The sequence below is a fragment of the Cryptomeria japonica genome, unplaced genomic scaffold (genome assembly GCF_030272615.1).
Source record: "Cryptomeria japonica unplaced genomic scaffold, Sugi_1.0 HiC_scaffold_195, whole genome shotgun sequence".
NCBI classification, from domain to species: Eukaryota; Viridiplantae; Streptophyta; class Pinopsida; order Cupressales; family Cupressaceae; genus Cryptomeria; species Cryptomeria japonica.
The window spans coordinates 82,741-151,186 of NW_026729017.1; the positions used below are offsets into that span (position 1 = coordinate 82,741).

Sequence of the window (68,446 nt, forward strand, 5' to 3'; positions counted from 1 at the left end):
CGAATCCACCCCGGCCACCCACCCCCGTCGAGGTGCACACCCTCCCTCGCGAAGTGCGCCCCGTTCGCCAAGTGTGAGCCCTGCCCGGGTGCGCGCACCTTGCTAGGGCGTCGGGTGTGCACCCGGCCCGGCCTACGTGCGTGCACCTGGACGGGGCGTCGTGTGCGTGCAGTGTCCCGTCTGCAACGCGGTGCCCACACACCACCTCGGGCGCAACGACCTGCGCTCACATGTGGGCCGAGTGCACCTTGGTGCATGTTCGGGGCGCCTCGGGTGCACGCTCGATCTTGCCCCGGTGCACCAAGGCGCTCGGTTTGCCCCGGGTGCGCACTTGGTGCAAGGTGGGCACCCAAAATAGGGATCAAGCACCAAAACACAAGTTTCGGGATGCAAAATGGGACCCAAGGACCACAAATGCGTTCCAAGACCCATGATGGGTCCACGAGAACAAAAATGTGTTCCGAGACTTAATAAACAAATATTGGGTTTTAGGAGAAGAAACATGCTCTGATGCCCAAAACGAGAATCGACCCCGAAAAGGCCACAGGCCAAAAGTGGGATGCGAGACAAAAAAAAATGGGACCCGAGGACCAAAATTGGGTTCCCAGGTCGAAGACAGGGCAACCGGACAAGAAACGACCTCTAAGGCTCGAAATGAGTCCCGACGACTAAAACTTGACAAGAAGCACCCATCAGGCACCCAACTCGACACCCATGGGATGCCGACCCACCCGGGCTTCCACCTAGCACACCTTGGCACCCACCCACCCTCGCACCCAACCTCGCACCCAACTTAGCACCTTTGAACCCACATTGGCACTCACCCTGACCCTGGCACCTTGGAACCCACATTGGCACTCACCTTGACCCTGGCACCCACCTTTGCACTCACCTTGGGACCCACCCTGGCTCCCACCTCGGCACCCACCCAGACACCCACCTTGGTTCCTTGGCACCCACCTTGGATCCTTGGCACCCACCCCGACACCCACCTTGGCACGCAACTTGGCTACTTGCCACCCACCTTGGCTCCTTGACGCCCACCCCGACAACCACCCCGTGACCTACCCTGGCTAGGGTTGGTGCACACCCACCCTGGTGCCCACCTTGGCACCCACCCCATGACCCACCTTGGCACGCACCTTAGTACCCACCCCGTTACCCACCCTAGGACCCACCCCGTGACCCACCTTGGCCAGGGTGGGTGCCTTGGTGCGCACAACTTGCCTGGGCTGCACACCAGGGCGGGCTCAAGATGGCACCCGCGTTCCGTTTTTTTCACTATCTTTCAAAACGGAAATTTTAAAATCTCGTTTTTTTTTTTTTTTTGCCTTTTCTGGAAATTAGTGAAGGCAGCGCATCAAAGGTGCGCAATGCTGGTGCGAACCCGGGAGCGCTCCGATGTGTGCTCCAAGGTGCGGCGTGCACGAAGTCCGAGCCCGGCTTGCCCCGGGTGCGCACCTCGCGTGCACCTTCGCCGGGGTGAGCACCTTGGCTGGGTTGCGCGCCCTGGTGCGCACCAAGGAGCGCTCTGAAGTGTGCTCCAAGGTGCGGCGTGCACGAAGTCGGAGCTCGGTTTGCCCCGGGTGTGCACCTCGGGTGCGCACCTCGCGTGCACCTTCGCTGCGGTGGGCACCTTGGCTGGGTTGCGCGCCTTGGTGGGCACCATGCAGTGCACGAAGTCGGAGCCCGGTTTGCCCCGGGCGCGCACCTCCGCCAGGGTGGGCACCTTGGTGCGCACAACTTGCCTGGGCTGCGCACCAGGAAGGGCTCAAGATGGCACCCGCGTTCCGTTTTTTTCACTATCTTTCAGAACGGAAATTTTAAAATATCGTTTTTTTTTGCCTTTTCTGGAAATTAGTGAAGGCAGCGCATCAAAGGTGCGCAACGCTGGTGCGAACCTGGGAGCGCTCCGATGTGTGCTCCAAGGTGCGGCGTGCACGAAGTCGGAGCCCGGTTTGCCCCGGGTGCGCCCTGGTGGGCACCATGGTGCGCACCAAGGAGCGCTCCGAAGTGTGCTCCAAGGTGCGGCCTGCACGAAGTCGGAGCCCGGTTTGCCCCGGGCGTGCACCGCGGGTGGGCACCTTGGTGCGCATGCCTTGCCTGGGCTGCGCACCAGGGCGGGCTCAAGATGGCACCCGCGTTCCGTTTTTTTCACTATCTTTCAAAACGGAAATTTTAAAATCTCATTTTTTTTTGCCTTTTCTGGAAATTAGTGAAGGCAGCGCATCAAAGGTGCGCACCTCGCTGCCCACCACGGTGCGCAACGCCGGTGGGCACCCGGGAGTGCTTCGAAGTGTGCTCCAAGGTGCTGCGTGCACGTTGTCGGAGCCCGGTTTGCCCCGGGTGCGCACCTCGCGTGCACCTTCGTCGGGGTGGGCACCTTGGCTGGGTTTGCCCCGGCTGCGCTCCGAAGCGGGGTTATTGGAGCGCCGCCTCTTTTTTTGTCGGAGCGTTTGGTGGGGTTTCTCGCATTGGCTCTTCCCAGGCCCGGTTGCCACCCTGGCGCGCACGAAGTCGGAAGTAGGGTTAATTGCCCGGGTGCGCACCTTTGCCAGGGTGGGCACCTTACCTGGGCTGTGCACCAGGGCGGGCTCAAGATGGCACCCGCGTTCCGTTTTTTTCACTATCTTTCAAAACGGAAATTTTAAAATCTCCTCTTTTTTTTGCCTTTTCTGGAAATTAGTGAAGGCAGCGCATCAAAGGTGCGCACCTCGCTGCCCACCTTGGTGTGCTCTGAGGTGCGCACCCGGGAGCGCTACGAAGTGTGCTCCAAGGTGCGGCGTGCACGTTGTCGGAGCCCGGTTTGCCCCGGGTGCGCACCTCGCCTGCACCTTGGCCGGGGTGGGCACCCTGGCTGGGTTTGCCCAGGGTGCGCTCCGAAGCGGGGTTACTGGAGCGCCCCCTCTTTTTTTGTCAGAGCGTTTGGTGGGGTTTCTCGCATTGGCTCTTCCCAGGCCCGGTTGTTGGGTGCGCTCCCACCCTGGCGCGCGCGAAGTTGGAAGTTGGGTTAATTGCCCGGGCGCGCACCTTCGCCAGGGTGGGCACCTTGGTGCGCACACCTTGGCTGGGCTGCGCACCAGGGCGGGCTCAAGATGGCACCAGCATTCCCTTTTTCTCACTATCTTTCAAAACGGAAATTTTAAAATCTCGTTTTTTTTTGCCTTTTATGGAAATTAGTGAAGGCATCGCATCAAAGGTGCGCACCTCGCTGCCCACCTTGGTGTGCTCCGAGGTGCCCACCACGGTGCGCTCCGAGGTGCCCACCACGGTGCGCAACGCCGGTGCGAACCCGGGAGCGCCCCGATGTGTGCTCCAAGGTGCGGCGTGCACGAAGCCGGACCCCGGTTTGCCCCGGGTGCGCACCTCGCGTGCACCTTGGTGCGCACACCTTGGCTGGGTTGCGCGGCCTGGTGGGCACCATGGTGCGCACCAAGGAGCGCTCCGAAGTGTGCTCCAAGGTGCGGCGTGCACGAAGTCCTAGCCCGGTTTGCCCCGGGTGCGCACCTTCGCCGCGGTGGGCACCATGGCGTGCACGAAGTCGGAGCCCGGTTTGCCCCGGGTGCGCACCTCGCGTGCACCTTCGCCGGGGTGGGCACCTCGGCTGGGTTGCGCGCCCTGGTGCGCACCAAGGAGCGCTCCGAAGTGTGCTCCAAGGTGCGGCGTGCACGAAGTCGGAGCCCGGTTTGCCCCGGGTGCGCACCTTCGCCGCGGTGGGCACCCTGGTGCGCACCATGGCGTGCACGAAGTCGGAGCCCGGTTTGCCCCGGGTGCGCACCTCGCGTGCACCTTCGGCGGGGTTGCGCGCCCTGGTGCGCACCAAGGAGCGCTCCGAAGTGTGCTCCAAGGTGCGGCGTGCACGAAGTCGGAGCCCGGTTTGCCCCGGGTGCGCACCTCGCGTGCACCTTCGGCGGGGTTGCGCGCCCTGGTGGGCACCATGGTGCGCACCAAGGAGCGCTCCGAAGTGTGCTCCAAGGTGCGGCGTGCACGAAGTCGGAGCCCGGTTTGCCCCGGGTGCGCACCTCGCGTGCACCTTCGCCGCGGTGGGCACCATGGCGTGCACGAAGTCGGAGCCCGGTTTGCCCCGGGTGCGCACCTCGCGTGCACCTTCGCCGGGGTGGGCACCTCGGCTGGGTTGCGCGCCCTGGTGCGCACCAAGGAGCGCTCCGAAGTGTGCTCCAAGGTGCGGCGTGCACGAAGTCGGAGCCCGGTTTGCCCCGGGTGCGCACCTCGCGTGCACCTTCGCCGCGGTGGGCACCATGGCGTGCACGAAGTCGGAGCCCGGTTTGCCCCGGGTGCGCACCCCGCGTGCACCTTCGCCGGGGTGGGCACCTCGGCTGGGTTGCGCGCCCTGGTGCGCACCAAGGAGCGCTCCGAAGTGTGCTCCAAGGTGCGGCGTGCACGAAGTCGGAGCCCGGTTTGCCCCGGGTGCGCACCTCGCGTGCACCTTCGCCGCGGTGGGCACCTTGGCTGGGTTGGGCACCATTGAGCGCTCCGAAGTGTGCTCCAAGGTGCGCACCATGGCCCTCCAAGGTGCGCAGCATGGCGTGCACGAAGTCGGAGCCCGGTTTGCCCCGGGTGCGCACCTCGCGTGCACCTTCGCCAGGGTGGGCACCTCGGTGCGCACACCTTCTCAATGTTTTCTTGCCTTTTCTGGAAATTGGTGAAGGCAGCGCATCAAAGGTGCGCACCTCGGTGTGCTCCGAGGTGCGAACCCGAGAGCGCTCCGAGGTGCCCACGAAGTCGAAAGTCGGGTTAATTGCATTGTTTTCCCCGGGTGCGCTCCGAGGTGCGCAACATCGGTGCGCACCAAGGAGGGCTCCGAAGTGTGCTCCAAGGTGCGCACGATTCGGAGCTCGGTTTGCCCGGGGTGCGCACACCTTGGCTGGGTTGCGCACCCTTTGTGCGCTCCAAGGTGCGCACGAAGTCGGAGCTCGGTTTGCCCCGGGTGCGCACCTTCGCCAGGGTGCGCACCTTGATGCGCACGCCTTGGCTGGGCTGCGCACCTTGGTGGGCGCCATGGTGCGCACCTTTCGTGCGCTCCAAGGTGCGCACGAAGTCGGAGCTCGGTTTGCCCCGGGTGCGCACCTTGGTGGGCGCCATGGTGCACTCCGAGGTGCCCAAGATTGGTGTGCACCAAGGAGCGCTCCGAAGTGCGCTCCAAGGTGCGCAGGTGCGCGCGAAGTCGAAAGTTGGGTTAATTGTCCGGTTTGCCTCGGGTGCGCACCTTGCGTGCACCTTCGCCAGGGTGGGCGCCTTGGTGCGCACACCTTGGCTGGGCTGCGCACCCGGGCGCGCACACCTTGGCACCCGCGTTTCCTTCATTTTAAATTTTTTTTTTTTACAATCTCTCAAGTGGGAAATTCTATAATCTCAACTTTTTTTGCCTTTTCAGGAAACTTTTGAATGGAGCGCATCATTGGTGCGCTCCGAAGTGTGCTCCAAGGTGCGCACCTCTGGTGTGCTCCAAAGCTCTCTCCAGCTGCGTGCACCTGCCCCGGCCGCGCACCCGGCCCCGCCCAGCTTCGCTCACCTGTCCCGGGCGTCTGGTGCGGAACCTTAGAGTAAGAAACATCACCGTGCACCTTGGCCAACGTGCGCGACTCGACCGAGCGCGCACTGGCCGAGGTGCACACCGATTTCACCTGGGTGCGCGCGCAGCACCTCGGGCGCACCGGGGTGCGCGCACAACGCCCGGGTTGCACCGTGGCCTGTGTGCTCGGGGCGCCTCGGGTGCGCGCTCGGTGTCGCCCCCGCGCGCGCGGTAGTGCGGGCAGCGCACCCCGGCCCGGCCCGGCCCCGACGAGAACGCAAACGGGCAAAAGGTTTATTCAAATAGCATTGCGACGCCCGGCGAAAAACTAAGAAAGGGTGCAACACCGGGACTTCCCGGGAGGTCACCCATCCCAGTACTACTCCGGCCCAAGCGCGCTTAACTGCGGAGTTCTGATGGGATCCGGTGCACTAACGCTGGTATGATCGCACCCGTTATGAGCTTGTCGCAGTGTGTACTTAGCAAACCGCGACCCACGTGCGAATCCACCCCGGCCACCCACCCCCGTCGAGGTGCACACCCTCCCTCGCGAAGTGCGCCCCGTTCGCCAAGTGTGAGCCCTGCCCGGGTGCGCGCACCTTGCTAGGGCGTCGGGTGTGCACCCGGCCCGGCCTACGTGCGTGCACCTGGACGGGGCGTCGTGTGCGTGCAGTGTCCCGTCTGCAACGCGGTGCCCACACACCACCTCGGGCGCAACGACCTGCGCTCACATGTGGGCCGAGTGCACCTTGGTGCATGTTCGGGGCGCCTCGGGTGCACGCTCGATCTTGCCCCGGTGCACCAAGGCGCTCGGTTTGCCCCGGGTGCGCACTTGGTGCAAGGTGGGCACCCAAAATAGGGATCAAGCACCAAAACACAAGTTTCGGGATGCAAAATGGGACCCAAGGACCACAAATGCGTTCCAAGACCCATGATGGGTCCACGAGAACAAAAATGTGTTCCGAGACTTAATAAACAAATATTGGGTTTTAGGAGAAGAAACATGCTCTGATGCCCAAAACGAGAATCGACCCCGAAAAGGCCACAGGCCAAAAGTGGGATGCGAGACAAAAAAAAATGGGACCCGAGGACCAAAATTGGGTTCCCAGGTCGAAGACAGGGCAACCGGACAAGAAACGACCTCTAAGGCTCGAAATGAGTCCCGACGACTAAAACTTGACAAGAAGCACCCATCAGGCACCCAACTCGACACCCATGGGATGCCGACCCACCCGGGCTTCCACCTAGCACACCTTGGCACCCACCCACCCTCGCACCCAACCTCGCACCCAACTTAGCACCTTTGAACCCACATTGGCACTCACCCTGACCCTGGCACCTTGGAACCCACATTGGCACTCACCTTGACCCTGGCACCCACCTTTGCACTCACCTTGGGACCCACCCTGGCTCCCACCTCGGCACCCACCCAGACACCCACCTTGGTTCCTTGGCACCCACCTTGGATCCTTGGCACCCACCCCGACACCCACCTTGGCACGCAACTTGGCTACTTGCCACCCACCTTGGCTCCTTGACGCCCACCCCGACAACCACCCCGTGACCTACCCTGGCTAGGGTTGGTGCACACCCACCCTGGTGCCCACCTTGGCACCCACCCCATGACCCACCTTGGCACGCACCTTAGTACCCACCCCGTTACCCACCCTAGGACCCACCCCGTGACCCACCTTGGCCAGGGTGGGTGCCTTGGTGCGCACAACTTGCCTGGGCTGCACACCAGGGCGGGCTCAAGATGGCACCCGCGTTCCGTTTTTTTCACTATCTTTCAAAACGGAAATTTTAAAATCTCGTTTTTTTTTTTTTTTTGCCTTTTCTGGAAATTAGTGAAGGCAGCGCATCAAAGGTGCGCAATGCTGGTGCGAACCCGGGAGCGCTCCGATGTGTGCTCCAAGGTGCGGCGTGCACGAAGTCCGAGCCCGGCTTGCCCCGGGTGCGCACCTCGCGTGCACCTTCGCCGGGGTGAGCACCTTGGCTGGGTTGCGCGCCCTGGTGCGCACCAAGGAGCGCTCTGAAGTGTGCTCCAAGGTGCGGCGTGCACGAAGTCGGAGCTCGGTTTGCCCCGGGTGTGCACCTCGGGTGCGCACCTCGCGTGCACCTTCGCTGCGGTGGGCACCTTGGCTGGGTTGCGCGCCTTGGTGGGCACCATGCAGTGCACGAAGTCGGAGCCCGGTTTGCCCCGGGCGCGCACCTCCGCCAGGGTGGGCACCTTGGTGCGCACAACTTGCCTGGGCTGCGCACCAGGAAGGGCTCAAGATGGCACCCGCGTTCCGTTTTTTTCACTATCTTTCAGAACGGAAATTTTAAAATATCGTTTTTTTTTGCCTTTTCTGGAAATTAGTGAAGGCAGCGCATCAAAGGTGCGCAACGCTGGTGCGAACCTGGGAGCGCTCCGATGTGTGCTCCAAGGTGCGGCGTGCACGAAGTCGGAGCCCGGTTTGCCCCGGGTGCGCCCTGGTGGGCACCATGGTGCGCACCAAGGAGCGCTCCGAAGTGTGCTCCAAGGTGCGGCCTGCACGAAGTCGGAGCCCGGTTTGCCCCGGGCGTGCACCGCGGGTGGGCACCTTGGTGCGCATGCCTTGCCTGGGCTGCGCACCAGGGCGGGCTCAAGATGGCACCCGCGTTCCGTTTTTTTCACTATCTTTCAAAACGGAAATTTTAAAATCTCATTTTTTTTTGCCTTTTCTGGAAATTAGTGAAGGCAGCGCATCAAAGGTGCGCACCTCACTGCCCACCACGGTGCGCAACGCCGGTGGGCACCCGGGAGTGCTTCGAAGTGTGCTCCAAGGTGCTGCGTGCACGTTGTCGGAGCCCGGTTTGCCCCGGGTGCGCACCTCGCGTGCACCTTCGTCGGGGTGGGCACCTTGGCTGGGTTTGCCCCGGCTGCGCTCCGAAGCGGGGTTATTGGAGCGCCGCCTCTTTTTTTGTCGGAGCGTTTGGTGGGGTTTCTCGCATTGGCTCTTCCCAGGCCCGGTTGCCACCCTGGCGCGCACGAAGTCGGAAGTAGGGTTAATTGCCCGGGTGCGCACCTTTGCCAGGGTGGGCACCTTACCTGGGCTGTGCACCAGGGCGGGCTCAAGATGGCACCCGCGTTCCGTTTTTTTCACTATCTTTCAAAACGGAAATTTTAAAATCTCCTCTTTTTTTTGCCTTTTCTGGAAATTAGTGAAGGCAGCGCATCAAAGGTGCGCACCTCGCTGCCCACCTTGGTGTGCTCTGAGGTGCGCACCCGGGAGCGCTACGAAGTGTGCTCCAAGGTGCGGCGTGCACGTTGTCGGAGCCCGGTTTGCCCCGGGTGCGCACCTCGCCTGCACCTTGGCCGGGGTGGGCACCCTCGCTGGGTTTGCCCAGGGTGCGCTCCGAAGCGGGGTTACTGGAGCGCCCCCTCTTTTTTTGTCAGAGCGTTTGGTGGGGTTTCTCGCATTGGCTCTTCCCAGGCCCGGTTGTTGGGTGCGCTCCCACCCTGGCGCGCGCGAAGTTGGAAGTTGGGTTAATTGCCCGGGCGCGCACCTTCGCCAGGGTGGGCACCTTGGTGCGCACACCTTGGCTGGGCTGCGCACCAGGGCGGGCTCAAGATGGCACCAGCATTCCCTTTTTCTCACTATCTTTCAAAACGGAAATTTTAAAATCTCGTTTTTTTTTGCCTTTTATGGAAATTAGTGAAGGCATCGCATCAAAGGTGCGCACCTCGCTGCCCACCTTGGTGTGCTCCGAGGTGCCCACCACGGTGCGCTCCGAGGTGCCCACCACGGTGCGCAACGCCGGTGCGAACCCGGGAGCGCCCCGATGTGTGCTCCAAGGTGCGGCGTGCACGAAGCCGGACCCCGGTTTGCCCCGGGTGCGCACCTCGCGTGCACCTTGGTGCGCACACCTTGGCTGGGTTGCGCGGCCTGGTGGGCACCATGGTGCGCACCAAGGAGCGCTCCGAAGTGTGCTCCAAGGTGCGGCGTGCACGAAGTCCTAGCCCGGTTTGCCCCGGGTGCGCACCTTCGCCGCGGTGGGCACCATGGCGTGCACGAAGTCGGAGCCCGGTTTGCCCCGGGTGCGCACCTCGCGTGCACCTTCGCCGGGGTGGGCACCTCGGCTGGGTTGCGCGCCCTGGTGCGCACCAAGGAGCGCTCCGAAGTGTGCTCCAAGGTGCGGCGTGCACGAAGTCGGAGCCCGGTTTGCCCCGGGTGCGCACCTTCGCCGCGGTGGGCACCCTGGTGCGCACCATGGCGTGCACGAAGTCGGAGCCCGGTTTGCCCCGGGTGCGCACCTCGCGTGCACCTTCGGCGGGGTTGCGCGCCCTGGTGCGCACCAAGGAGCGCTCCGAAGTGTGCTCCAAGGTGCGGCGTGCACGAAGTCGGAGCCCGGTTTGCCCCGGGTGCGCACCTCGCGTGCACCTTCGGCGGGGTTGCGCGCCCTGGTGGGCACCATGGTGCGCACCAAGGAGCGCTCCGAAGTGTGCTCCAAGGTGCGGCGTGCACGAAGTCGGAGCCCGGTTTGCCCCGGGTGCGCACCTCGCGTGCACCTTCGCCGCGGTGGGCACCATGGCGTGCACGAAGTCGGAGCCCGGTTTGCCCCGGGTGCGCACCTCGCGTGCACCTTCGCCGGGGTGGGCACCTCGGCTGGGTTGCGCGCCCTGGTGCGCACCAAGGAGCGCTCCGAAGTGTGCTCCAAGGTGCGGCGTGCACGAAGTCGGAGCCCGGTTTGCCCCGGGTGCGCACCTCGCGTGCACCTTCGCCGCGGTGGGCACCATGGCGTGCACGAAGTCGGAGCCCGGTTTGCCCCGGGTGCGCACCCCGCGTGCACCTTCGCCGGGGTGGGCACCTCGGCTGGGTTGCGCGCCCTGGTGCGCACCAAGGAGCGCTCCGAAGTGTGCTCCAAGGTGCGGCGTGCACGAAGTCGGAGCCCGGTTTGCCCCGGGTGCGCACCTCGCGTGCACCTTCGCCGCGGTGGGCACCTTGGCTGGGTTGGGCACCATTGAGCGCTCCGAAGTGTGCTCCAAGGTGCGCACCATGGCCCTCCAAGGTGCGCAGCATGGCGTGCACGAAGTCGGAGCCCGGTTTGCCCCGGGTGCGCACCTCGCGTGCACCTTCGCCAGGGTGGGCACCTCGGTGCGCACACCTTCTCAATGTTTTCTTGCCTTTTCTGGAAATTGGTGAAGGCAGCGCATCAAAGGTGCGCACCTCGGTGTGCTCCGAGGTGCGAACCCGAGAGCGCTCCGAGGTGCCCACGAAGTCGAAAGTCGGGTTAATTGCATTGTTTTCCCCGGGTGCGCTCCGAGGTGCGCAACATCGGTGCGCACCAAGGAGGGCTCCGAAGTGTGCTCCAAGGTGCGCACGATTCGGAGCTCGGTTTGCCCGGGGTGCGCACACCTTGGCTGGGTTGCGCACCCTTTGTGCGCTCCAAGGTGCGCACGAAGTCGGAGCTCGGTTTGCCCCGGGTGCGCACCTTCGCCAGGGTGCGCACCTTGATGCGCACGCCTTGGCTGGGCTGCGCACCTTGGTGGGCGCCATGGTGCGCACCTTTCGTGCGCTCCAAGGTGCGCACGAAGTCGGAGCTCGGTTTGCCCCGGGTGCGCACCTTGGTGGGCGCCATGGTGCACTCCGAGGTGCCCAAGATTGGTGCGCACCAAGGAGCGCTCCGAAGTGCGCTCCAAGGTGCGCAGGTGCACGCGAAGTCGAAAGTTGGGTTAATTGTCCGGTTTGCCTCGGGTGCGCACCTTGCGTGCACCTTCGCCAGGGTGGGCGCCTTGGTGCGCACACCTTGGCTGGGCTGCGCACCCGGGCGCGCACACCTTGGCACCCGCGTTTCCTTCATTTTAAATTTTTTTTTTTTACAATCTCTCAAGTGGGAAATTCTATAATCTCAACTTTTTTTGCCTTTTCAGGAAACTTTTGAATGGAGCGCATCATTGGTGCGCTCCGAAGTGTGCTCCAAGGTGCGCACCTCTGGTGTGCTCCAAAGCTCTCTCCAGCTGCGTGCACCTGCCCCGGCCGCGCACCCGGCCCCGCCCAGCTTCGCTCACCTGTCCCGGGCGTCTGGTGCGGAACCTTAGAGTAAGAAACATCACCGTGCACCTTGGCCAACGTGCGCGACTCGACCGAGCGCGCACTGGCCGAGGTGCACACCGATTTCACCTGGGTGCGCGCGCAGCACCTCGGGCGCACCGGGGTGCGCGCACAACGCCCGGGTTGCACCGTGGCCTGTGTGCTCGGGGCGCCTCGGGTGCGCGCTCGGTGTCGCCCCCGCGCGCGCGGTAGTGCGGGCAGCGCACCCCGGCCCGGCCCGGCCCCGACGAGAACGCAAACGGGCAAAAGGTTTATTCAAATAGCATTGCGACGCCCGGCGAAAAACTAAAAAAGGGTGCAACACCGGGACTTCCCGGGAGGTCACCCATCCCAGTACTACTCCGGCCCAAGCGCGCTTAACTGCGGAGTTCTGATGGGATCCGGTGCACTAACGCTGGTATGATCGCACCCGTTATGAGCTTGTCGCAGTGTGTACTTAGCAAACCGCGACCCACGTGCGAATCCACCCCGGCCACCCACCCCCGTCGAGGTGCACACCCTCCCTCGCGAAGTGCGCCCCGTTCGCCAAGTGTGAGCCCTGCCCGGGTGCGCGCACCTTGCTAGGGCGTCGGGTGTGCACCCGGCCCGGCCTACGTGCGTGCACCTGGACGGGGCGTCGTGTGCGTGCAGTGTCCCGTCTGCAACGCGGTGCCCACACACCACCTCGGGCGCAACGACCTGCGCTCACATGTGGGCCGAGTGCACCTTGGTGCATGTTCGGGGCGCCTCGGGTGCACGCTCGATCTTGCCCCGGTGCACCAAGGCGCTCGGTTTGCCCCGGGTGCGCACTTGGTGCAAGGTGGGCACCCAAAATAGGGATCAAGCACCAAAACACAAGTTTCGGGATGCAAAATGGGACCCAAGGACCACAAATGCGTTCCAAGACCCATGATGGGTCCACGAGAACAAAAATGTGTTCCGAGACTTAATAAACAAATATTGGGTTTTAGGAGAAGAAACATGCTCTGATGCCCAAAACGAGAATCGACCCCGAAAAGGCCACAGGCCAAAAGTGGGATGCGAGACAAAAAAAAATGGGACCCGAGGACCAAAATTGGGTTCCCAGGTCGAAGACAGGGCAACCGGACAAGAAACGACCTCTAAGGCTCGAAATGAGTCCCGACGACTAAAACTTGACAAGAAGCACCCATCAGGCACCCAACTCGACACCCATGGGATGCCGACCCACCCGGGCTTCCACCTAGCACACCTTGGCACCCACCCACCCTCGCACCCAACCTCGCACCCAACTTAGCACCTTTGAACCCACATTGGCACTCACCCTGACCCTGGCACCTTGGAACCCACATTGGCACTCACCTTGACCCTGGCACCCACCTTTGCACTCACCTTGGGACCCACCCTGGCTCCCACCTCGGCACCCACCCAGACACCCACCTTGGTTCCTTGGCACCCACCTTGGATCCTTGGCACCACCCCGACACCCCACCTTGGCACGCAACTTGGCTACTTGCCACCCACCTTGGCTCCTTGACGCCCACACCCGACAACCACCCCGTGACCTACCCTGGCTAGGGTTGGTGCACACCCACCCTGGTGCCCACCTTGGCACCCACCCCATGACCCACCTTGGCACGCACCTTAGTACCCACCCCGTTACCCACCCTAGGACCCACCCCGTGACCCACCTTGGCCAGGGTGGGTGCCTTGGTGCGCACAACTTGCCTGGGCTGCACACCAGGGCGGGCTCAAGATGGCACCCGCGTTCCGTTTTTTTCACTATCTTTCAAAACGGAAATTTTAAAATCTCGTTTTTTTTTTTTTTTTGCCTTTTCTGGAAATTAGTGAAGGCAGCGCATCAAAGGTGCGCAATGCTGGTGCGAACCCGGGAGCGCTCCGATGTGTGCTCCAAGGTGCGGCGTGCACGAAGTCCGAGCCCGGCTTGCCCCGGGTGCGCACCTCGCGTGCACCTTCGCCGGGGTGAGCACCTTGGCTGGGTTGCGCGCCCTGGTGCGCACCAAGGAGCGCTCTGAAGTGTGCTCCAAGGTGCGGCGTGCACGAAGTCGGAGCTCGGTTTGCCCCGGGTGTGCACCTCGGGTGCGCACCTCGGCGTGCACCTTCGCTGCGGTGGGCACCTTGGCTGGGTTGCGCGCCTTGGTGGGCACCATGCAGTGCACGAAGTCGGAGCCCGGTTTGCCCCGGGCGCGCACCTCCGCCAGGGTGGGCACCTTGGTGCGCACAACTTGCCTGGGGCTGCGCACCAGGAAGGGCTCAAGATGGCACCCGCGTTCCGTTTTTTTCACTATCTTTCAGAACGGAAATTTAAAATATCGTTTTTTTTGCCTTTTCTGGAAATTAGTGAAGGCAGCGCATCAAAGGTGCGCAACGCTGGTGCGAACCTGGGAGCGCTCCGATGTGTGCTCCAAGGTGCGGCGTGCACGAAGTCGGAGCCCGGTTTGCCCCGGGTGCGCCCTGGTGGGCACCATGGTGCGCACCAAGGAGCGCTCCGAAGTGTGCTCCAAGGTGCGGCCTGCACGAAGTCGGAGCCCGGTTTGCCCCGGGCGTGCACCGCGGGTGGGCACCTTGGTGCGCATGCCTTGCCTGGGCTGCGCACCAGGGCGGGCTCAAGATGGCACCCGCGTTCCGTTTTTTTCACTATCTTTCAAAACGGAAATTTTAAAATCTCATTTTTTTTTGCCTTTTCTGGAAATTAGTGAAGGCAGCGCATCAAAGGTGCGCACCTCGCTGCCCACCACGGTGCGCAACGCCGGTGGGCACCCGGGAGTGCTTCGAAGTGTGCTCCAAGGTGCTGCGTGCACGTTGTCGGAGCCCGGTTTGCCCCGGGTGCGCACCTCGCGTGCACCTTCGTCGGGGTGGGCACCTTGGCTGGGTTTGCCCCGGCTGCGCTCCGAAGCGGGGTTATTGGAGCGCCGCCTCTTTTTTTGTCGGAGCGTTTGGTGGGGTTTCTCGCATTGGCTCTTCCCAGGCCCGGTTGCCACCCTGGCGCGCACGAAGTCGGAAGTAGGGTTAATTGCCCGGGTGCGCACCTTTGCCAGGGTGGGCACCTTACCTGGGCTGTGCACCAGGGCGGGCTCAAGATGGCACCCGCGTTCCGTTTTTTTCACTATCTTTCAAAACGGAAATTTTAAAATCTCCTCTTTTTTTTGCCTTTTCTGGAAATTAGTGAAGGCAGCGCATCAAAGGTGCGCACCTCGCTGCCCACCTTGGTGTGCTCTGAGGTGCGCACCCGGGAGCGCTACGAAGTGTGCTCCAAGGTGCGGCGTGCACGTTGTCGGAGCCCGGTTTGCCCCGGGTGCGCACCTCGCCTGCACCTTGGCCGGGGTGGGCACCCTGGCTGGGTTTGCCCAGGGTGCGCTCCGAAGCGGGGTTACTGGAGCGCCCCCTCTTTTTTTGTCAGAGCGTTTGGTGGGGTTTCTCGCATTGGCTCTTCCCAGGCCCGGTTGTTGGGTGCGCTCCCACCCTGGCGCGCGCGAAGTTGGAAGTTGGGTTAATTGCCCGGGCGCGCACCTTCGCCAGGGTGGGCACCTTGGTGCGCACACCTTGGCTGGGCTGCGCACCAGGGCGGGCTCAAGATGGCACCAGCATTCCCTTTTTCTCACTATCTTTCAAAACGGAAATTTTAAAATCTCGTTTTTTTTTGCCTTTTATGGAAATTAGTGAAGGCATCGCATCAAAGGTGCGCACCTCGCTGCCCACCTTGGTGTGCTCCGAGGTGCCCACCACGGTGCGCTCCGAGGTGCCCACCACGGTGCGCAACGCCGGTGCGAACCCGGGAGCGCCCCGATGTGTGCTCCAAGGTGCGGCGTGCACGAAGCCGGACCCCGGTTTGCCCCGGGTGCGCACCTCGCGTGCACCTTGGTGCGCACACCTTGGCTGGGTTGCGCGGCCTGGTGGGCACCATGGTGCGCACCAAGGAGCGCTCCGAAGTGTGCTCCAAGGTGCGGCGTGCACGAAGTCCTAGCCCGGTTTGCCCCGGGTGCGCACCTTCGCCGCGGTGGGCACCATGGCGTGCACGAAGTCGGAGCCCGGTTTGCCCCGGGTGCGCACCTCGCGTGCACCTTCGCCGGGGTGGGCACCTCGGCTGGGTTGCGCGCCCTGGTGCGCACCAAGGAGCGCTCCGAAGTGTGCTCCAAGGTGCGGCGTGCACGAAGTCGGAGCCCGGTTTGCCCCGGGTGCGCACCTTCGCCGCGGTGGGCACCCTGGTGCGCACCATGGCGTGCACGAAGTCGGAGCCCGGTTTGCCCCGGGTGCGCACCTCGCGTGCACCTTCGGCGGGGTTGCGCGCCCTGGTGCGCACCAAGGAGCGCTCCGAAGTGTGCTCCAAGGTGCGGCGTGCACGAAGTCGGAGCCCGGTTTGCCCCGGGTGCGCACCTCGCGTGCACCTTCGGCGGGGTTGCGCGCCCTGGTGGGCACCATGGTGCGCACCAAGGAGCGCTCCGAAGTGTGCTCCAAGGTGCGGCGTGCACGAAGTCGGAGCCCGGTTTGCCCCGGGTGCGCACCTCGCGTGCACCTTCGCCGCGGTGGGCACCATGGCGTGCACGAAGTCGGAGCCCGGTTTGCCCCGGGTGCGCACCTCGCGTGCACCTTCGCCGGGGTGGGCACCTCGGCTGGGTTGCGCGCCCTGGTGCGCACCAAGGAGCGCTCCGAAGTGTGCTCCAAGGTGCGGCGTGCACGAAGTCGGAGCCCGGTTTGCCCCGGGTGCGCACCTCGCGTGCACCTTCGCCGCGGTGGGCACCATGGCGTGCACGAAGTCGGAGCCCGGTTTGCCCCGGGTGCGCACCCCGCGTGCACCTTCGCCGGGGTGGGCACCTCGGCTGGGTTGCGCGCCCTGGTGCGCACCAAGGAGCGCTCCGAAGTGTGCTCCAAGGTGCGGCGTGCACGAAGTCGGAGCCCGGTTTGCCCCGGGTGCGCACCTCGCGTGCACCTTCGCCGCGGTGGGCACCTTGGCTGGGTTGGGCACCATTGAGCGCTCCGAAGTGTGCTCCAAGGTGCGCACCATGGCCCTCCAAGGTGCGCAGCATGGCGTGCACGAAGTCGGAGCCCGGTTTGCCCCGGGTGCGCACCTCGCGTGCACCTTCGCCAGGGTGGGCACCTCGGTGCGCACACCTTCTCAATGTTTTCTTGCCTTTTCTGGAAATTGGTGAAGGCAGCGCATCAAAGGTGCGCACCTCGGTGTGCTCCGAGGTGCGAACCCGAGAGCGCTCCGAGGTGCCCACGAAGTCGAAAGTCGGGTTAATTGCATTGTTTTCCCCGGGTGCGCTCCGAGGTGCGCAACATCGGTGCGCACCAAGGAGGGCTCCGAAGTGTGCTCCAAGGTGCGCACGATTCGGAGCTCGGTTTGCCCGGGGTGCGCACACCTTGGCTGGGTTGCGCACCCTTTGTGCGCTCCAAGGTGCGCACGAAGTCGGAGCTCGGTTTGCCCCGGGTGCGCACCTTCGCCAGGGTGCGCACCTTGATGCGCACGCCTTGGCTGGGCTGCGCACCTTGGTGGGCGCCATGGTGCGCACCTTTCGTGCGCTCCAAGGTGCGCACGAAGTCGGAGCTCGGTTTGCCCCGGGTGCGCACCTTGGTGGGCGCCATGGTGCACTCCGAGGTGCCCAAGATTGGTGCGCACCAAGGAGCGCTCCGAAGTGCGCTCCAAGGTGCGCAGGTGCGCGCGAAGTCGAAAGTTGGGTTAATTGTCCGGTTTGCCTCGGGTGCGCACCTTGCGTGCACCTTCGCCAGGGTGGGCGCCTTGGTGCGCACACCTTGGCTGGGCTGCGCACCCGGGCGCGCACACCTTGGCACCCGCGTTTCCTTCATTTTAAATTTTTTTTTTTTACAATCTCTCAAGTGGGAAATTCTATAATCTCAACTTTTTTTGCCTTTTCAGGAAACTTTTGAATGGAGCGCATCATTGGTGCGCTCCGAAGTGTGCTCCAAGGTGCGCACCTCTGGTGTGCTCCAAAGCTCTCTCCAGCTGCGTGCACCTGCCCCGGCCGCGCACCCGGCCCCGCCCAGCTTCGCTCACCTGTCCCGGGCGTCTGGTGCGGAACCTTAGAGTAAGAAACATCACCGTGCACCTTGGCCAACGTGCGCGACTCGACCGAGCGCGCACTGGCCGAGGTGCACACCGATTTCACCTGGGTGCGCGCGCAGCACCTCGGGCGCACCGGGGTGCGCGCACAACGCCCGGGTTGCACCGTGGCCTGTGTGCTCGGGGCGCCTCGGGTGCGCGCTCGGTGTCGCCCCCGCGCGCGCGGTAGTGCGGGCAGCGCACCCCGGCCCGGCCCGGCCCCGACGAGAACGCAAACGGGCAAAAGGTTTATTCAAATAGCATTGCGACGCCCGGCGAAAAACTAAGAAAGGGTGCAACACCGGGACTTCCCGGGAGGTCACCCATCCCAGTACTACTCCGGCCCAAGCGCGCTTAACTGCGGAGTTCTGATGGGATCCGGTGCACTAACGCTGGTATGATCGCACCCGTTATGAGCTTGTCGCAGTGTGTACTTAGCAAACCGCGACCCACGTGCGAATCCACCCCGGCCACCCACCCCCGTCGAGGTGCACACCCTCCCTCGCGAAGTGCGCCCCGTTCGCCAAGTGTGAGCCCTGCCCGGGTGCGCGCACCTTGCTAGGGCGTCGGGTGTGCACCCGGCCCGGCCTACGTGCGTGCACCTGGACGGGGCGTCGTGTGCGTGCAGTGTCCCGTCTGCAACGCGGTGCCCACACACCACCTCGGGCGCAACGACCTGCGCTCACATGTGGGCCGAGTGCACCTTGGTGCATGTTCGGGGCGCCTCGGGTGCACGCTCGATCTTGCCCCGGTGCACCAAGGCGCTCGGTTTGCCCCGGGTGCGCACTTGGTGCAAGGTGGGCACCCAAAATAGGGATCAAGCACCAAAACACAAGTTTCGGGATGCAAAATGGGACCCAAGGACCACAAATGCGTTCCAAGACCCATGATGGGTCCACGAGAACAAAAATGTGTTCCGAGACTTAATAAACAAATATTGGGTTTTAGGAGAAGAAACATGCTCTGATGCCCAAAACGAGAATCGACCCCGAAAAGGCCACAGGCCAAAAGTGGGATGCGAGACAAAAAAAAATGGGACCCGAGGACCAAAATTGGGTTCCCAGGTCGAAGACAGGGCAACCGGACAAGAAACGACCTCTAAGGCTCGAAATGAGTCCCGACGACTAAAACTTGACAAGAAGCACCCATCAGGCACCCAACTCGACACCCATGGGATGCCGACCCACCCGGGCTTCCACCTAGCACACCTTGGCACCCACCCACCCTCGCACCCAACCTCGCACCCAACTTAGCACCTTTGAACCCACATTGGCACTCACCCTGACCCTGGCACCTTGGAACCCACATTGGCACTCACCTTGACCCTGGCACCCACCTTTGCACTCACCTTGGGACCCACCCTGGCTCCCACCTCGGCACCCACCCAGACACCCACCTTGGTTCCTTGGCACCCACCTTGGATCCTTGGCACCCACCCCGACACCCACCTTGGCACGCAACTTGGCTACTTGCCACCCACCTTGGCTCCTTGACGCCCACCCCGACAACCACCCCGTGACCTACCCTGGCTAGGGTTGGTGCACACCCACCCTGGTGCCCACCTTGGCACCCACCCCATGACCCACCTTGGCACGCACCTTAGTACCCACCCCGTTACCCACCCTAGGACCCACCCCGTGACCCACCTTGGCCAGGGTGGGTGCCTTGGTGCGCACAACTTGCCTGGGCTGCACACCAGGGCGGGCTCAAGATGGCACCCGCGTTCCGTTTTTTTCACTATCTTTCAAAACGGAAATTTTAAAATCTCGTTTTTTTTTTTTTTTTGCCTTTTCTGGAAATTAGTGAAGGCAGCGCATCAAAGGTGCGCAATGCTGGTGCGAACCCGGGAGCGCTCCGATGTGTGCTCCAAGGTGCGGCGTGCACGAAGTCCGAGCCCGGCTTGCCCCGGGTGCGCACCTCGCGTGCACCTTCGCCGGGGTGAGCACCTTGGCTGGGTTGCGCGCCCTGGTGCGCACCAAGGAGCGCTCTGAAGTGTGCTCCAAGGTGCGGCGTGCACGAAGTCGGAGCTCGGTTTGCCCCGGGTGTGCACCTCGGGTGCGCACCTCGCGTGCACCTTCGCTGCGGTGGGCACCTTGGCTGGGTTGCGCGCCTTGGTGGGCACCATGCAGTGCACGAAGTCGGAGCCCGGTTTGCCCCGGGCGCGCACCTCCGCCAGGGTGGGCACCTTGGTGCGCACAACTTGCCTGGGCTGCGCACCAGGAAGGGCTCAAGATGGCACCCGCGTTCCGTTTTTTTCACTATCTTTCAGAACGGAAATTTTAAAATATCGTTTTTTTTTGCCTTTTCTGGAAATTAGTGAAGGCAGCGCATCAAAGGTGCGCAACGCTGGTGCGAACCTGGGAGCGCTCCGATGTGTGCTCCAAGGTGCGGCGTGCACGAAGTCGGAGCCCGGTTTGCCCCGGGTGCGCCCTGGTGGGCACCATGGTGCGCACCAAGGAGCGCTCCGAAGTGTGCTCCAAGGTGCGGCCTGCACGAAGTCGGAGCCCGGTTTGCCCCGGGCGTGCACCGCGGGTGGGCACCTTGGTGCGCATGCCTTGCCTGGGCTGCGCACCAGGGCGGGCTCAAGATGGCACCCGCGTTCCGTTTTTTTCACTATCTTTCAAAACGGAAATTTTAAAATCTCATTTTTTTTTGCCTTTTCTGGAAATTAGTGAAGGCAGCGCATCAAAGGTGCGCACCTCGCTGCCCACCACGGTGCGCAACGCCGGTGGGCACCCGGGAGTGCTTCGAAGTGTGCTCCAAGGTGCTGCGTGCACGTTGTCGGAGCCCGGTTTGCCCCGGGTGCGCACCTCGCGTGCACCTTCGTCGGGGTGGGCACCTTGGCTGGGTTTGCCCCGGCTGCGCTCCGAAGCGGGGTTATTGGAGCGCCGCCTCTTTTTTTGTCGGAGCGTTTGGTGGGGTTTCTCGCATTGGCTCTTCCCAGGCCCGGTTGCCACCCTGGCGCGCACGAAGTCGGAAGTAGGGTTAATTGCCCGGGTGCGCACCTTTGCCAGGGTGGGCACCTTACCTGGGCTGTGCACCAGGGCGGGCTCAAGATGGCACCCGCGTTCCGTTTTTTTCACTATCTTTCAAAACGGAAATTTTAAAATCTCCTCTTTTTTTTGCCTTTTCTGGAAATTAGTGAAGGCAGCGCATCAAAGGTGCGCACCTCGCTGCCCACCTTGGTGTGCTCTGAGGTGCGCACCCGGGAGCGCTACGAAGTGTGCTCCAAGGTGCGGCGTGCACGTTGTCGGAGCCCGGTTTGCCCCGGGTGCGCACCTCGCCTGCACCTTGGCCGGGGTGGGCACCCTGGCTGGGTTTGCCCAGGGTGCGCTCCGAAGCGGGGTTACTGGAGCGCCCCCTCTTTTTTTGTCAGAGCGTTTGGTGGGGTTTCTCGCATTGGCTCTTCCCAGGCCCGGTTGTTGGGTGCGCTCCCACCCTGGCGCGCGCGAAGTTGGAAGTTGGGTTAATTGCCCGGGCGCGCACCTTCGCCAGGGTGGGCACCTTGGTGCGCACACCTTGGCTGGGCTGCGCACCAGGGCGGGCTCAAGATGGCACCAGCATTCCCTTTTTCTCACTATCTTTCAAAACGGAAATTTTAAAATCTCGTTTTTTTTTGCCTTTTATGGAAATTAGTGAAGGCATCGCATCAAAGGTGCGCACCTCGCTGCCCACCTTGGTGTGCTCCGAGGTGCCCACCACGGTGCGCTCCGAGGTGCCCACCACGGTGCGCAACGCCGGTGCGAACCCGGGAGCGCCCCGATGTGTGCTCCAAGGTGCGGCGTGCACGAAGCCGGACCCCGGTTTGCCCCGGGTGCGCACCTCGCGTGCACCTTGGTGCGCACACCTTGGCTGGGTTGCGCGGCCTGGTGGGCACCATGGTGCGCACCAAGGAGCGCTCCGAAGTGTGCTCCAAGGTGCGGCGTGCACGAAGTCCTAGCCCGGTTTGCCCCGGGTGCGCACCTTCGCCGCGGTGGGCACCATGGCGTGCACGAAGTCGGAGCCCGGTTTGCCCCGGGTGCGCACCTCGCGTGCACCTTCGCCGGGGTGGGCACCTCGGCTGGGTTGCGCGCCCTGGTGCGCACCAAGGAGCGCTCCGAAGTGTGCTCCAAGGTGCGGCGTGCACGAAGTCGGAGCCCGGTTTGCCCCGGGTGCGCACCTTCGCCGCGGTGGGCACCCTGGTGCGCACCATGGCGTGCACGAAGTCGGAGCCCGGTTTGCCCCGGGTGCGCACCTCGCGTGCACCTTCGGCGGGGTTGCGCGCCCTGGTGCGCACCAAGGAGCGCTCCGAAGTGTGCTCCAAGGTGCGGCGTGCACGAAGTCGGAGCCCGGTTTGCCCCGGGTGCGCACCTCGCGTGCACCTTCGGCGGGGTTGCGCGCCCTGGTGGGCACCATGGTGCGCACCAAGGAGCGCTCCGAAGTGTGCTCCAAGGTGCGGCGTGCACGAAGTCGGAGCCCGGTTTGCCCCGGGTGCGCACCTCGCGTGCACCTTCGCCGCGGTGGGCACCATGGCGTGCACGAAGTCGGAGCCCGGTTTGCCCCGGGTGCGCACCTCGCGTGCACCTTCGCCGGGGTGGGCACCTCGGCTGGGTTGCGCGCCCTGGTGCGCACCAAGGAGCGCTCCGAAGTGTGCTCCAAGGTGCGGCGTGCACGAAGTCGGAGCCCGGTTTGCCCCGGGTGCGCACCTCGCGTGCACCTTCGCCGCGGTGGGCACCATGGCGTGCACGAAGTCGGAGCCCGGTTTGCCCCGGGTGCGCACCCCGCGTGCACCTTCGCCGGGGTGGGCACCTCGGCTGGGTTGCGCGCCCTGGTGCGCACCAAGGAGCGCTCCGAAGTGTGCTCCAAGGTGCGGCGTGCACGAAGTCGGAGCCCGGTTTGCCCCGGGTGCGCACCTCGCGTGCACCTTCGCCGCGGTGGGCACCTTGGCTGGGTTGGGCACCATTGAGCGCTCCGAAGTGTGCTCCAAGGTGCGCACCATGGCCCTCCAAGGTGCGCAGCATGGCGTGCACGAAGTCGGAGCCCGGTTTGCCCCGGGTGCGCACCTCGCGTGCACCTTCGCCAGGGTGGGCACCTCGGTGCGCACACCTTCTCAATGTTTTCTTGCCTTTTCTGGAAATTGGTGAAGGCAGCGCATCAAAGGTGCGCACCTCGGTGTGCTCCGAGGTGCGAACCCGAGAGCGCTCCGAGGTGCCCACGAAGTCGAAAGTCGGGTTAATTGCATTGTTTTCCCCGGGTGCGCTCCGAGGTGCGCAACATCGGTGCGCACCAAGGAGGGCTCCGAAGTGTGCTCCAAGGTGCGCACGATTCGGAGCTCGGTTTGCCCGGGGTGCGCACACCTTGGCTGGGTTGCGCACCCTTTGTGCGCTCCAAGGTGCGCACGAAGTCGGAGCTCGGTTTGCCCCGGGTGCGCACCTTCGCCAGGGTGCGCACCTTGATGCGCACGCCTTGGCTGGGCTGCGCACCTTGGTGGGCGCCATGGTGCGCACCTTTCGTGCGCTCCAAGGTGCGCACGAAGTCGGAGCTCGGTTTGCCCCGGGTGCGCACCTTGGTGGGCGCCATGGTGCACTCCGAGGTGCCCAAGATTGGTGCGCACCAAGGAGCGCTCCGAAGTGCGCTCCAAGGTGCGCAGGTGCGCGCGAAGTCGAAAGTTGGGTTAATTGTCCGGTTTGCCTCGGGTGCGCACCTTGCGTGCACCTTCGCCAGGGTGGGCGCCTTGGTGCGCACACCTTGGCTGGGCTGCGCACCCGGGCGCGCACACCTTGGCACCCGCGTTTCCTTCATTTTAAATTTTTTTTTTTTACAATCTCTCAAGTGGGAAATTCTATAATCTCAACTTTTTTTGCCTTTTCAGGAAACTTTTGAATGGAGCGCATCATTGGTGCGCTCCGAAGTGTGCTCCAAGGTGCGCACCTCTGGTGTGCTCCAAAGCTCTCTCCAGCTGCGTGCACCTGCCCCGGCCGCGCACCCGGCCCCGCCCAGCTTCGCTCACCTGTCCCGGGCGTCTGGTGCGGAACCTTAGAGTAAGAAACATCACCGTGCACCTTGGCCAACGTGCGCGACTCGACCGAGCGCGCACTGGCCGAGGTGCACACCGATTTCACCTGGGTGCGCGCGCAGCACCTCGGGCGCACCGGGGTGCGCGCACAACGCCCGGGTTGCACCGTGGCCTGTGTGCTCGGGGCGCCTCGGGTGCGCGCTCGGTGTCGCCCCCGCGCGCGCGGTAGTGCGGGCAGCGCACCCCGGCCCGGCCCGGCCCCGACGAGAACGCAAACGGGCAAAAGGTTTATTCAAATAGCATTGCGACGCCCGGCGAAAAACTAAGAAAGGGTGCAACACCGGGACTTCCCGGGAGGTCACCCATCCCAGTACTACTCCGGCCCAAGCGCGCTTAACTGCGGAGTTCTGATGGGATCCGGTGCACTAACGCTGGTATGATCGCACCCGTTATGAGCTTGTCGCAGTGTGTACTTAGCAAACCGCGACCCACGTGCGAATCCACCCCGGCCACCCACCCCCGTCGAGGTGCACACCCTCCCTCGCGAAGTGCGCCCCGTTCGCCAAGTGTGAGCCCTGCCCGGGTGCGCGCACCTTGCTAGGGCGTCGGGTGTGCACCCGGCCCGGCCTACGTGCGTGCACCTGGACGGGGCGTCGTGTGCGTGCAGTGTCCCGTCTGCAACGCGGTGCCCACACACCACCTCGGGCGCAACGACCTGCGCTCACATGTGGGCCGAGTGCACCTTGGTGCATGTTCGGGGCGCCTCGGGTGCACGCTCGATCTTGCCCCGGTGCACCAAGGCGCTCGGTTTGCCCCGGGTGCGCACTTGGTGCAAGGTGGGCACCCAAAATAGGGATCAAGCACCAAAACACAAGTTTCGGGATGCAAAATGGGACCCAAGGACCACAAATGCGTTCCAAGACCCATGATGGGTCCACGAGAACAAAAATGTGTTCCGAGACTTAATAAACAAATATTGGGTTTTAGGAGAAGAAACATGCTCTGATGCCCAAAACGAGAATCGACCCCGAAAAGGCCACAGGCCAAAAGTGGGATGCGAGACAAAAAAAAATGGGACCCGAGGACCAAAATTGGGTTCCCAGGTCGAAGACAGGGCAACCGGACAAGAAACGACCTCTAAGGCTCGAAATGAGTCCCGACGACTAAAACTTGACAAGAAGCACCCATCAGGCACCCAACTCGACACCCATGGGATGCCGACCCACCCGGGCTTCCACCTAGCACACCTTGGCACCCACCCACCCTCGCACCCAACCTCGCACCCAACTTAGCACCTTTGAACCCACATTGGCACTCACCCTGACCCTGGCACCTTGGAACCCACATTGGCACTCACCTTGACCCTGGCACCCACCTTTGCACTCACCTTGGGACCCACCCTGGCTCCCACCTCGGCACCCACCCAGACACCCACCTTGGTTCCTTGGCACCCACCTTGGATCCTTGGCACCCACCCCGACACCCACCTTGGCACGCAACTTGGCTACTTGCCACCCACCTTGGCTCCTTGACGCCCACCCCGACAACCACCCCGTGACCTACCCTGGCTAGGGTTGGTGCACACCCACCCTGGTGCCCACCTTGGCACCCACCCCATGACCCACCTTGGCACGCACCTTAGTACCCACCCCGTTACCCACCCTAGGACCCACCCCGTGACCCACCTTGGCCAGGGTGGGTGCCTTGGTGCGCACAACTTGCCTGGGCTGCACACCAGGGCGGGCTCAAGATGGCACCCGCGTTCCGTTTTTTTCACTATCTTTCAAAACGGAAATTTTAAAATCTCGTTTTTTTTTTTTTTTTGCCTTTTCTGGAAATTAGTGAAGGCAGCGCATCAAAGGTGCGCAATGCTGGTGCGAACCCGGGAGCGCTCCGATGTGTGCTCCAAGGTGCGGCGTGCACGAAGTCCGAGCCCGGCTTGCCCCGGGTGCGCACCTCGCGTGCACCTTCGCCGGGGTGAGCACCTTGGCTGGGTTGCGCGCCCTGGTGCGCACCAAGGAGCGCTCTGAAGTGTGCTCCAAGGTGCGGCGTGCACGAAGTCGGAGCTCGGTTTGCCCCGGGTGTGCACCTCGGGTGCGCACCTCGCGTGCACCTTCGCTGCGGTGGGCACCTTGGCTGGGTTGCGCGCCTTGGTGGGCACCATGCAGTGCACGAAGTCGGAGCCCGGTTTGCCCCGGGCGCGCACCTCCGCCAGGGTGGGCACCTTGGTGCGCACAACTTGCCTGGGCTGCGCACCAGGAAGGGCTCAAGATGGCACCCGCGTTCCGTTTTTTTCACTATCTTTCAGAACGGAAATTTTAAAATATCGTTTTTTTTTGCCTTTTCTGGAAATTAGTGAAGGCAGCGCATCAAAGGTGCGCAACGCTGGTGCGAACCTGGGAGCGCTCCGATGTGTGCTCCAAGGTGCGGCGTGCACGAAGTCGGAGCCCGGTTTGCCCCGGGTGCGCCCTGGTGGGCACCATGGTGCGCACCAAGGAGCGCTCCGAAGTGTGCTCCAAGGTGCGGCCTGCACGAAGTCGGAGCCCGGTTTGCCCCGGGCGTGCACCGCGGGTGGGCACCTTGGTGCGCATGCCTTGCCTGGGCTGCGCACCAGGGCGGGCTCAAGATGGCACCCGCGTTCCGTTTTTTTCACTATCTTTCAAAACGGAAATTTTAAAATCTCATTTTTTTTTGCCTTTTCTGGAAATTAGTGAAGGCAGCGCATCAAAGGTGCGCACCTCGCTGCCCACCACGGTGCGCAACGCCGGTGGGCACCCGGGAGTGCTTCGAAGTGTGCTCCAAGGTGCTGCGTGCACGTTGTCGGAGCCCGGTTTGCCCCGGGTGCGCACCTCGCGTGCACCTTCGTCGGGGTGGGCACCTTGGCTGGGTTTGCCCCGGCTGCGCTCCGAAGCGGGGTTATTGGAGCGCCGCCTCTTTTTTTGTCGGAGCGTTTGGTGGGGTTTCTCGCATTGGCTCTTCCCAGGCCCGGTTGCCACCCTGGCGCGCACGAAGTCGGAAGTAGGGTTAATTGCCCGGGTGCGCACCTTTGCCAGGGTGGGCACCTTACCTGGGCTGTGCACCAGGGCGGGCTCAAGATGGCACCCGCGTTCCGTTTTTTTCACTATCTTTCAAAACGGAAATTTTAAAATCTCCTCTTTTTTTTGCCTTTTCTGGAAATTAGTGAAGGCAGCGCATCAAAGGTGCGCACCTCGCTGCCCACCTTGGTGTGCTCTGAGGTGCGCACCCGGGAGCGCTACGAAGTGTGCTCCAAGGTGCGGCGTGCACGTTGTCGGAGCCCGGTTTGCCCCGGGTGCGCACCTCGCCTGCACCTTGGCCGGGGTGGGCACCCTGGCTGGGTTTGCCCAGGGTGCGCTCCGAAGCGGGGTTACTGGAGCGCCCCCTCTTTTTTTGTCAGAGCGTTTGGTGGGGTTTCTCGCATTGGCTCTTCCCAGGCCCGGTTGTTGGGTGCGCTCCCACCCTGGCGCGCGCGAAGTTGGAAGTTGGGTTAATTGCCCGGGCGCGCACCTTCGCCAGGGTGGGCACCTTGGTGCGCACACCTTGGCTGGGCTGCGCACCAGGGCGGGCTCAAGATGGCACCAGCATTCCCTTTTTCTCACTATCTTTCAAAACGGAAATTTTAAAATCTCGTTTTTTTTTGCCTTTTATGGAAATTAGTGAAGGCATCGCATCAAAGGTGCGCACCTCGCTGCCCACCTTGGTGTGCTCCGAGGTGCCCACCACGGTGCGCTCCGAGGTGCCCACCACGGTGCGCAACGCCGGTGCGAACCCGGGAGCGCCCCGATGTGTGCTCCAAGGTGCGGCGTGCACGAAGCCGGACCCCGGTTTGCCCCGGGTGCGCACCTCGCGTGCACCTTGGTGCGCACACCTTGGCTGGGTTGCGCGGCCTGGTGGGCACCATGGTGCGCACCAAGGAGCGCTCCGAAGTGTGCTCCAAGGTGCGGCGTGCACGAAGTCCTAGCCCGGTTTGCCCCGGGTGCGCACCTTCGCCGCGGTGGGCACCATGGCGTGCACGAAGTCGGAGCCCGGTTTGCCCCGGGTGCGCACCTCGCGTGCACCTTCGCCGGGGTGGGCACCTCGGCTGGGTTGCGCGCCCTGGTGCGCACCAAGGAGCGCTCCGAAGTGTGCTCCAAGGTGCGGCGTGCACGAAGTCGGAGCCCGGTTTGCCCCGGGTGCGCACCTTCGCCGCGGTGGGCACCCTGGTGCGCACCATGGCGTGCACGAAGTCGGAGCCCGGTTTGCCCCGGGTGCGCACCTCGCGTGCACCTTCGGCGGGGTTGCGCGCCCTGGTGCGCACCAAGGAGCGCTCCGAAGTGTGCTCCAAGGTGCGGCGTGCACGAAGTCGGAGCCCGGTTTGCCCCGGGTGCGCACCTCGCGTGCACCTTCGGCGGGGTTGCGCGCCCTGGTGGGCACCATGGTGCGCACCAAGGAGCGCTCCGAAGTGTGCTCCAAGGTGCGGCGTGCACGAAGTCGGAGCCCGGTTTGCCCCGGGTGCGCACCTCGCGTGCACCTTCGCCGCGGTGGGCACCATGGCGTGCACGAAGTCGGAGCCCGGTTTGCCCCGGGTGCGCACCTCGCGTGCACCTTCGCCGGGGTGGGCACCTCGGCTGGGTTGCGCGCCCTGGTGCGCACCAAGGAGCGCTCCGAAGTGTGCTCCAAGGTGCGGCGTGCACGAAGTCGGAGCCCGGTTTGCCCCGGGTGCGCACCTCGCGTGCACCTTCGCCGCGGTGGGCACCATGGCGTGCACGAAGTCGGAGCCCGGTTTGCCCCGGGTGCGCACCCCGCGTGCACCTTCGCCGGGGTGGGCACCTCGGCTGGGTTGCGCGCCCTGGTGCGCACCAAGGAGCGCTCCGAAGTGTGCTCCAAGGTGCGGCGTGCACGAAGTCGGAGCCCGGTTTGCCCCGGGTGCGCACCTCGCGTGCACCTTCGCCGCGGTGGGCACCTTGGCTGGGTTGGGCACCATTGAGCGCTCCGAAGTGTGCTCCAAGGTGCGCACCATGGCCCTCCAAGGTGCGCAGCATGGCGTGCACGAAGTCGGAGCCCGGTTTGCCCCGGGTGCGCACCTCGCGTGCACCTTCGCCAGGGTGGGCACCTCGGTGCGCACACCTTCTCAATGTTTTCTTGCCTTTTCTGGAAATTGGTGAAGGCAGCGCATCAAAGGTGCGCACCTCGGTGTGCTCCGAGGTGCGAACCCGAGAGCGCTCCGAGGTGCCCACGAAGTCGAAAGTCGGGTTAATTGCATTGTTTTCCCCGGGTGCGCTCCGAGGTGCGCAACATCGGTGCGCACCAAGGAGGGCTCCGAAGTGTGCTCCAAGGTGCGCACGATTCGGAGCTCGGTTTGCCCGGGGTGCGCACACCTTGGCTGGGTTGCGCACCCTTTGTGCGCTCCAAGGTGCGCACGAAGTCGGAGCTCGGTTTGCCCCGGGTGCGCACCTTCGCCAGGGTGCGCACCTTGATGCGCACGCCTTGGCTGGGCTGCGCACCTTGGTGGGCGCCATGGTGCGCACCTTTCGTGCGCTCCAAGGTGCGCACGAAGTCGGAGCTCGGTTTGCCCCGGGTGCGCACCTTGGTGGGCGCCATGGTGCACTCCGAGGTGCCCAAGATTGGTGCGCACCAAGGAGCGCTCCGAAGTGCGCTCCAAGGTGCGCAGGTGCGCGCGAAGTCGAAAGTTGGGTTAATTGTCCGGTTTGCCTCGGGTGCGCACCTTGCGTGCACCTTCGCCAGGGTGGGCGCCTTGGTGCGCACACCTTGGCTGGGCTGCGCACCCGGGCGCGCACACCTTGGCACCCGCGTTTCCTTCATTTTAAATTTTTTTTTTTTACAATCTCTCAAGTGGGAAATTCTATAATCTCAACTTTTTTTGCCTTTTCAGGAAACTTTTGAATGGAGCGCATCATTGGTGCGCTCCGAAGTGTGCTCCAAGGTGCGCACCTCTGGTGTGCTCCAAAGCTCTCTCCAGCTGCGTGCACCTGCCCCGGCCGCGCACCCGGCCCCGCCCAACTTCGCTCACCTGTCCCGGGCGTCTGGTGCGGAACCTTAGAGTAAGAAACATCACCGTGCACCTTGGCCAACGTGCGCGACTCGACCGAGCGCGCACTGGCCGAGGTGCACACCGATTTCACCTGGGTGCGCGCGCAGCACCTCGGGCGCACCGGGGTGCGCGCACAACGCCCGGGTTGCACCGTGGCCTGTGTGCTCGGGGCGCCTCGGGTGCGCGCTCGGTGTCGCCCCCCGCGCGCGCGGTAGTGCGGGCAGCGCACCCCGGCCCGGCCCGGCCCCGACGAGAACGCAAACGGGCAAAAGGTTTATTCAAATAGCATTGCGACGCCCGGCGAAAAACTAAAAAAGGGTGCAACACCGGGACTTCCCGGGAGGTCACCCATCCCAGTACTACTCCGGCCCAAGCGCGCTTAACTGCGGAGTTCTGATGGGATCCGGTGCACTAACGCTGGTATGATCGCACCCGTTATGAGCTTGTCGCAGTGTGTACTTAGCAAACCGCGACCCACGTGCGAATCCACCCCGGCCACCCACCCCCGTCGAGGTGCACACCCTCCCTCGCGAAGTGCGCCCCGTTCGCCAAGTGTGAGCCCTGCCCGGGTGCGCGCACCTTGCTAGGGCGTCGGGTGTGCACCCGGCCCGGCCTACGTGCGTGCACCTGGACGGGGCGTCGTGTGCGTGCAGTGTCCCGTCTGCAACGCGGTGCCCACACACCACCTCGGGCGCAACGACCTGCGCTCACATGTGGGCCGAGTGCACCTTGGTGCATGTTCGGGGCGCCTCGGGTGCACGCTCGATCTTGCCCCGGTGCACCAAGGCGCTCGGTTTGCCCCGGGTGCGCACTTGGTGCAAGGTGGGCACCCAAAATAGGGATCAAGCACCAAAACACAAGTTTCGGGATGCAAAATGGGACCCAAGGACCACAAATGCGTTCCAAGACCCATGATGGGTCCACGAGAACAAAAATGTGTTCCGAGACTTAATAAACAAATATTGGGTTTTAGGAGAAGAAACATGCTCTGATGCCCAAAACGAGAATCGACCCCGAAAAGGCCACAGGCCAAAAGTGGGATGCGAGACAAAAAAAAATGGGACCCGAGGACCAAAATTGGGTTCCCAGGTCGAAGACAGGGCAACCGGACAAGAAACGACCTCTAAGGCTCGAAATGAGTCCCGACGACTAAAACTTGACAAGAAGCACCCATCAGGCACCCAACTCGACACCCATGGGATGCCGACCCACCCGGGCTTCCACCTAGCACACCTTGGCACCCACCCACCCTCGCACCCAACCTCGCACCCAACTTAGCACCTTTGAACCCACATTGGCACTCACCCTGACCCTGGCACCTTGGAACCCACATTGGCACTCACCTTGACCCTGGCACCCACCTTTGCACTCACCTTGGGACCCACCCTGGCTCCCACCTCGGCACCCACCCAGACACCCACCTTGGTTCCTTGGCACCCACCTTGGATCCTTGGCACCCACCCCGACACCCACCTTGGCACGCAACTTGGCTACTTGCCACCCACCTTGGCTCCTTGACGCCCACCCCGACAACCACCCCGTGACCTACCCTGGCTAGGGTTGGTGCACACCCACCCTGGTGCCCACCTTGGCACCCACCCCATGACCCACCTTGGCACGCACCTTAGTACCCACCCCGTTACCCACCCTAGGACCCACCCCGTGACCCACCTTGGCCAGGGTGGGTGCCTTGGTGCGCACAACTTGCCTGGGCTGCACACCAGGGCGGGCTCAAGATGGCACCCGCGTTCCGTTTTTTTCACTATCTTTCAAAACGGAAATTTTAAAATCTCGTTTTTTTTTTTTTTTTGCCTTTTCTGGAAATTAGTGAAGGCAGCGCATCAAAGGTGCGCAATGCTGGTGCGAACCCGGGAGCGCTCCGATGTGTGCTCCAAGGTGCGGCGTGCACGAAGTCCGAGCCCGGCTTGCCCCGGGTGCGCACCTCGCGTGCACCTTCGCCGGGGTGAGCACCTTGGCTGGGTTGCGCGCCCTGGTGCGCACCAAGGAGCGCTCTGAAGTGTGCTCCAAGGTGCGGCGTGCACGAAGTCGGAGCTCGGTTTGCCCCGGGTGTGCACCTCGGGTGCGCACCTCGCGTGCACCTTCGCTGCGGTGGGCACCTTGGCTGGGTTGCGCGCCTTGGTGGGCACCATGCAGTGCACGAAGTCGGAGCCCGGTTTGCCCCGGGCGCGCACCTCCGCCAGGGTGGGCACCTTGGTGCGCACAACTTGCCTGGGCTGCGCACCAGGAAGGGCTCAAGATGGCACCCGCGTTCCGTTTTTTTCACTATCTTTCAGAACGGAAATTTTAAAATATCGTTTTTTTTTGCCTTTTCTGGAAATTAGTGAAGGCAGCGCATCAAAGGTGCGCAACGCTGGTGCGAACCTGGGAGCGCTCCGATGTGTGCTCCAAGGTGCGGCGTGCACGAAGTCGGAGCCCGGTTTGCCCCGGGTGCGCCCTGGTGGGCACCATGGTGCGCACCAAGGAGCGCTCCGAAGTGTGCTCCAAGGTGCGGCCTGCACGAAGTCGGAGCCCGGTTTGCCCCGGGCGTGCACCGCGGGTGGGCACCTTGGTGCGCATGCCTTGCCTGGGCTGCGCACCAGGGCGGGCTCAAGATGGCACCCGCGTTCCGTTTTTTTCACTATCTTTCAAAACGGAAATTTTAAAATCTCATTTTTTTTTGCCTTTTCTGGAAATTAGTGAAGGCAGCGCATCAAAGGTGCGCACCTCGCTGCCCACCACGGTGCGCAACGCCGGTGGGCACCCGGGAGTGCTTCGAAGTGTGCTCCAAGGTGCTGCGTGCACGTTGTCGGAGCCCGGTTTGCCCCGGGTGCGCACCTCGCGTGCACCTTCGTCGGGGTGGGCACCTTGGCTGGGTTTGCCCCGGCTGCGCTCCGAAGCGGGGTTATTGGAGCGCCGCCTCTTTTTTTGTCGGAGCGTTTGGTGGGGTTTCTCGCATTGGCTCTTCCCAGGCCCGGTTGCCACCCTGGCGCGCACGAAGTCGGAAGTAGGGTTAATTGCCCGGGTGCGCACCTTTGCCAGGGTGGGCACCTTACCTGGGCTGTGCACCAGGGCGGGCTCAAGATGGCACCCGCGTTCCGTTTTTTTCACTATCTTTCAAAACGGAAATTTTAAAATCTCCTCTTTTTTTTGCCTTTTCTGGAAATTAGTGAAGGCAGCGCATCAAAGGTGCGCACCTCGCTGCCCACCTTGGTGTGCTCTGAGGTGCGCACCCGGGAGCGCTACGAAGTGTGCTCCAAGGTGCGGCGTGCACGTTGTCGGAGCCCGGTTTGCCCCGGGTGCGCACCTCGCCTGCACCTTGGCCGGGGTGGGCACCCTGGCTGGGTTTGCCCAGGGTGCGCTCCGAAGCGGGGTTACTGGAGCGCCCCCTCTTTTTTTGTCAGAGCGTTTGGTGGGGTTTCTCGCATTGGCTCTTCCCAGGCCCGGTTGTTGGGTGCGCTCCCACCCTGGCGCGCGCGAAGTTGGAAGTTGGGTTAATTGCCCGGGCGCGCACCTTCGCCAGGGTGGGCACCTTGGTGCGCACACCTTGGCTGGGCTGCGCACCAGGGCGGGCTCAAGATGGCACCAGCATTCCCTTTTTCTCACTATCTTTCAAAACGGAAATTTTAAAATCTCGTTTTTTTTTGCCTTTTATGGAAATTAGTGAAGGCATCGCATCAAAGGTGCGCACCTCGCTGCCCACCTTGGTGTGCTCCGAGGTGCCCACCACGGTGCGCTCCGAGGTGCCCACCACGGTGCGCAACGCCGGTGCGAACCCGGGAGCGCCCCGATGTGTGCTCCAAGGTGCGGCGTGCACGAAGCCGGACCCCGGTTTGCCCCGGGTGCGCACCTCGCGTGCACCTTGGTGCGCACACCTTGGCTGGGTTGCGCGGCCTGGTGGGCACCATGGTGCGCACCAAGGAGCGCTCCGAAGTGTGCTCCAAGGTGCGGCGTGCACGAAGTCCTAGCCCGGTTTGCCCCGGGTGCGCACCTTCGCCGCGGTGGGCACCATGGCGTGCACGAAGTCGGAGCCCGGTTTGCCCCGGGTGCGCACCTCGCGTGCACCTTCGCCGGGGTGGGCACCTCGGCTGGGTTGCGCGCCCTGGTGCGCACCAAGGAGCGCTCCGAAGTGTGCTCCAAGGTGCGGCGTGCACGAAGTCGGAGCCCGGTTTGCCCCGGGTGCGCACCTTCGCCGCGGTGGGCACCCTGGTGCGCACCATGGCGTGCACGAAGTCGGAGCCCGGTTTGCCCCGGGTGCGCACCTCGCGTGCACCTTCGGCGGGGTTGCGCGCCCTGGTGCGCACCAAGGAGCGCTCCGAAGTGTGCTCCAAGGTGCGGCGTGCACGAAGTCGGAGCCCGGTTTGCCCCGGGTGCGCACCTCGCGTGCACCTTCGGCGGGGTTGCGCGCCCTGGTGGGCACCATGGTGCGCACCAAGGAGCGCTCCGAAGTGTGCTCCAAGGTGCGGCGTGCACGAAGTCGGAGCCCGGTTTGCCCCGGGTGCGCACCTCGCGTGCACCTTCGCCGCGGTGGGCACCATGGCGTGCACGAAGTCGGAGCCCGGTTTGCCCCGGGTGCGCACCTCGCGTGCACCTTCGCCGGGGTGGGCACCTCGGCTGGGTTGCGCGCCCTGGTGCGCACCAAGGAGCGCTCCGAAGTGTGCTCCAAGGTGCGGCGTGCACGAAGTCGGAGCCCGGTTTGCCCCGGGTGCGCACCTCGCGTGCACCTTCGCCGCGGTGGGCACCATGGCGTGCACGAAGTCGGAGCCCGGTTTGCCCCGGGTGCGCACCCCGCGTGCACCTTCGCCGGGGTGGGCACCTCGGCTGGGTTGCGCGCCCTGGTGCGCACCAAGGAGCGCTCCGAAGTGTGCTCCAAGGTGCGGCGTGCACGAAGTCGGAGCCCGGTTTGCCCCGGGTGCGCACCTCGCGTGCACCTTCGCCGCGGTGGGCACCTTGGCTGGGTTGGGCACCATTGAGCGCTCCGAAGTGTGCTCCAAGGTGCGCACCATGGCCCTCCAAGGTGCGCAGCATGGCGTGCACGAAGTCGGAGCCCGGTTTGCCCCGGGTGCGCACCTCGCGTGCACCTTCGCCAGGGTGGGCACCTCGGTGCGCACACCTTCTCAATGTTTTCTTGCCTTTTCTGGAAATTGGTGAAGGCAGCGCATCAAAGGTGCGCACCTCGGTGTGCTCCGAGGTGCGAACCCGAGAGCGCTCCGAGGTGCCCACGAAGTCGAAAGTCGGGTTAATTGCATTGTTTTCCCCGGGTGCGCTCCGAGGTGCGCAACATCGGTGCGCACCAAGGAGGGCTCCGAAGTGTGCTCCAAGGTGCGCACGATTCGGAGCTCGGTTTGCCCGGGGTGCGCACACCTTGGCTGGGTTGCGCACCCTTTGTGCGCTCCAAGGTGCGCACGAAGTCGGAGCTCGGTTTGCCCCGGGTGCGCACCTTCGCCAGGGTGCGCACCTTGATGCGCACGCCTTGGCTGGGCTGCGCACCTTGGTGGGCGCCATGGTGCGCACCTTTCGTGCGCTCCAAGGTGCGCACGAAGTCGGAGCTCGGTTTGCCCCGGGTGCGCACCTTGGTGGGCGCCATGGTGCACTCCGAGGTGCCCAAGATTGGTGCGCACCAAGGAGCGCTCCGAAGTGCGCTCCAAGGTGCGCAGGTGCGCGCGAAGTCGAAAGTTGGGTTAATTGTCCGGTTTGCCTCGGGTGCGCACCTTGCGTGCACCTTCGCCAGGGTGGGCGCCTTGGTGCGCACACCTTGGCTGGGCTGCGCACCCGGGCGCGCACACCTTGGCACCCGCGTTTCCTTCATTTTAAATTTTTTTTTTTTACAATCTCTCAAGTGGGAAATTCTATAATCTCAACTTTTTTTGCCTTTTCAGGAAACTTTTGAATGGAGCGCATCATTGGTGCGCTCCGAAGTGTGCTCCAAGGTGCGCACCTCTGGTGTGCTCCAAAGCTCTCTCCAGCTGCGTGCACCTGCCCCGGCCGCGCACCCGGCCCCGCCCAGCTTCGCTCACCTGTCCCGGGCGTCTGGTGCGGAACCTTAGAGTAAGAAACATCACCGTGCACCTTGGCCAACGTGCGCGACTCGACCGAGCGCGCACTGGCCGAGGTGCACACCGATTTCACCTGGGTGCGCGCGCAGCACCTCGGGCGCACCGGGGTGCGCGCACAACGCCCGGGTTGCACCGTGGCCTGTGTGCTCGGGGCGCCTCGGGTGCGCGCTCGGTGTCGCCCCCCGCGCGCGCGGTAGTGCGGGCAGCGCACCCCGGCCCGGCCCGGCCCCGACGAGAACGCAAACGGGCAAAAGGTTTATTCAAATAGCATTGCGACGCCCGGCGAAAAACTAAAAAAGGGTGCAACACCGGGACTTCCCGGGAGGTCACCCATCCCAGTACTACTCCGGCCCAAGCGCGCTTAACTGCGGAGTTCTGATGGGATCCGGTGCACTAACGCTGGTATGATCGCACCCGTTATGAGCTTGTCGCAGTGTGTACTTAGCAAACCGCGACCCACGTGCGAATCCACCCCGGCCACCCACCCCCGTCGAGGTGCACACCCTCCCTCGCGAAGTGCGCCCCGTTCGCCAAGTGTGAGCCCTGCCCGGGTGCGCGCACCTTGCTAGGGCGTCGGGTGTGCACCCGGCCCGGCCTACGTGCGTGCACCTGGACGGGGCGTCGTGTGCGTGCAGTGTCCCGTCTGCAACGCGGTGCCCACACACCACCTCGGGCGCAACGACCTGCGCTCACATGTGGGCCGAGTGCACCTTGGTGCATGTTCGGGGCGCCTCGGGTGCACGCTCGATCTTGCCCCGGTGCACCAAGGCGCTCGGTTTGCCCCGGGTGCGCACTTGGTGCAAGGTGGGCACCCAAAATAGGGATCAAGCACCAAAACACAAGTTTCGGGATGCAAAATGGGACCCAAGGACCACAAATGCGTTCCAAGACCCATGATGGGTCCACGAGAACAAAAATGTGTTCCGAGACTTAATAAACAAATATTGGGTTTTAGGAGAAGAAACATGCTCTGATGCCCAAAACGAGAATCGACCCCGAAAAGGCCACAGGCCAAAAGTGGGATGCGAGACAAAAAAAAATGGGACCCGAGGACCAAAATTGGGTTCCCAGGTCGAAGACAGGGCAACCGGACAAGAAACGACCTCTAAGGCTCGAAATGAGTCCCGACGACTAAAACTTGACAAGAAGCACCCATCAGGCACCCAACTCGACACCCATGGGATGCCGACCCACCCGGGCTTCCACCTAGCACACCTTGGCACCCACCCACCCTCGCACCCAACCTCGCACCCAACTTAGCACCTTTGAACCCACATTGGCACTCACCCTGACCCTGGCACCTTGGAACCCACATTGGCACTCACCTTGACCCTGGCACCCACCTTTGCACTCACCTTGGGACCCACCCTGGCTCCCACCTCGGCACCCACCCAGACACCCACCTTGGTTCCTTGGCACCCACCTTGGATCCTTGGCACCCACCCCGACACCCACCTTGGCACGCAACTTGGCTACTTGCCACCCACCTTGGCTCCTTGACGCCCACCCCGACAACCACCCCGTGACCTACCCTGGCTAGGGTTGGTGCACACCCACCCTGGTGCCCACCTTGGCACCCACCCCATGACCCACCTTGGCACGCACCTTAGTACCCACCCCGTTACCCACCCTAGGACCCACCCCGTGACCCACCTTGGCCAGGGTGGGTGCCTTGGTGCGCACAACTTGCCTGGGCTGCACACCAGGGCGGGCTCAAGATGGCACCCGCGTTCCGTTTTTTTCACTATCTTTCAAAACGGAAATTTTAAAATCTCGTTTTTTTTTTTTTTTTGCCTTTTCTGGAAATTAGTGAAGGCAGCGCATCAAAGGTGCGCAATGCTGGTGCGAACCCGGGAGCGCTCCGATGTGTGCTCCAAGGTGCGGCGTGCACGAAGTCCGAGCCCGGCTTGCCCCGGGTGCGCACCTCGCGTGCACCTTCGCCGGGGTGAGCACCTTGGCTGGGTTGCGCGCCCTGGTGCGCACCAAGGAGCGCTCTGAAGTGTGCTCCAAGGTGCGGCGTGCACGAAGTCGGAGCTCGGTTTGCCCCGGGTGTGCACCTCGGGTGCGCACCTCGCGTGCACCTTCGCTGCGGTGGGCACCTTGGCTGGGTTGCGCGCCTTGGTGGGCACCATGCAGTGCACGAAGTCGGAGCCCGGTTTGCCCCGGGCGCGCACCTCCGCCAGGGTGGGCACCTTGGTGCGCACAACTTGCCTGGGCTGCGCACCAGGAAGGGCTCAAGATGGCACCCGCGTTCCGTTTTTTTCACTATCTTTCAGAACGGAAATTTTAAAATATCGTTTTTTTTTGCCTTTTCTGGAAATTAGTGAAGGCAGCGCATCAAAGGTGCGCAACGCTGGTGCGAACCTGGGAGCGCTCCGATGTGTGCTCCAAGGTGCGGCGTGCACGAAGTCGGAGCCCGGTTTGCCCCGGGTGCGCCCTGGTGGGCACCATGGTGCGCACCAAGGAGCGCTCCGAAGTGTGCTCCAAGGTGCGGCCTGCACGAAGTCGGAGCCCGGTTTGCCCCGGGCGTGCACCGCGGGTGGGCACCTTGGTGCGCATGCCTTGCCTGGGCTGCGCACCAGGGCGGGCTCAAGATGGCACCCGCGTTCCGTTTTTTTCACTATCTTTCAAAACGGAAATTTTAAAATCTCATTTTTTTTTGCCTTTTCTGGAAATTAGTGAAGGCAGCGCATCAAAGGTGCGCACCTCGCTGCCCACCACGGTGCGCAACGCCGGTGGGCACCCGGGAGTGCTTCGAAGTGTGCTCCAAGGTGCTGCGTGCACGTTGTCGGAGCCCGGTTTGCCCCGGGTGCGCACCTCGCGTGCACCTTCGTCGGGGTGGGCACCTTGGCTGGGTTTGCCCCGGCTGCGCTCCGAAGCGGGGTTATTGGAGCGCCGCCTCTTTTTTTGTCGGAGCGTTTGGTGGGGTTTCTCGCATTGGCTCTTCCCAGGCCCGGTTGCCACCCTGGCGCGCACGAAGTCGGAAGTAGGGTTAATTGCCCGGGTGCGCACCTTTGCCAGGGTGGGCACCTTACCTGGGCTGTGCACCAGGGCGGGCTCAAGATGGCACCCGCGTTCCGTTTTTTTCACTATCTTTCAAAACGGAAATTTTAAAATCTCCTCTTTTTTTTGCCTTTTCTGGAAATTAGTGAAGGCAGCGCATCAAAGGTGCGCACCTCGCTGCCCACCTTGGTGTGCTCTGAGGTGCGCACCCGGGAGCGCTACGAAGTGTGCTCCAAGGTGCGGCGTGCACGTTGTCGGAGCCCGGTTTGCCCCGGGTGCGCACCTCGCCTGCACCTTGGCCGGGGTGGGCACCCTGGCTGGGTTTGCCCAGGGTGCGCTCCGAAGCGGGGTTACTGGAGCGCCCCCTCTTTTTTTGTCAGAGCGTTTGGTGGGGTTTCTCGCATTGGCTCTTCCCAGGCCCGGTTGTTGGGTGCGCTCCCACCCTGGCGCGCGCGAAGTTGGAAGTTGGGTTAATTGCCCGGGCGCGCACCTTCGCCAGGGTGGGCACCTTGGTGCGCACACCTTGGCTGGGCTGCGCACCAGGGCGGGCTCAAGATGGCACCAGCATTCCCTTTTTCTCACTATCTTTCAAAACGGAAATTTTAAAATCTCGTTTTTTTTTGCCTTTTATGGAAATTAGTGAAGGCATCGCATCAAAGGTGCGCACCTCGCTGCCCACCTTGGTGTGCTCCGAGGTGCCCACCACGGTGCGCTCCGAGGTGCCCACCACGGTGCGCAACGCCGGTGCGAACCCGGGAGCGCCCCGATGTGTGCTCCAAGGTGCGGCGTGCACGAAGCCGGACCCCGGTTTGCCCCGGGTGCGCACCTCGCGTGCACCTTGGTGCGCACACCTTGGCTGGGTTGCGCGGCCTGGTGGGCACCATGGTGCGCACCAAGGAGCGCTCCAAAGTGTGCTCCAAGGTGCGGCGTGCACGAAGTCCTAGCCCGGTTTGCCCCGGGTGCGCACCTTCGCCGCGGTGGGCACCATGGCGTGCACGAAGTCGGAGCCCGGTTTGCCCCGGGTGCGCACCTCGCGTGCACCTTCGCCGGGGTGGGCACCTCGGCTGGGTTGCGCGCCCTGGTGCGCACCAAGGAGCGCTCCGAAGTGTGCTCCAAGGTGCGGCGTGCACGAAGTCGGAGCCCGGTTTGCCCCGGGTGCGCACCTTCGCCGCGGTGGGCACCCTGGTGCGCACCATGGCGTGCACGAAGTCGGAGCCCGGTTTGCCCCGGGTGCGCACCTCGCGTGCACCTTCGGCGGGGTTGCGCGCCCTGGTGCGCACCAAGGAGCGCTCCGAAGTGTGCTCCAAGGTGCGGCGTGCACGAAGTCGGAGCCCGGTTTGCCCCGGGTGCGCACCTCGCGTGCACCTTCGGCGGGGTTGCGCGCCCTGGTGGGCACCATGGTGCGCACCAAGGAGCGCTCCGAAGTGTGCTCCAAGGTGCGGCGTGCACGAAGTCGGAGCCCGGTTTGCCCCGGGTGCGCACCTCGCGTGCACCTTCGCCGCGGTGGGCACCATGGCGTGCACGAAGTCGGAGCCCGGTTTGCCCCGGGTGCGCACCTCGCGTGCACCTTCGCCGGGGTGGGCACCTCGGCTGGGTTGCGCGCCCTGGTGCGCACCAAGGAGCGCTCCGAAGTGTGCTCCAAGGTGCGGCGTGCACGAAGTCGGAGCCCGGTTTGCCCCGGGTGCGCACCTCGCGTGCACCTTCGCCGCGGTGGGCACCATGGCGTGCACGAAGTCGGAGCCCGGTTTGCCCCGGGTGCGCACCCCGCGTGCACCTTCGCCGGGGTGGGCACCTCGGCTGGGTTGCGCGCCCTGGTGCGCACCAAGGAGCGCTCCGAAGTGTGCTCCAAGGTGCGGCGTGCACGAAGTCGGAGCCCGGTTTGCCCCGGGTGCGCACCTCGCGTGCACCTTCGCCGCGGTGGGCACCTTGGCTGGGTTGGGCACCATTGAGCGCTCCGAAGTGTGCTCCAAGGTGCGCACCATGGCCCTCCAAGGTGCGCAGCATGGCGTGCACGAAGTCGGAGCCCGGTTTGCCCCGGGTGCGCACCTCGCGTGCACCTTCGCCAGGGTGGGCACCTCGGTGCGCACACCTTCTCAATGTTTTCTTGCCTTTTCTGGAAATTGGTGAAGGCAGCGCATCAAAGGTGCGCACCTCGGTGTGCTCCGAGGTGCGAACCCGAGAGCGCTCCGAGGTGCCCACGAAGTCGAAAGTCGGGTTAATTGCATTGTTTTCCCCGGGTGCGCTCCGAGGTGCGCAACATCGGTGCGCACCAAGGAGGGCTCCGAAGTGTGCTCCAAGGTGCGCACGATTCGGAGCTCGGTTTGCCCGGGGTGCGCACACCTTGGCTGGGTTGCGCACCCTTTGTGCGCTCCAAGGTGCGCACGAAGTCGGAGCTCGGTTTGCCCCGGGTGCGCACCTTCGCCAGGGTGCGCACCTTGATGCGCACGCCTTGGCTGGGCTGCGCACCTTGGTGGGCGCCATGGTGCGCACCTTTCGTGCGCTCCAAGGTGCGCACGAAGTCGGAGCTCGGTTTGCCCCGGGTGCGCACCTTGGTGGGCGCCATGGTGCACTCCGAGGTGCCCAAGATTGGTGCGCACCAAGGAGCGCTCCGAAGTGCGCTCCAAGGTGCGCAGGTGCGCGCGAAGTCGAAAGTTGGGTTAATTGTCCGGTTTGCCTCGGGTGCGCACCTTGCGTGCACCTTCGCCAGGGTGGGCGCCTTGGTGCGCACACCTTGGCTGGGCTGCGCACCCGGGCGCGCACACCTTGGCACCCGCGTTTCCTTCATTTTAAATTTTTTTTTTTTACAATCTCTCAAGTGGGAAATTCTATAATCTCAACTTTTTTTGCCTTTTCAGGAAACTTTTGAATGGAGCGCATCATTGGTGCGCTCCGAAGTGTGCTCCAAGGTGCGCACCTCTGGTGTGCTCCAAAGCTCTCTCCAGCTGCGTGCACCTGCCCCGGCCGCGCACCCGGCCCCGCCCAGCTTCGCTCACCTGTCCCGGGCGTCTGGTGCGGAACCTTAGAGTAAGAAACATCACCGTGCACCTTGGCCAACGTGCGCGACTCGACCGAGCGCGCACTGGCCGAGGTGCACACCGATTTCACCTGGGTGCGCGCGCAGCACCTCGGGCGCACCGGGGTGCGCGCACAACGCCCGGGTTGCACCGTGGCCTGTGTGCTCGGGGCGCCTCGGGTGCGCGCTCGGTGTCGCCCCCCGCGCGCGCGGTAGTGCGGGCAGCGCACCCCGGCCCGGCCCGGCCCCGACGAGAACGCAAACGGGCAAAAGGTTTATTCAAATAGCATTGCGACGCCCGGCGAAAAACTAAAAAAGGGTGCAACACCGGGACTTCCCGGGAGGTCACCCATCCCAGTACTACTCCGGCCCAAGCGCGCTTAACTGCGGAGTTCTGATGGGATCCGGTGCACTAACGCTGGTATGATCGCACCCGTTATGAGCTTGTCGCAGTGTGTACTTAGCAAACCGCGACCCACGTGCGAATCCACCCCGGCCACCCACCCCCGTCGAGGTGCACACCCTCCCTCGCGAAGTGCGCCCCGTTCGCCAAGTGTGAGCCCTGCCCGGGTGCGCGCACCTTGCTAGGGCGTCGGGTGTGCACCCGGCCCGGCCTACGTGCGTGCACCTGGACGGGGCGTCGTGTGCGTGCAGTGTCCCGTCTGCAACGCGGTGCCCACACACCACCTCGGGCGCAACGACCTGCGCTCACATGTGGGCCGAGTGCACCTTGGTGCATGTTCGGGGCGCCTCGGGTGCACGCTCGATCTTGCCCCGGTGCACCAAGGCGCTCGGTTTGCCCCGGGTGCGCACTTGGTGCAAGGTGGGCACCCAAAATAGGGATCAAGCACCAAAACACAAGTTTCGGGATGCAAAATGGGACCCAAGGACCACAAATGCGTTCCAAGACCCATGATGGGTCCACGAGAACAAAAATGTGTTCCGAGACTTAATAAACAAATATTGGGTTTTAGGAGAAGAAACATGCTCTGATGCCCAAAACGAGAATCGACCCCGAAAAGGCCACAGGCCAAAAGTGGGATGCGAGACAAAAAAAAATGGGACCCGAGGACCAAAATTGGGTTCCCAGGTCGAAGACAGGGCAACCGGACAAGAAACGACCTCTAAGGCTCGAAATGAGTCCCGACGACTAAAACTTGACAAGAAGCACCCATCAGGCACCCAACTCGACACCCATGGGATGCCGACCCACCCGGGCTTCCACCTAGCACACCTTGGCACCCACCCACCCTCGCACCCAACCTCGCACCCAACTTAGCACCTTTGAACCCACATTGGCACTCACCCTGACCCTGGCACCTTGGAACCCACATTGGCACTCACCTTGACCCTGGCACCCACCTTTGCACTCACCTTGGGACCCACCCTGGCTCCCACCTCGGCACCCACCCAGACACCCACCTTGGTTCCTTGGCACCCACCTTGGATCCTTGGCACCCACCCCGACACCCACCTTGGCACGCAACTTGGCTACTTGCCACCCACCTTGGCTCCTTGACGCCCACCCCGACAACCACCCCGTGACCTACCCTGGCTAGGGTTGGTGCACACCCACCCTGGTGCCCACCTTGGCACCCACCCCATGACCCACCTTGGCACGCACCTTAGTACCCACCCCGTTACCCACCCTAGGACCCACCCCGTGACCCACCTTGGCCAGGGTGGGTGCCTTGGTGCGCACAACTTGCCTGGGCTGCACACCAGGGCGGGCTCAAGATGGCACCCGCGTTCCGTTTTTTTCACTATCTTTCAAAACGGAAATTTTAAAATCTCGTTTTTTTTTTTTTTTTGCCTTTTCTAGAAATTAGTGAAGGCAGCGCATCAAAGGTGCGCAATGCTGGTGCGAACCCGGGAGCGCTCCGATGTGTGCTCCAAGGTGCGGCGTGCACGAAGTCCGAGCCCGGCTTGCCCCGGGTGCGCACCTCGCGTGCACCTTCGCCGGGGTGAGCACCTTGGCTGGGTTGCGCGCCCTGGTGCGCACCAAGGAGCGCTCTGAAGTGTGCTCCAAGGTGCGGCGTGCACGAAGTCGGAGCTCGGTTTGCCCCGGGTGTGCACCTCGGGTGCGCACCTCGCGTGCACCTTCGCTGCGGTGGGCACCTTGGCTGGGTTGCGCGCCTTGGTGGGCACCATGCAGTGCACGAAGTCGGAGCCCGGTTTGCCCCGGGCGCGCACCTCCGCCAGGGTGGGCACCTTGGTGCGCACAACTTGCCTGGGCTGCGCACCAGGAAGGGCTCAAGATGGCACCCGCGTTCCGTTTTTTTCACTATCTTTCAGAACGGAAATTTTAAAATATCGTTTTTTTTTGCCTTTTCTGGAAATTAGTGAAGGCAGCGCATCAAAGGTGCGCAACGCTGGTGCGAACCTGGGAGCGCTCCGATGTGTGCTCCAAGGTGCGGCGTGCACGAAGTCGGAGCCCGGTTTGCCCCGGGTGCGCCCTGGTGGGCACCATGGTGCGCACCAAGGAGCGCTCCGAAGTGTGCTCCAAGGTGCGGCCTGCACGAAGTCGGAGCCCGGTTTGCCCCGGGTGTGCACCGCGGGTGGGCACCTTGGTGCGCATGCCTTGCCTGGGCTGCGCACCAGGGCGGGCTCAAGATGGCACCCGCGTTCCGTTTTTTTCACTATCTTTCAAAACGGAAATTTTAAAATCTCATTTTTTTTTGCCTTTTCTGGAAATTAGTGAAGGCAGCGCATCAAAGGTGCGCACCTCGCTGCCCACCACGGTGCGCAACGCCGGTGGGCACCCGGGAGTGCTTCGAAGTGTGCTCCAAGGTGCTGCGTGCACGTTGTCGGAGCCCGGTTTGCCCCGGGTGCGCACCTCGCGTGCACCTTCGTCGGGGTGGGCACCTTGGCTGGGTTTGCCCCGGCTGCGCTCCGAAGCGGGGTTATTGGAGCGCCGCCTCTTTTTTTGTCGGAGCGTTTGGTGGGGTTTCTCGCATTGGCTCTTCCCAGGCCCGGTTGCCACCCTGGCGCGCACGAAGTCGGAAGTAGGGTTAATTGCCCGGGTGCGCACCTTTGCCAGGGTGGGCACCTTACCTGGGCTGTGCACCAGGGCGGGCTCAAGATGGCACCCGCGTTCCGTTTTTTTCACTATCTTTCAAAACGGAAATTTTAAAATCTCCTCTTTTTTTTGCCTTTTCTGGAAATTAGTGAAGGCAGCGCATCAAAGGTGCGCACCTCGCTGCCCACCTTGGTGTGCTCTGAGGTGCGCACCCGGGAGCGCTACGAAGTGTGCTCCAAGGTGCGGCGTGCACGTTGTCGGAGCCCGGTTTGCCCCGGGTGCGCACCTCGCCTGCACCTTGGCCGGGGTGGGCACCCTGGCTGGGTTTGCCCAGGGTGCGCTCCGAAGCGGGGTTACTGGAGCGCCCCCTCTTTTTTTGTCAGAGCGTTTGGTGGGGTTTCTCGCATTGGCTCTTCCCAGGCCCGGTTGTTGGGTGCGCTCCCACCCTGGCGCGCGCGAAGTTGGAAGTTGGGTTAATTGCCCGGGCGCGCACCTTCGCCAGGGTGGGCACCTTGGTGCGCACACCTTGGCTGGGCTGCGCACCAGGGCGGGCTCAAGATGGCACCAGCATTCCCTTTTTCTCACTATCTTTCAAAACGGAAATTTTAAAATCTCGTTTTTTTTTGCCTTTTATGGAAATTAGTGAAGGCATCGCATCAAAGGTGCGCACCTCGCTGCCCACCTTGGTGTGCTCCGAGGTGCCCACCACGGTGCGCTCCGAGGTGCCCACCACGGTGCGCAACGCCGGTGCGAACCCGGGAGCGCCCCGATGTGTGCTCCAAGGTGCGGCGTGCACGAAGCCGGACCCCGGTTTGCCCCGGGTGCGCACCTCGCGTGCACCTTGGTGCGCACACCTTGGCTGGGTTGCGCGGCCTGGTGGGCACCATGGTGCGCACCAAGGAGCGCTCCGAAGTGTGCTCCAAGGTGCGGCGTGCACGAAGTCCTAGCCCGGTTTGCCCCGGGTGCGCACCTTCGCCGCGGTGGGCACCATGGCGTGCACGAAGTCGGAGCCCGGTTTGCCCCGGGTGCGCACCTCGCGTGCACCTTCGCCGGGGTGGGCACCTCGGCTGGGTTGCGCGCCCTGGTGCGCACCAAGGAGCGCTCCGAAGTGTGCTCCAAGGTGCGGCGTGCACGAAGTCGGAGCCCGGTTTGCCCCGGGTGCGCACCTTCGCCGCGGTGGGCACCCTGGTGCGCACCATGGCGTGCACGAAGTCGGAGCCCGGTTTGCCCCGGGTGCGCACCTCGCGTGCACCTTCGGCGGGGTTGCGCGCCCTGGTGCGCACCAAGGAGCGCTCCGAAGTGTGCTCCAAGGTGCGGCGTGCACGAAGTCGGAGCCCGGTTTGCCCCGGGTGCGCACCTCGCGTGCACCTTCGGCGGGGTTGCGCGCCCTGGTGGGCACCATGGTGCGCACCAAGGAGCGCTCCGAAGTGTGCTCCAAGGTGCGGCGTGCACGAAGTCGGAGCCCGGTTTGCCCCGGGTGCGCACCTCGCGTGCACCTTCGCCGCGGTGGGCACCATGGCGTGCACGAAGTCGGAGCCCGGTTTGCCCCGGGTGCGCACCTCGCGTGCACCTTCGCCGGGGTGGGCACCTCGGCTGGGTTGCGCGCCCTGGTGCGCACCAAGGAGCGCTCCGAAGTGTGCTCCAAGGTGCGGCGTGCACGAAGTCGGAGCCCGGTTTGCCCCGGGTGCGCACCTCGCGTGCACCTTCGCCGCGGTGGGCACCATGGCGTGCACGAAGTCGGAGCCCGGTTTGCCCCGGGTGCGCACCCCGCGTGCACCTTCGCCGGGGTGGGCACCTCGGCTGGGTTGCGCGCCCTGGTGCGCACCAAGGAGCGCTCCGAAGTGTGCTCCAAGGTGCGGCGTGCACGAAGTCGGAGCCCGGTTTGCCCCGGGTGCGCACCTCGCGTGCACCTTCGCCGCGGTGGGCACCTTGGCTGGGTTGGGCACCATTGAGCGCTCCGAAGTGTGCTCCAAGGTGCGCACCATGGCCCTCCAAGGTGCGCAGCATGGCGTGCACGAAGTCGGAGCCCGGTTTGCCCCGGGTGCGCACCTCGCGTGCACCTTCGCCAGGGTGGGCACCTCGGTGCGCACACCTTCTCAATGTTTTCTTGCCTTTTCTGGAAATTGGTGAAGGCAGCGCATCAAAGGTGCGCACCTCGGTGTGCTCCGAGGTGCGAACCCGAGAGCGCTCCGAGGTGCCCACGAAGTCGAAAGTCGGGTTAATTGCATTGTTTTCCCCGGGTGCGCTCCGAGGTGCGCAACATCGGTGCGCACCAAGGAGGGCTCCGAAGTGTGCTCCAAGGTGCGCACGATTCGGAGCTCGGTTTGCCCGGGGTGCGCACACCTTGGCTGGGTTGCGCACCCTTTGTGCGCTCCAAGGTGCGCACGAAGTCGGAGCTCGGTTTGCCCCGGGTGCGCACCTTCGCCAGGGTGCGCACCTTGATGCGCACGCCTTGGCTGGGCTGCGCACCTTGGTGGGCGCCATGGTGCGCACCTTTCGTGCGCTCCAAGGTGCGCACGAAGTCGGAGCTCGGTTTGCCCCGGGTGCGCACCTTGGTGGGCGCCATGGTGCACTCCGAGGTGCCCAAGATTGGTGCGCACCAAGGAGCGCTCCGAAGTGCGCTCCAAGGTGCGCAGGTGCGCGCGAAGTCGAAAGTTGGGTTAATTGTCCGGTTTGCCTCGGGTGCGCACCTTGCGTGCACCTTCGCCAGGGTGGGCGCCTTGGTGCGCACACCTTGGCTGGGCTGCGCACCCGGGCGCGCACACCTTGGCACCCGCGTTTCCTTCATTTTAAATTTTTTTTTTTTACAATCTCTCAAGTGGGAAATTCTATAATCTCAACTTTTTTTGCCTTTTCAGGAAACTTTTGAATGGAGCGCATCATTGGTGCGCTCCGAAGTGTGCTCCAAGGTGCGCACCTCTGGTGTGCTCCAAAGCTCTCTCCAGCTGCGTGCACCTGCCCCGGCCGCGCACCCGGCCCCGCCCAGCTTCGCTCACCTGTCCCGGGCGTCTGGTGCGGAACCTTAGAGTAAGAAACATCACCGTGCACCTTGGCCAACGTGCGCGACTCGACCGAGCGCGCACTGGCCGAGGTGCACACCGATTTCACCTGGGTGCGCGCGCAGCACCTCGGGCGCACCGGGGTGCGCGCACAACGCCCGGGTTGCACCGTGGCCTGTGTGCTCGGGGCGCCTCGGGTGCGCGCTCGGTGTCGCCCCCCGCGCGCGCGGTAGTGCGGGCAGCGCACCCCGGCCCGGCCCGGCCCCGACGAGAACGCAAACGGGCAAAAGGTTTATTCAAATAGCATTGCGACGCCCGGCGAAAAACTAAAAAAGGGTGCAACACCGGGACTTCCCGGGAGGTCACCCATCCCAGTACTACTCCGGCCCAAGCGCGCTTAACTGCGGAGTTCTGATGGGATCCGGTGCACTAACGCTGGTATGATCGCACCCGTTATGAGCTTGTCGCAGTGTGTACTTAGCAAACCGCGACCCACGTGCGAATCCACCCCGGCCACCCACCCCCGTCGAGGTGCACACCCTCCCTCGCGAAGTGCGCCCCGTTCGCCAAGTGTGAGCCCTGCCCGGGTGCGCGCACCTTGCTAGGGCGTCGGGTGTGCACCCGGCCCGGCCTACGTGCGTGCACCTGGACGGGGCGTCGTGTGCGTGCAGTGTCCCGTCTGCAACGCGGTGCCCACACACCACCTCGGGCGCAACGACCTGCGCTCACATGTGGGCCGAGTGCACCTTGGTGCATGTTCGGGGCGCCTCGGGTGCACGCTCGATCTTGCCCCGGTGCACCAAGGCGCTCGGTTTGCCCCGGGTGCGCACTTGGTGCAAGGTGGGCACCCAAAATAGGGATCAAGCACCAAAACACAAGTTTCGGGATGCAAAATGGGACCCAAGGACCACAAATGCGTTCCAAGACCCATGATGGGTCCACGAGAACAAAAATGTGTTCCGAGACTTAATAAACAAATATTGGGTTTTAGGAGAAGAAACATGCTCTGATGCCCAAAACGAGAATCGACCCCGAAAAGGCCACAGGCCAAAAGTGGGATGCGAGACAAAAAAAAATGGGACCCGAGGACCAAAATTGGGTTCCCAGGTCGAAGACAGGGCAACCGGACAAGAAACGACCTCTAAGGCTCGAAATGAGTCCCGACGACTAAAACTTGACAAGAAGCACCCATCAGGCACCCAACTCGACACCCATGGGATGCCGACCCACCCGGGCTTCCACCTAGCACACCTTGGCACCCACCCACCCTCGCACCCAACCTCGCACCCAACTTAGCACCTTTGAACCCACATTGGCACTCACCCTGACCCTGGCACCTTGGAACCCACATTGGCACTCACCTTGACCCTGGCACCCACCTTTGCACTCACCTTGGGACCCACCCTGGCTCCCACCTCGGCACCCACCCAGACACCCACCTTGGTTCCTTGGCACCCACCTTGGATCCTTGGCACCCACCCCGACACCCACCTTGGCACGCAACTTGGCTACTTGCCACCCACCTTGGCTCCTTGACGCCCACCCCGACAACCACCCCGTGACCTACCCTGGCTAGGGTTGGTGCACACCCACCCTGGTGCCCACCTTGGCACCCACCCCATGACCCACCTTGGCACGCACCTTAGTACCCACCCCGTTACCCACCCTAGGACCCACCCCGTGACCCACCTTGGCCAGGGTGGGTGCCTTGGTGCGCACAACTTGCCTGGGCTGCACACCAGGGCGGGCTCAAGATGGCACCCGCGTTCCGTTTTTTTCACTATCTTTCAAAACGGAAATTTTAAAATCTCGTTTTTTTTTTTTTTTTGCCTTTTCTGGAAATTAGTGAAGGCAGCGCATCAAAGGTGCGCAATGCTGGTGCGAACCCGGGAGCGCTCCGATGTGTGCTCCAAGGTGCGGCGTGCACGAAGTCCGAGCCCGGCTTGCCCCGGGTGCGCACCTCGCGTGCACCTTCGCCGGGGTGAGCACCTTGGCTGGGTTGCGCGCCCTGGTGCGCACCAAGGAGCGCTCTGAAGTGTGCTCCAAGGTGCGGCGTGCACGAAGTCGGAGCTCGGTTTGCCCCGGGTGTGCACCTCGGGTGCGCACCTCGCGTGCACCTTCGCTGCGGTGGGCACCTTGGCTGGGTTGCGCGCCTTGGTGGGCACCATGCAGTGCACGAAGTCGGAGCCCGGTTTGCCCCGGGCGCGCACCTCCGCCAGGGTGGGCACCTTGGTGCGCACAACTTGCCTGGGCTGCGCACCAGGAAGGGCTCAAGATGGCACCCGCGTTCCGTTTTTTTCACTATCTTTCAGAACGGAAATTTTAAAATATCGTTTTTTTTTGCCTTTTCTGGAAATTAGTGAAGGCAGCGCATCAAAGGTGCGCAACGCTGGTGCGAACCTGGGAGCGCTCCGATGTGTGCTCCAAGGTGCGGCGTGCACGAAGTCGGAGCCCGGTTTGCCCCGGGTGCGCCCTGGTGGGCACCATGGTGCGCACCAAGGAGCGCTCCGAAGTGTGCTCCAAGGTGCGGCCTGCACGAAGTCGGAGCCCGGTTTGCCCCGGGTGTGCACCGCGGGTGGGCACCTTGGTGCGCATGCCTTGCCTGGGCTGCGCACCAGGGCGGGCTCAAGATGGCACCCGCGTTCCGTTTTTTTCACTATCTTTCAAAACGGAAATTTTAAAATCTCATTTTTTTTTGCCTTTTCTGGAAATTAGTGAAGGCAGCGCATCAAAGGTGCGCACCTCGCTGCCCACCACGGTGCGCAACGCCGGTGGGCACCCGGGAGTGCTTCGAAGTGTGCTCCAAGGTGCTGCGTGCACGTTGTCGGAGCCCGGTTTGCCCCGGGTGCGCACCTCGCGTGCACCTTCGTCGGGGTGGGCACCTTGGCTGGGTTTGCCCCGGCTGCGCTCCGAAGCGGGGTTATTGGAGCGCCGCCTCTTTTTTTGTCGGAGCGTTTGGTGGGGTTTCTCGCATTGGCTCTTCCCAGGCCCGGTTGCCACCCTGGCGCGCACGAAGTCGGAAGTAGGGTTAATTGCCCGGGTGCGCACCTTTGCCAGGGTGGGCACCTTACCTGGGCTGTGCACCAGGGCGGGCTCAAGATGGCACCCGCGTTCCGTTTTTTTCACTATCTTTCAAAACGGAAATTTTAAAATCTCCTCTTTTTTTTGCCTTTTCTGGAAATTAGTGAAGGCAGCGCATCAAAGGTGCGCACCTCGCTGCCCACCTTGGTGTGCTCTGAGGTGCGCACCCGGGAGCGCTACGAAGTGTGCTCCAAGGTGCGGCGTGCACGTTGTCGGAGCCCGGTTTGCCCCGGGTGCGCACCTCGCCTACACCTTGGCCGGGGTGGGCACCCTCGCTGGGTTTGCCCAGGGTGCGCTCCGAAGCGGGGTTACTGGAGCGCCCCCTCTTTTTTTGTCAGAGCGTTTGGTGGGGTTTCTCGCATTGGCTCTTCCCAGGCCCGGTTGTTGGGTGCGCTCCCACCCTGGCGCGCGCGAAGTTGGAAGTTGGGTTAATTGCCCGGGCGCGCACCTTCGCCAGGGTGGGCACCTTGGTGCGCACACCTTGGCTGGGCTGCGCACCAGGGCGGGCTCAAGATGGCACCAGCATTCCCTTTTTCTCACTATCTTTCAAAACGGAAATTTTAAAATCTCGTTTTTTTTTGCCTTTTATGGAAATTAGTGAAGGCATCGCATCAAAGGTGCGCACCTCGCTGCCCACCTTGGTGTGCTCCGAGGTGCCCACCACGGTGCGCTCCGAGGTGCCCACCACGGTGCGCAACGCCGGTGCGAACCCGGGAGCGCCCCGATGTGTGCTCCAAGGTGCGGCGTGCACGAAGCCGGACCCCGGTTTGCCCCGGGTGCGCACCTCGCGTGCACCTTGGTGCGCACACCTTGGCTGGGTTGCGCGGCCTGGTGGGCACCATGGTGCGCACCAAGGAGCGCTCCGAAGTGTGCTCCAAGGTGCGGCGTGCACGAAGTCCTAGCCCGGTTTGCCCCGGGTGCGCACCTTCGCCGCGGTGGGCACCATGGCGTGCACGAAGTCGGAGCCCGGTTTGCCCCGGGTGCGCACCTCGCGTGCACCTTCGCCGGGGTGGGCACCTCGGCTGGGTTGCGCGCCCTGGTGCGCACCAAGGAGCGCTCCGAAGTGTGCTCCAAGGTGCGGCGTGCACGAAGTCGGAGCCCGGTTTGCCCCGGGTGCGCACCTTCGCCGCGGTGGGCACCCTGGTGCGCACCATGGCGTGCACGAAGTCGGAGCCCGGTTTGCCCCGGGTGCGCACCTCGCGTGCACCTTCGGCGGGGTTGCGCGCCCTGGTGCGCACCAAGGAGCGCTCCGAAGTGTGCTCCAAGGTGCGGCGTGCACGAAGTCGGAGCCCGGTTTGCCCCAGGTGCGCACCTCGCGTGCACCTTCGGCGGGGTTGCGCGCCCTGGTGGGCACCATGGTGCGCACCAAGGAGCGCTCCGAAGTGTGCTCCAAGGTGCGGCGTGCACGAAGTCGGAGCCCGGTTTGCCCCGGGTGCGCACCTCGCGTGCACCTTCGCCGCGGTGGGCACCATGGCGTGCACGAAGTCGGAGCCCGGTTTGCCCCGGGTGCGCACCTCGCGTGCACCTTCGCCGGGGTGGGCACCTCGGCTGGGTTGCGCGCCCTGGTGCGCACCAAGGAGCGCTCCGAAGTGTGCTCCAAGGTGCGGCGTGCACGAAGTCGGAGCCCGGTTTGCCCCGGGTGCGCACCTCGCGTGCACCTTCGCCGCGGTGGGCACCATGGCGTGCACGAAGTCGGAGCCCGGTTTGCCCCGGGTGCGCACCCCGCGTGCACCTTCGCCGGGGTGGGCACCTCGGCTGGGTTGCGCGCCCTGGTGCGCACCAAGGAGCGCTCCGAAGTGTGCTCCAAGGTGCGGCGTGCACGAAGTCGGAGCCCGGTTTGCCCCGGGTGCGCACCTCGCGTGCACCTTCGCCGCGGTGGGCACCTTGGCTGGGTTGGGCACCATTGAGCGCTCCGAAGTGTGCTCCAAGGTGCGCACCATGGCCCTCCAAGGTGCGCAGCATGGCGTGCACGAAGTCGGAGCCCGGTTTGCCCCGGGTGCGCACCTCGCGTGCACCTTCGCCAGGGTGGGCACCTCGGTGCGCACACCTTCTCAATGTTTTCTTGCCTTTTCTGGAAATTGGTGAAGGCAGCGCATCAAAGGTGCGCACCTCGGTGTGCTCCGAGGTGCGAACCCGAGAGCGCTCCGAGGTGCCCACGAAGTCGAAAGTCGGGTTAATTGCATTGTTTTCCCCGGGTGCGCTCCGAGGTGCGCAACATCGGTGCGCACCAAGGAGGGCTCCGAAGTGTGCTCCAAGGTGCGCACGATTCGGAGCTCGGTTTGCCCGGGGTGCGCACACCTTGGCTGGGTTGCGCACCCTTTGTGCGCTCCAAGGTGCGCACGAAGTCGGAGCTCGGTTTGCCCCGGGTGCGCACCTTCGCCAGGGTGCGCACCTTGATGCGCACGCCTTGGCTGGGCTGCGCACCTTGGTGGGCGCCATGGTGCGCACCTTTCGTGCGCTCCAAGGTGCGCACGAAGTCGGAGCTCGGTTTGCCCCGGGTGCGCACCTTGGTGGGCGCCATGGTGCACTCCGAGGTGCCCAAGATTGGTGCGCACCAAGGAGCGCTCCGAAGTGCGCTCCAAGGTGCGCAGGTGCGCGCGAAGTCGAAAGTTGGGTTAATTGTCCGGTTTGCCTCGGGTGCGCACCTTGCGTGCACCTTCGCCAGGGTGGGCGCCTTGGTGCGCACACCTTGGCTGGGCTGCGCACCCGGGCGCGCACACCTTGGCACCCGCGTTTCCTTCATTTTAAATTTTTTTTTTTTACAATCTCTCAAGTGGGAAATTCTATAATCTCAACTTTTTTTGCCTTTTCAGGAAACTTTTGAATGGAGCGCATCATTGGTGCGCTCCGAAGTGTGCTCCAAGGTGCGCACCTCTGGTGTGCTCCAAAGCTCTCTCCAGCTGCGTGCACCTGCCCCGGCCGCGCACCCGGCCCCGCCCAGCTTCGCTCACCTGTCCCGGGCGTCTGGTGCGGAACCTTAGAGTAAGAAACATCACCGTGCACCTTGGCCAACGTGCGCGACTCGACCGAGCGCGCACTGGCCGAGGTGCACACCGATTTCACCTGGGTGCGCGCGCAGCACCTCGGGCGCACCGGGGTGCGCGCACAACGCCCGGGTTGCACCGTGGCCTGTGTGCTCGGGGCGCCTCGGGTGCGCGCTCGGTGTCGCCCCCGCGCGCGCGGTAGTGCGGGCAGCGCACCCCGGCCCGGCCCGGCCCCGACGAGAACGCAAACGGGCAAAAGGTTTATTCAAATAGCATTGCGACGCCCGGCGAAAAACTAAAAAAGGGTGCAACACCGGGACTTCCCGGGAGGTCACCCATCCCAGTACTACTCCGGCCCAAGCGCGCTTAACTGCGGAGTTCTGATGGGATCCGGTGCACTAACGCTGGTATGATCGCACCCGTTATGAGCTTGTCGCAGTGTGTACTTAGCAAACCGCGACCCACGTGCGAATCCACCCCGGCCACCCACCCCCGTCGAGGTGCACACCCTCCCTCGCGAAGTGCGCCCCGTTCGCCAAGTGTGAGCCCTGCCCGGGTGCGCGCACCTTGCTAGGGCGTCGGGTGTGCACCCGGCCCGGCCTACGTGCGTGCACCTGGACGGGGCGTCGTGTGCGTGCAGTGTCCCGTCTGCAACGCGGTGCCCACACACCACCTCGGGCGCAACGACCTGCGCTCACATGTGGGCCGAGTGCACCTTGGTGCATGTTCGGGGCGCCTCGGGTGCACGCTCGATCTTGCCCCGGTGCACCAAGGCGCTCGGTTTGCCCCGGGTGCGCACTTGGTGCAAGGTGGGCACCCAAAATAGGGATCAAGCACCAAAACACAAGTTTCGGGATGCAAAATGGGACCCAAGGACCACAAATGCGTTCCAAGACCCATGATGGGTCCACGAGAACAAAAATGTGTTCCGAGACTTAATAAACAAATATTGGGTTTTAGGAGAAGAAACATGCTCTGATGCCCAAAACGAGAATCGACCCCGAAAAGGCCACAGGCCAAAAGTGGGATGCGAGACAAAAAAAAATGGGACCCGAGGACCAAAATTGGGTTCCCAGGTCGAAGACAGGGCAACCGGACAAGAAACGACCTCTAAGGCTCGAAATGAGTCCCGACGACTAAAACTTGACAAGAAGCACCCATCAGGCACCCAACTCGACACCCATGGGATGCCGACCCACCCGGGCTTCCACCTAGCACACCTTGGCACCCACCCACCCTCGCACCCAACCTCGCACCCAACTTAGCACCTTTGAACCCACATTGGCACTCACCCTGACCCTGGCACCTTGGAACCCACATTGGCACTCACCTTGACCCTGGCACCCACCTTTGCACTCACCTTGGGACCCACCCTGGCTCCCACCTCGGCACCCACCCAGACACCCACCTTGGTTCCTTGGCACCCACCTTGGATCCTTGGCACCCACCCCGACACCCACCTTGGCACGCAACTTGGCTACTTGCCACCCACCTTGGCTCCTTGACGCCCACCCCGACAACCACCCCGTGACCTACCCTGGCTAGGGTTGGTGCACACCCACCCTGGTGCCCACCTTGGCACCCACCCCATGACCCACCTTGGCACGCACCTTAGTACCCACCCCGTTACCCACCCTAGGACCCACCCCGTGACCCACCTTGGCCAGGGTGGGTGCCTTGGTGCGCACAACTTGCCTGGGCTGCACACCAGGGCGGGCTCAAGATGGCACCCGCGTTCCGTTTTTTTCACTATCTTTCAAAACGGAAATTTTAAAATCTCGTTTTTTTTTTTTTTTTGCCTTTTCTGGAAATTAGTGAAGGCAGCGCATCAAAGGTGCGCAATGCTGGTGCGAACCCGGGAGCGCTCCGATGTGTGCTCCAAGGTGCGGCGTGCACGAAGTCCGAGCCCGGCTTGCCCCGGGTGCGCACCTCGCGTGCACCTTCGCCGGGGTGAGCACCTTGGCTGGGTTGCGCGCCCTGGTGCGCACCAAGGAGCGCTCTGAAGTGTGCTCCAAGGTGCGGCGTGCACGAAGTCGGAGCTCGGTTTGCCCCGGGTGTGCACCTCGGGTGCGCACCTCGCGTGCACCTTCGCTGCGGTGGGCACCTTGGCTGGGTTGCGCGCCTTGGTGGGCACCATGCAGTGCACGAAGTCGGAGCCCGGTTTGCCCCGGGCGCGCACCTCCGCCAGGGTGGGCACCTTGGTGCGCACAACTTGCCTGGGCTGCGCACCAGGAAGGGCTCAAGATGGCACCCGCGTTCCGTTTTTTTCACTATCTTTCAGAACGGAAATTTTAAAATATCGTTTTTTTTTGCCTTTTCTGGAAATTAGTGAAGGCAGCGCATCAAAGGTGCGCAACGCTGGTGCGAACCTGGGAGCGCTCCGATGTGTGCTCCAAGGTGCGGCGTGCACGAAGTCGGAGCCCGGTTTGCCCCGGGTGCGCCCTGGTGGGCACCATGGTGCGCACCAAGGAGCGCTCCGAAGTGTGCTCCAAGGTGCGGCCTGCACGAAGTCGGAGCCCGGTTTGCCCCGGGCGTGCACCACGGGTGGGCACCTTGGTGCGCATGCCTTGCCTGGGCTGCGCACCAGGGCGGGCTCAAGATGGCACCCGCGTTCCGTTTTTTTCACTATCTTTCAAAACGGAAATTTTAAAATCTCATTTTTTTTTGCCTTTTCTGGAAATTAGTGAAGGCAGCGCATCAAAGGTGCGCACCTCGCTGCCCACCACGGTGCGCAACGCCGGTGGGCACCCGGGAGTGCTTCGAAGTGTGCTCCAAGGTGCTGCGTGCACGTTGTCGGAGCCCGGTTTGCCCCGGGTGCGCACCTCGCGTGCACCTTCGTCGGGGTGGGCACCTTGGCTGGGTTTGCCCCGGCTGCGCTCCGAAGCGGGGTTATTGGAGCGCCGCCTCTTTTTTTGTCGGAGCGTTTGGTGGGGTTTCTCGCATTGGCTCTTCCCAGGCCCGGTTGCCACCCTGGCGCGCACGAAGTCGGAAGTAGGGTTAATTGCCCGGGTGCGCACCTTTGCCAGGGTGGGCACCTTACCTGGGCTGTGCACCAGGGCGGGCTCAAGATGGCACCCGCGTTCCGTTTTTTTCACTATCTTTCAAAACGGAAATTTTAAAATCTCCTCTTTTTTTTGCCTTTTCTGGAAATTAGTGAAGGCAGCGCATCAAAGGTGCGCACCTCGCTGCCCACCTTGGTGTGCTCTGAGGTGCGCACCCGGGAGCGCTACGAAGTGTGCTCCAAGGTGCGGCGTGCACGTTGTCGGAGCCCGGTTTGCCCCGGGTGCGCACCTCGCCTGCACCTTGGCCGGGGTGGGCACCCTCGCTGGGTTTGCCCAGGGTGCGCTCCGAAGCGGGGTTACTGGAGCGCCCCCTCTTTTTTTGTCAGAGCGTTTGGTGGGGTTTCTCGCATTGGCTCTTCCCAGGCCCGGTTGTTGGGTGCGCTCCCACCCTGGCGCGCGCGAAGTTGGAAGTTGGGTTAATTGCCCGGGCGCGCACCTTCGCCAGGGTGGGCACCTTGGTGCGCACACCTTGGCTGGGCTGCGCACCAGGGCGGGCTCAAGATGGCACCAGCATTCCCTTTTTCTCACTATCTTTCAAAACGGAAATTTTAAAATCTCGTTTTTTTTTGCCTTTTATGGAAATTAGTGAAGGCATCGCATCAAAGGTGCGCACCTCGCTGCCCACCTTGGTGTGCTCCGAGGTGCCCACCACGGTGCGCTCCGAGGTGCCCACCACGGTGCGCAACGCCGGTGCGAACCCGGGAGCGCCCCGATGTGTGCTCCAAGGTGCGGCGTGCACGAAGCCGGACCCCGGTTTGCCCCGGGTGCGCACCTCGCGTGCACCTTGGTGCGCACACCTTGGCTGGGTTGCGCGGCCTGGTGGGCACCATGGTGCGCACCAAGGAGCGCTCCGAAGTGTGCTCCAAGGTGCGGCGTGCACGAAGTCCTAGCCCGGTTTGCCCCGGGTGCGCACCTTCGCCGCGGTGGGCACCATGGCGTGCACGAAGTCGGAGCCCGGTTTGCCCCGGGTGCGCACCTCGCGTGCACCTTCGCCGGGGTGGGCACCTCGGCTGGGTTGCGCGCCCTGGTGCGCACCAAGGAGCGCTCCGAAGTGTGCTCCAAGGTGCGGCGTGCACGAAGTCGGAGCCCGGTTTGCCCCGGGTGCGCACCTTCGCCGCGGTGGGCACCCTGGTGCGCACCATGGCGTGCACGAAGTCGGAGCCCGGTTTGCCCCGGGTGCGCACCTCGCGTGCACCTTCGGCGGGGTTGCGCGCCCTGGTGCGCACCAAGGAGCGCTCCGAAGTGTGCTCCAAGGTGCGGCGTGCACGAAGTCGGAGCCCGGTTTGCCCCGGGTGCGCACCTCGCGTGCACCTTCGGCGGGGTTGCGCGCCCTGGTGGGCACCATGGTGCGCACCAAGGAGCGCTCCGAAGTGTGCTCCAAGGTGCGGCGTGCACGAAGTCGGAGCCCGGTTTGCCCCGGGTGCGCACCTCGCGTGCACCTTCGCCGCGGTGGGCACCATGGCGTGCACGAAGTCGGAGCCCGGTTTGCCCCGGGTGCGCACCTCGCGTGCACCTTCGCCGGGGTGGGCACCTCGGCTGGGTTGCGCGCCCTGGTGCGCACCAAGGAGCGCTCCGAAGTGTGCTCCAAGGTGCGGCGTGCACGAAGTCGGAGCCCGGTTTGCCCCGGGTGCGCACCTCGCGTGCACCTTCGCCGCGGTGGGCACCATGGCGTGCACGAAGTCGGAGCCCGGTTTGCCCCGGGTGCGCACCCCGCGTGCACCTTCGCCGGGGTGGGCACCTCGGCTGGGTTGCGCGCCCTGGTGCGCACCAAGGAGCGCTCCGAAGTGTGCTCCAAGGTGCGGCGTGCACGAAGTCGGAGCCCGGTTTGCCCCGGGTGCGCACCTCGCGTGCACCTTCGCCGCGGTGGGCACCTTGGCTGGGTTGGGCACCATTGAGCGCTCCGAAGTGTGCTCCAAGGTGCGCACCATGGCCCTCCAAGGTGCGCAGCATGGCGTGCACGAAGTCGGAGCCCGGTTTGCCCCGGGTGCGCACCTCGCGTGCACCTTCGCCAGGGTGGGCACCTCGGTGCGCACACCTTCTCAATGTTTTCTTGCCTTTTCTGGAAATTGGTGAAGGCAGCGCATCAAAGGTGCGCACCTCGGTGTGCTCCGAGGTGCGAACCCGAGAGCGCTCCGAGGTGCCCACGAAGTCGAAAGTCGGGTTAATTGCATTGTTTTCCCCGGGTGCGCTCCGAGGTGCGCAACATCGGTGCGCACCAAGGAGGGCTCCGAAGTGTGCTCCAAGGTGCGCACGATTCGGAGCTCGGTTTGCCCGGGGTGCGCACACCTTGGCTGGGTTGCGCACCCTTTGTGCGCTCCAAGGTGCGCACGAAGTCGGAGCTCGGTTTGCCCCGGGTGCGCACCTTCGCCAGGGTGCGCACCTTGATGCGCACGCCTTGGCTGGGCTGCGCACCTTGGTGGGCGCCATGGTGCGCACCTTTCGTGCGCTCCAAGGTGCGCACGAAGTCGGAGCTCGGTTTGCCCCGGGTGCGCACCTTGGTGGGCGCCATGGTGCACTCCGAGGTGCCCAAGATTGGTGCGCACCAAGGAGCGCTCCGAAGTGCGCTCCAAGGTGCGCAGGTGCGCGCGAAGTCGAAAGTTGGGTTAATTGTCCGGTTTGCCTCGGGTGCGCACCTTGCGTGCACCTTCGCCAGGGTGGGCGCCTTGGTGCGCACACCTTGGCTGGGCTGCGCACCCGGGCGCGCACACCTTGGCACCCGCGTTTCCTTCATTTTAAATTTTTTTTTTTTACAATCTCTCAAGTGGGAAATTCTATAATCTCAACTTTTTTTGCCTTTTCAGGAAACTTTTGAATGGAGCGCATCATTGGTGCGCTCCGAAGTGTGCTCCAAGGTGCGCACCTCTGGTGTGCTCCAAAGCTCTCTCCAGCTGCGTGCACCTGCCCCGGCCGCGCACCCGGCCCCGCCCAGCTTCGCTCACCTGTCCCGGGCGTCTGGTGCGGAACCTTAGAGTAAGAAACATCACCGTGCACCTTGGCCAACGTGCGCGACTCGACCGAGCGCGCACTGGCCGAGGTGCACACCGATTTCACCTGGGTGCGCGCGCAGCACCTCGGGCGCACCGGGGTGCGCGCACAACGCCCGGGTTGCACCGTGGCCTGTGTGCTCGGGGCGCCTCGGGTGCGCGCTCGGTGTCGCCCCCGCGCGCGCGGTAGTGCGGGCAGCGCACCCCGGCCCGGCCCGGCCCCGACGAGAACGCAAACGGGCAAAAGGTTTATTCAAATAGCATTGCGACGCCCGGCGAAAAACTAAAAAAGGGTGCAACACCGGGACTTCCCGGGAGGTCACCCATCCCAGTACTACTCCGGCCCAAGCGCGCTTAACTGCGGAGTTCTGATGGGATCCGGTGCACTAACGCTGGTATGATCGCACCCGTTATGAGCTTGTCGCAGTGTGTACTTAGCAAACCGCGACCCACGTGCGAATCCACCCCGGCCACCCACCCCCGTCGAGGTGCACACCCTCCCTCGCGAAGTGCGCCCCGTTCGCCAAGTGTGAGCCCTGCCCGGGTGCGCGCACCTTGCTAGGGCGTCGGGTGTGCACCCGGCCCGGCCTACGTGCGTGCACCTGGACGGGGCGTCGTGTGCGTGCAGTGTCCCGTCTGCAACGCGGTGCCCACACACCACCTCGGGCGCAACGACCTGCGCTCACATGTGGGCCGAGTGCACCTTGGTGCATGTTCGGGGCGCCTCGGGTGCACGCTCGATCTTGCCCCGGTGCACCAAGGCGCTCGGTTTGCCCCGGGTGCGCACTTGGTGCAAGGTGGGCACCCAAAATAGGGATCAAGCACCAAAACACAAGTTTCGGGATGCAAAATGGGACCCAAGGACCACAAATGCGTTCCAAGACCCATGATGGGTCCACGAGAACAAAAATGTGTTCCGAGACTTAATAAACAAATATTGGGTTTTAGGAGAAGAAACATGCTCTGATGCCCAAAACGAGAATCGACCCCGAAAAGGCCACAGGCCAAAAGTGGGATGCGAGACAAAAAAAAATGGGACCCGAGGACCAAAATTGGGTTCCCAGGTCGAAGACAGGGCAACCGGACAAGAAACGACCTCTAAGGCTCGAAATGAGTCCCGACGACTAAAACTTGACAAGAAGCACCCATCAGGCACCCAACTCGACACCCATGGGATGCCGACCCACCCGGGCTTCCACCTAGCACACCTTGGCACCCACCCACCCTCGCACCCAACCTCGCACCCAACTTAGCACCTTTGAACCCACATTGGCACTCACCCTGACCCTGGCACCTTGGAACCCACATTGGCACTCACCTTGACCCTGGCACCCACCTTTGCACTCACCTTGGGACCCACCCTGGCTCCCACCTCGGCACCCACCCAGACACCCACCTTGGTTCCTTGGCACCCACCTTGGATCCTTGGCACCCACCCCGACACCCACCTTGGCACGCAACTTGGCTACTTGCCACCCACCTTGGCTCCTTGACGCCCACCCCGACAACCACCCCGTGACCTACCCTGGCTAGGGTTGGTGCACACCCACCCTGGTGCCCACCTTGGCACCCACCCCATGACCCACCTTGGCACGCACCTTAGTACCCACCCTGTTACCCACCCTAGGACCCACCCCGTGACCCACCTTGGCCAGGGTGGGTGCACCCACCCTGGTGCCCACCTTGGCACCCACCCATCCTAGCACCCAGCCTGTGACCGGGCTTGGAACCCAACCTTGCACCCGTCTTGGCCAGTGTGGGTGCGCACCCATCCTGGCACCCACGTTGTGACACACCCTTTAACCCACGCACCCTAGCAGCCACGTTGGCACCCACCTTGGAACACAACCTAGCAACTTGGCACCCACCCCGTGACCCACCTTGGCATCCACCATAGCAGTCGCCCACTTGGCACCCACCTTGGAACCCAAGTTGGCACCCACCTCGGCACCCACCTTGACACTTGTGGACCCACCTTGCCACTCACCCTAGCATCGACCCATCCTAGCACCCACCCTGGCACCTTTGCACCCTAGCACTCACCCATCCTAGCACCTAACCTGTGACCCACCTTGACACTCACCCTCGCACCCACCTTGGAACCCAACCTAGCACCCACCCACCCTGACACCAACCCTAGCACCTACCCACCCTTGCACCCACCCTGTGACCCATCTTGGCACCCACCCATCCTACCACTCAACCTATCACCCACCTTCTCACCCACCTTGGCATCCACCTTAGCACCCACCCACACTGGCACCTTGGCACCCACCTCGGGCAAGGTGGGTGCACACCCACCCTGACACCCAATTTAGAACCAACCGAGCATGTTACCCACCTTGGCACCCACATTGCAGCCCACCCTAGTACCCACCCTATGACCCACATTGGCATCCACACCCTAGCACCCAGGCACCTCGACACCCGCCTTGACACGCACCCTAGCACTAAACCTGTGACCCACCTTGGAACTCACCCTAGAACCCACCCACCCTGTGAACCACCTTGGCATCCACCTTAGCACCCACCCACCTTGGCACCCACTCTAGCACTCACCCATCCTAACACCCAACTTGTTACCCACCTTGGCACCCGCCCTCGCGTCCACCTTGAAACCCACCCTAGCACCCACCCACGCAGGAGCCCACCTTGGCACCCAACCTAACACCCACGCATCCTGGCACCCAACTTGTGACCCACCTTGGAACCCACCCTAGTACCCACCTTTGAACCCACTATATCACCAACCCACCTTGGCACCCACCCTATGACCCTCTTTGGAATCCACCCTAGCACGCACCCACCCTGGCACCCACCATGGAGCGCACCCTAGCACCCACCCACCTCGGCACGCACCTCAACACCCACCTTGGTGTGCGCACTGCGCCAACCTCTCAAAGACCCTATGTGGTGCGCTCCAAAGTGTACACCTTTGGTGCGCTCCAAGGTGCGCACCTTTGGTGCACACCGAGGTGCACACCAAAGTGTGCACCGAGGTGAGCACCAAAGTGCACTCCAAGGTGCACACCAAGGCGTGCACCTTTGGTGCGGTCAATGCAAACGAATTCGGAAGTTGGGGTCGATGTCCTAATCGCTGCTGCAGACTACACGTATGAGAATCGGACAAATAGCTTTATATAGGGGAGGTGTTGCGTTTGATGGGTCGACTCCCCTGGTTGTGTGCACTGCACCAACTTCAAAGACCCTGTCTTGTTTAAGAAGTCAAAAGTTGGGGTGGATGTCCTAATCATTGCTGCAGTCTACGCATGTATGAGAATCAGACAAATAGCTTATATAGGGGAGGTGTTGCATTCGGTGGGTTGACTCCCCTGGTTGTGCGCACTGCGCCAACCTCAAAGACCCCGCATAGCAGAAGAAGTCGGAAGTCGGATTTTGGTGAGCACCAAGGCGTGCACCTTTGGTGCGGTCAACGCAGACGAATTCAGAAGTTGGGGTGGATGTCCTAATCGTTGTTGCAGGCTACACATGTATGAGAATCAGACAAATAGCTTATATAGGGGAGGTGTTGGGTTTGATGGGTCAACTCCCTTGGTTGTGCGCATTACGCCAACCTCAAAGACCTTGTTTTCGTTAAGAAGTCAAAAGTTGGGGTCAATGTCCTAATGGCTCCTGTAGGCTACACATGTATGAGAATCGGACAAATAGCTTATATAGGGGAGGTGTTGGGTTTGATGGGTCGACTCCCCTGGTTGTGCGCATTACGTCAACCTCAAAGACCTTGTTTTCGTTAAGAAGTCAAAAGTTGGGGTCGATGTCCTAATTGCTCCTGTAGACTACACATGTATGAGAATCAGACAAATAGCTTATATAGGGGAGGTGTTGGGTTTGATGGGTTGACTCCCCTAGTTGTTCGCATTACACCAACCTCAAAGACCTTGTTTTCGTTTAGAAGCCGAAAGTTGGGGTCGATGTCCTAATTGCTCCTGCAGGCTACGCATGTATGAGAATCAGACAAATAGCTTATATAGGGGAGGTGTTGGGTTTGATGGGTCGACTCCCCTGGTTGTGCGCATTGCGCCAACCTCAAAGACCCTGCATTGCGGATGAAGTCGAAAGTCAGAGTTTGGTGTGCTACAAGGTGTGGTCGAAGGTGCTCACCTAGGTGTGCACCTTTGGAGCGCAGGAAAAGTGCCCTCCAAAAGTGCGCACCTTTGGAGTGCACAAAAGTGCCCTCCAAAAGTGCGCACCTTTGGAGCGCACAAAAGTGCCCTCCAAAAAGTGCCCTCCAAAAGTGCGCACCTTTGGAGCGCACAAAAGTGCCCTCCAAAAAGTGCCCTCCAAAAGTGCGCACCTTTGGAGTGCAGAAAAGTGCCCTCCAAAAAGTGCCCTCCAAAAGTGTGCACCTTTGGAGTGCACAAAAGTGCCCTCCAAAAGTGCGCACCTTTGGAGCGCAGAAAAGTGCCCTCCAAAAAGTGCCCTCCAAAAGTGCGCACCTTTGGAGCGCAGAAAAGTGCCCTCCAAAAAGTGCCCTCCAAAAGTGCGCACCTTTGGAGCGCAGAAAAGTGCCCTCCAAAAAGTGCCCTCCAAAAGTGCGCACCTTTGGAGCGCAGAAAAGTGCCCTCCAAAAAGTGCCCTCCAAAAGTGCGCACCTTTGGAGCGCAGAAAAGTGCCCTCCAAAAAGTGCCCTCCAAAAGTGCGCACCTTTGGAGCGCACAAAAGTGCCCTCCAAAAAGTGCCCTCCAAAAGTGCGCACCTTTGGAGCGCACAAAAGTGCCCTCCAAAAGTGCGCACTTTTGGTGCGCACCAAGGCGCTGGTTCGGTCGTTGCAGGCGAGTTCGGAAGTTGGGGTCGATGTCCTGAGCGGAGGTGCAAACTACACAGGTGTCGGAATCGGACAAATAGCTTATATAGGGGAGGTGTATGCTTCGATGGGTCGACTCCCCAGGTTGAGCGCACCGCGCCAACCTCAAAGACCCTACGGTATGGATGAAGTCGGAAGTTGGGTCCGATGACCGATTCGATTAGTAGGTATGCTCATGAGGTCGGAATTTGGGTCCGATGACCTGCCATGTGCAGGAAGGCGAATGTTGGCACTGTGCGTTGCAAGGTGCACACCAAGGTGCTGGTGCGGTCTTTTTAGTCGAGTTCGGAAGTTGGGGTCGATGTCCTGATCGGAGGTGCAAGCTACACAGGTGTGGGAATCGGACAAATAGCTTATATAGGGGAGGTGTATGCTTCGTTGGGTCGACTCCCCGGGTTGAGCGCACCGCGCCAACCTCAAAGACCCTACGGTATGGATGAAGTCGGAAGTTGGGTCCGATGACCGATTCGATATGTAGGCATACTCGCGAGGTCGGAATTTGGGTCCGATGACCTGCCATGTGCAGGAAGGCGAATGTTGGCACTGTGCGTTGCAAGGTGCGCACCAAGGCGCTGGTTCGGTCGTTGCAGGCGAGTTCGGAAGTTGGGGTCGATGTCCTGATCGGAGGTGCAAACTACACAGGTGTGGGAATCGGACAAATAGCTTATATAGGGGAGGTGTATGCTTCGTTGGGTCGACTCCCCGGGTTGAGCGCACCGCGCCAACCTCAAAGACCCTACGGTATGGATGAAGTCGGAAGTTGTGTCCGATGACCGATTCGATATGTAGGCATACTCGCGAGGTCGGAATTTGGGTCCGATGACCTGCCATGTGCAGGAAGGCGAATGTTGGGACTGTGCGTCGCAAGGTGCGCACCAAGGCGCTGGTGCCGTCGTTGCAGTCGAGTTCGGAAGTTGGGGTCGATGTCCTGGTCAGAGGTGCAAACTACACAGGTGTGGGAATCGGACAAATAGCTTATATAGGGGAGGTGTATGCTTCGATGGGTCGACTCCCCGGGTTGAGCGCACCGCGCCAACCTCAAAGACCCTACAGTATGGATGAAGTCGGAAGTTGGGTCCGATGACCGATTCGATACGTAGGCATATTGGCGAGGTCTGAATTTGTGTCCGATGACCTGCCATGCGCAGGAAGGCGGAATTTGGGTCCGATGACCGAGTTGATGGCGTGCCATGCGCAGAAAGGCGGAATTTGGGTCCGATGACCGAGTTGATGTTGATGGCCCGCCATGCACAGGAAGGCGGAATTTGGGTCCGATGACCGATTTGAAGGCGTGCCATGCGCAGAAAGGCGGAGTTTGGGTCCGATGACCGAGTTGATATTGATGGCCCGCCATGCGCAGGAAGGCGGAATTTGGGTCCGATGACCTGACATACGCATGGAGTCCGACTCGGGGGCCGATGTTCGATTCGATGACTTGCATTGTGGGTAAAGTCGGAAGTTGTGGTCTTTGACCCGATTCGATGACCAGACTTCGGCTGCTTGAGAATCGGACAAATAACTTATATAGGGGAGGTAGTGTTCTCGAGCATCCTCCCCCCGTGCCCGTTTATGTCGATTGATGCTGGTGCTCGACTGGTTGGAGCGCTCGGATGCAAAAATCTTGCACCAGGATTTATCGATTGTGATGGACACGGCAAGTCTCCTGATTGCTATGCAGGAGCTCATCGTGAATCTCTATGCGGCCTTGGTATGGACTCGACCTGCGGAATGGTTCGGCAATGGTAGTCGCTCCAACACGTCCTTGCAATGGCCACAGAGGTGATTCGACTAGAGCTCCAGTCTAGCTTTTGGGTTGCTTGGCGGACTGGTATAGCCGCGATCGAGTTCCGGCCATGAACGTTTTAGATAGCTCTTGGGCTTTCTGGGACGGAAGTCGGAAGTTTGGGCTGTTGTCCGATTTGATGACCATTCTTCGGATGTGTGAGAATCGGACAAATAACTTATATAGGGGACTGTGTTGTCTCACGCAGCCCCCTCCGTGCCCCTCTATCTCGACCGATGTTGGTGCTTGAAAGGGTTGGGATCGCTCGGATTTATAAACGTGCACCACCATTTGTCGAGTGTGAGGGACGCGGCAGGTCTCCTAAATGCTATACGGGCGCTCTCTGAGAATCTCTATCCGGCCTCGACACAGACTAGTCTTGCTGAATGGTTTGGCACTGGTAGTCGATCCAACACGTCGTTGTTGTGGCCGCCTAGGCGATTCGATTCGAGCCCCCGTCTAGCTTTTGGGTTGCTTGGCGGATTTTGCCCTATCCGCAAGTGAGCTCGGTCCCTAAACGTTCGAGAAACCCGATTGCTATGCGCCGACTCTCTTTCTTGCGAGCCTCCATCTAGCTTTTGGGTCTCTACGGAACGGAAGTCGGAATCTGGGACCGTTGTTTGATTCGACGAGGCAGACTACGGTTGTGCGAGAATCGGACAAATAACTTATATAGGGGAGGTGTTGACTGGAGCATTCTCCCCCGTGCCCCTCTAACTCGACCAATGCTGGCGCTCGAACGGTGGTAGCGCTCGGATTTTCGTTGAGCGCCAGCATTGGTCGATTTAGAGGGGCATGCGAGATTCCCGAATGCTATGCGAGGGCTCTAACGGAAATGTCTATTGGTTTCGGTATGGATGCAATTGCGAGTGGTTCGGCAAAGGTAGTCGTTCCGATGCGTCCATGTCGTGGCCAAATCGATAATTCGATTTGAGCCCTCGTATAGCATTTGGGTCTCTCGATGTGATTCCGCATTCCAGTCCCTTTGGGCACTGCTTGAGCCGCATCCCAGGGGGTTCCCTTCCCAATAATCTGCCTCGCAACCCGATTGCTATGCGGTGAGGCTCCTCGGCCGCCTCGGAACTATCTGTGTATCAGACGCATCGCGGGATAAGGGGTTGGCAACGGTAGTCGCCCCAAGCGCGTCCGATGCTTGGACCATTCCGAGGCGGCCCTGAAGCCTCTTCCGTCTAGCCGTTGGGTCCTTCTCGCCGCATCCCTTGCCTCGCACCCCGATTGCTATGCGGTGAGGCTCCTCGGCCGCCTTGGAACTATCTGTGTATCAGACGCATCGCGGGATAAGGGGTTGTCACTGGTAGTCGCCCCAAGCGCGTCCGATGCTTGGACCATTCCGAGGCGGCCCTGAAGCCTCTTCCGTCTAGCCGTTGGGTCCTTCTCGCCGCATCCCTCGACTCGCACCCCGATTGCTATGCGGTGAGGCTCCTCGGCCGCCTTGGAACTATCTGTGTATCGGACGCGTCGCGGGATAAGGGGTTGTCACTGGTAGTCGCCCCAAGCGCGTCCGATGCTTGGACCATTCCGAGGCGGCCCTGAAGCCTCTTCCGTCTAGCCGTTGGGTCCTTCTCGCCGCATCCCTCGCCTCGCACCCCGATTGCTATGCGGTGAGGCTCCTCGGCCGCCTTGGAACTATCTGTGTATCGGACGCGTCGCGGGATAAGGGGTTGTCACTGGTAGTCGCCCCAAGCGCGTGCGATGCATGGACCATTCCCAGGCGGCCCTGAAGCCTCTTCCGTCTAGCCGTTGGGTCCTTCTCGCCGCATCCCTCGCCTCGCACCCCGATTGCTATGCGGTGAGGCTCCTCGGCCGCCTTGGAACTATCTGTGTATCGGACGCGTCGCGGGATAAGGGGTTGTCACTGGTAGTCGCCCCAAGCGCGTCCGATGCTTGGACCATTCCGAGGCGGCCCTGAAGCCTCTTCCGTCTAGCCG

At 62.8% G+C, this 68,446-nt stretch overlaps 10 non-coding genes across 10 annotated transcripts; all 10 read right to left on the reverse strand.

Annotated features, from left to right (window-relative positions):
• Positions 1-5,868: 5,868 nt before the first annotated feature.
• Positions 5,869-5,987, reverse strand: LOC131868086 (5S ribosomal RNA). The gene has a single exon (XR_009366579.1). It is a non-coding gene; the product is annotated as a 5S ribosomal RNA (ribosomal RNA).
• Positions 5,988-11,902: 5,915 nt separating this feature from the next.
• Positions 11,903-12,021, reverse strand: LOC131868087 (5S ribosomal RNA). Its single transcript, XR_009366580.1, has one exon. It is a non-coding gene; the product is annotated as a 5S ribosomal RNA (ribosomal RNA).
• Positions 12,022-17,937: 5,916 nt separating this feature from the next.
• On the reverse strand, positions 17,938-18,056 carry LOC131868088 (5S ribosomal RNA). Its single transcript, XR_009366581.1, has one exon. It is a non-coding gene; the product is annotated as a 5S ribosomal RNA (ribosomal RNA).
• A 5,915-nt stretch (positions 18,057-23,971) lies between these two features.
• On the reverse strand, positions 23,972-24,090 carry LOC131868089 (5S ribosomal RNA). Its single transcript, XR_009366582.1, has one exon. It is a non-coding gene; the product is annotated as a 5S ribosomal RNA (ribosomal RNA).
• A 5,916-nt stretch (positions 24,091-30,006) lies between these two features.
• LOC131868090 (5S ribosomal RNA) lies at positions 30,007-30,125 on the reverse strand. Its single transcript, XR_009366583.1, has one exon. It is a non-coding gene; the product is annotated as a 5S ribosomal RNA (ribosomal RNA).
• A 5,916-nt stretch (positions 30,126-36,041) lies between these two features.
• Positions 36,042-36,160, reverse strand: LOC131868091 (5S ribosomal RNA). Its single transcript, XR_009366584.1, has one exon. It is a non-coding gene; the product is annotated as a 5S ribosomal RNA (ribosomal RNA).
• Positions 36,161-42,076: 5,916 nt separating this feature from the next.
• On the reverse strand, positions 42,077-42,195 carry LOC131868093 (5S ribosomal RNA). The gene has a single exon (XR_009366586.1). It is a non-coding gene; the product is annotated as a 5S ribosomal RNA (ribosomal RNA).
• Positions 42,196-48,111: 5,916 nt separating this feature from the next.
• LOC131868094 (5S ribosomal RNA) lies at positions 48,112-48,230 on the reverse strand. Its single transcript, XR_009366587.1, has one exon. It is a non-coding gene; the product is annotated as a 5S ribosomal RNA (ribosomal RNA).
• Positions 48,231-54,145: 5,915 nt separating this feature from the next.
• Positions 54,146-54,264, reverse strand: LOC131868095 (5S ribosomal RNA). The gene has a single exon (XR_009366588.1). It is a non-coding gene; the product is annotated as a 5S ribosomal RNA (ribosomal RNA).
• Positions 54,265-60,179: 5,915 nt separating this feature from the next.
• Positions 60,180-60,298, reverse strand: LOC131868096 (5S ribosomal RNA). Its single transcript, XR_009366589.1, has one exon. It is a non-coding gene; the product is annotated as a 5S ribosomal RNA (ribosomal RNA).
• Between the last annotated feature and the right edge of the window lie 8,148 nt (positions 60,299-68,446).